Raw genomic sequence first — 54,158 nt, forward strand, 5'->3', positions numbered from 1 at the left:
CCTGCCCCTTCCTGACCTGGGTAGCTGGCCCCCAGCTGTCCTGGCCTGGGGGTGCAGGGGGTCCCAGTGCAGGGCAGGCCTCCCGGTGGGCCTGTCGTTCAGGGTGGGACAGGTACGAGGGCCTGGAGGCCAGGTGTACTGCTTCCTCCCACCTGAGTCCCACACGGCTGGGCCAGGGCGGCGGGCTGGGCACCTGCAGCAGGTGTCCGGGCTCGAGCAGGGAGGCCCCTGACCGAGGGCGTGGACCACAGTTGGGGTCTGGGGCCTTGTGAAGAATGGCAGCCCCCACCCCGGGGAAGGGTGCGTGGGTCCCAGGCAGTGGGGGGAGCACACCAGGTTACGGTGGGCTCCCCTGCCTTTGTGGGGGTGGGTGGACCTGGCCCAGGTGTGAAGGGCGCCCCAGGGCCCCATCTGTGGCCCCCATTATGGGGCCAGGTGGGGTGCTAGGCCCTGCTCCCTCCAGGGGTCACCGAAGTCTGCTCTCAGGCAGCCCCCTGGGGGGCTGTTTCTCAGGCCTTGGGACCTGGGCCCCAAGTGGGACTCTGTGGGAGTGGGGGTCCCAGCTGGTGTTGCTGGCCTGGCACCTTTGGGGGGCTGCTGGGGGTGTGAGGCAGGGGTCCCACACCTCCTGGTTTGGGAGGCTGAGCCATGTGGGCTTGGGGCCTGTAGGGGGTTCACCTCCGGCTTGGCAATTACTGGGGGCGTGGCCTTTGCACCCAGTGTGCTCGGTTGCACCATGCAGGTGACACAGCCACCCCTGGGAGGGGTGCTCCCCGCCAGCGTCCTGCAGCCCTGGGGCATCCCCGTCTTGCACAGCAGCTGTGGTTCTGCACCCACCTGACTCCTGGAGCGTCAGAGGAGGAGCGGGGGTCCCCTGGGCAGCGGCCTCGCGAGCAGAGCCCTGCCTGAGGCAGATTAGCCGGGCCTCATCTGCCTGGTCAGTGGAGGATTACGGCCTGGGGCAGCCGTGGAGACTCAGGGAGTCTGGGATGCAGGGGCCGGGCCCCCTCCCAGAACTCCTGCCCAGGAAGATGGGGGCACCCAAGCCCCCCGGGGTGGCGGCGGGAGACCCTTGATCAGCCAGTGGCTGAGAGCCCAAGGGCGTGGCCTGGCGGGAGAGCTTGGGGTGGGGGAGCTTTGCGGGGGGAGGCGAGGGCACCTCCAGACTGGAGCCAGCTCTGGGGAGGGGAGAGCAGGAGGGACCAGGTGTGAGCTGGGCTCGAGGAGACGCAGGCTTTGGGGCGGGAGTGTGTGGTCCAGGGCCACGGACGGGATGAGGGCAGTGACTGCAGGAAGGGTCAGCAGGAAGGAGGGGTGGGTATCACACGGGGCCCAGGGCACCGAGAGTGTGGACCACTGGGCCTCGGCCGGGGCTATCCCTGGCCTTGCTCCGGTCCTGATGCTCCCGGGGCTTTCTGGTTCCCCTTCCCCCACCGCCCATCACAGGGGCTCCGGCAGCCTGCGTCTTCCTGAGGATGCCCAGGACGGAGTCCCCTTTCCAGTTCCGTGCAGAGCCACCTCCTGCAGGGACGGAGCCAGTGCCTCCTGGGCAAAGCTCCTAACTGGGTTCAGGCACTTGATTCTGAGTCGATGACGGGACCCTGGTTCTTGTGGTCAGCCCAGGTGACCCGTTCTGACTCCTCAGAGCCTGCGCCACCTACCCTCCCTGACCCTGGACCCAAGGGAGTGTCCCAGGCTGCCTGGCCTCTGGTGCCCTCTGGCCCTGGCTCTGTGGCCTGGCCCGGGCTCCGCCCCTGTGGCTGGGGAGGGAAGGCTGATGGCCCCGGTACAGCCCAGGAGCAGTGAGGACTGGGGGGTGCAGGCCCAGCATTGCCACAGGCGGCCTGGGACACGGATTCATGCTGTCCCTGCAGTGCCTGGGCAGGGGGCACAAGGTGGGCTGGGGGCTCGTGGGCCCAGCGGCAGGAGGAACGTGAGGTCTTCAGGGCAAGACCCCAGTCCTCCCCGCTGCCGTGACTGGGGTGGGGTTCTGCCCCCCGGCCTGTGCCCCTTGTCTGCCAGGCTGGCCTGCCCTCCGACGCCCAGCAGCCCCTGCCCCACAAGAGGAGGGGGTGCCGCCCACTCTGCCTCTCCTTGTTGCCCCTCGTCTGGGCCTTAGCTGGGTGGCCTTGACTGGGCCTTGTGTCCGGTCAGCAGGCAGCAGGCGGGTCTCCCCTAGGCCCGGCCCTCCTCCCCCAGGACAGGTCGGTCATGAGCAGGGCAGCTGGCCCAGGCCAGCCCAGCCTCTGGGGGCAGAATGCTGTGAGGAACGTGCCCCCTCCGCTGGGAAAGGTCAGTCTTGGGGGCTGGTCCTTGGGGACTGTGGCTGCATGCCAGGGGCCTGGCGCTGGGTGACGGAGACAAAGAGGGCTAGACCCAGGCTTGGGGACCTGCACCCTTCAGCCAGTGCTGGTAGTCGCAGCAGAAAGGGGCCCAGTAGGCCCAGGGTCCCCCGTGGGCCAAACAGGCCTGGCCAGGCAGGCCCGCCCAGCTTGGCTCTCGGGCGCCAGCCCACGGGGAGCTGGGTGCTGGGGGGCAGGATACTACTGCTTCCGTCCCACCTCCAGGCCCACTGGGACTTCAGGAATCCACTCGGAGTTTCCCTGGAGTACGAGAGATGTGGGGTGAGATCAGGGCCTTCTCCTGGGGCACAGGCTGGGATGGAGCCGAGCATCCAGCCTGCGGAGGCGGGTAGGGAGACCCCCTGGTAGGGCCTGAGAGTGCGCCCCAGTGGGTGGTCCCATGAGGACCATCACCCCAGGCCTTACAGCTGTGGTCTTCAGGTCACCAGGGAGACCACCTGTCTCTCCTGCCTGTCGTTACTCAGCCGGGGCGTGGGGGCTGGTGGCCTGGGGCCTTGGTCGACACTGCCACCTGCCTGGTCCCCTCCCGGTCCCCGGCCGGGAGTTTCCTTGGCCTAAATCCTCTGGCCAGCTGGGCTGGATCCAGGCTTGGATTAGCGCAGAGGATTGGTCAGAGGGTGGGCGGGGCGGGCAGAGGCCCTGCAGCTTCCCCACCTCAGGCCTGGGGCGTTGCTTCTCCTGGGACCCCTCTGTGGTGGGTGGGCTGGCTCGGGGGCCATGGGGGACAGCAGGTGAGAGGCCAATGCCAGAGGCGCCTGGGAGCAGCCCTGCGGGGGCCTCGGTGGGCAGTGACGGGGAGGAAGACGCCGAGGAGAGAAGGGGGCCCCGTGGAGCCCCTGGGCTGCCTGCCACCGCCTGACCTGCCGCTGAGGTGGGGCTGGGGGCTGGCCCTCTCTGGCCTCCGTGAGCCCACCCCTGGCCATCATCGGGGCATGTCTGTCCCCTGGCCATTTACCCCCAGCCGGACCAAGGGAACGGTGGCCTGCCTGGCAGAGGCCCTCCTCTGGGTTGGCGGCAGCGTGGCTGTGTCCCCGCAGTGGCAGCTTGGCCTGCTAGGTAAGGGAGCAGCCTGGTCTGGTCATCTGGGGCGGGGCCGGTCTGCTCCTCCCTGGCTAGAGCCCCGCCCAGCCCCAGGGTCACTGGGCTCAGGAGCGGGGCGGGGGGCTGCTCCTGGGGCTGTGAAAAGCCTGGGGGCTCCCACCCCACCTCCATGCAAACCTGTAGCCTCCTGACCACTCGGGTCTCCCTCTGGGGATCATGGGGCTCCGGCAGCATCCCCCAGTGCGCCTGTCTGACCCCCCCTCCCGCTCAGGGCCTGGAGGCTGAACCCCAGGCGGGCAGTGGGGAAGGAAGGGGTGGGGGAGTCAGGGGTAAAGGAGGGGCCGGGGCCACGGTCCTGGTGGATGTGCGGCTGGACACTCTCTGAGGGGGTCCCTGTTACTTTGGGGGGCAGTGGCACCTTCAGCCCAGGTGTGGTGAGGCCAGCATGCTGGTGCCAGACATGTCGGCCCTTAGAGGCCGGCAGGGTGCCCGTCACTGCGGTGAGACTCTGGAGGGTACAGTGTCCGTCCTCGTGGGGCCGGCCCACGGAAGGCCCCATTCGGGTCCGCCCGCCCCTCCGGCTCTGTGTTCCAGCTGGTGGATGGGGCCTGGTCCAGGTACCACCTTCCAGAACCTGGTTCTAGGCCTCTGGGGCCCGTCCCTGTCCCCATCCCCGGCCTCCCCCCTCCCCCCTGCTACCTGCGTCCTGGCAGCCACACCGCGTCTTTACCTCCCGATGTCTCCCCTGGAGCCCAGCCTCCCTGTGCCCGGCTCCCCACTGCGCCCCCCACCCAAGGCCTGCAGTTCAAGGTCAGAGGTTGGCTTCCTCTGAGAAGCCTTCACTGCCTGTTCCCTCGGGCTGACGCTGCCCACGGGCCTCCACAACACCACCCGAGGGTTCCTCATCGGGGGGACCTCGTGGGGTAATTACTTGTGGGACTTCCTGGGTCCCGGGCTTTCTGTAGGTAGTTGTGAAGGGCCGGAGGGGGGCCAGGACAGACCTGTCCCTGGGACTTCTGGAGCCTGTTGCCTCTCCAGCCTGGCCAGCCACGGCCTCCCCTGGTACCTGGGAGACATGCAAGCTGCAGACGGGAGGCTGAATAGATGGAGGAGGAGGAGGAGGAGGGGAGGGAGGAGAGGGGAGGGGAGGGGAGGGGAGGGGGAGGAGGAGGGGGGAGGGGAGGGGAGGGGGAGGAGGAGGGGAGGGAGGGGAGGGAGGGGAGGGAGGGGGAGGAGGAGGAGGCGAGGGGAGGGGAGGGGAGGAGAGGGGATGAGGGGAGGGGAGGGGAGGGGAGAGGAGGAGGAGGGGAGGGGAGGGGGAGGAGGAGGAGGAGGAGGGGAGGGGAGGAGGAGGAGGGGGAGGGGAGGGGAGGGGAGGAGGAGGAGGGGGAGGGGAGGGGAGGGGAGGAGGAGGAGGGGGAGGGGAGGGGAGGAGAGGGGAGGGGGAGGGGAGGGGAGGGGGAGGAGGAGGGGAGGGGAGGGGAGGAGGAGGGGAGGGGAGGGGGAGGAGGAGGGGAGGGGAGGGGGAGGAGGGGAGGAGGAGGAGGAGGAGGGGAGGGGAGGAGGAGGAGGGGGAGGAGGAGGAGGGGAGGGAGGAGAGGGGATGAGGGGAGGGGAGGGGAGGGGACTAGGGGAGGGGAGGGGAGGGATTGGGAGGGAAAGGCAAGGGAGGGGAGGGGAGGGGAGGGGAACGGAAGGGAGGGGAGGGGAGAGAAGGGGACTAGGGGAGGGGAGGGGAGGGGGAGGAGGAGGAGGGGAGGGGACTAGGGGAGGGGAGGGGAGAGGCAGAGGGGCCCCCTGGGGGAAGGTGTGGGGCCTTGGTCTCGTGGAGCCTCCTCCGTGGCCTCCGGGTGGATGTGTGTGGTGCCACCCTTGTGGCGTGTGTGAGGAGGGCGGCTTTCCTGAAGATGCCACGGGAAGGGGATGCAGGCTCTCAGGAGTGCCTGCAGCCGGGCCAGTGAGCCAGGCTGGGCATCGTGGGGGGCTGCCTGCATGCCGCCCACCTGGGTCCACCCTGTGCCTGGCCCGGGACCTCGTTGCATAGCAGCTCCTGAGAGCGGGCTCGGCCACCCGTGCCTGTGTCCTCTCATGTGTCGTAGCCTTTGGGGCAGGTCATGGTGGTGGAAGGGGGTGGGTGGGAGGTCGCTGAAGCAGGGTAGAGCTGGGAGGTGGGCAGGGTCCCGTCTGGGACCTCGCCTGGCCCTCGGGCCGCAGGACCATCGGGGAGGCCAACAGGAGCCTGGCTGCGCAGAATCGGTCCGATTCTCTGTGTGGACTCTGGCCTTTGATCAGGGTCCCAGATTGGATCTGTGACCTGAGCCAGCACCTGGGGCCGCAGGCAGGCCTGGGGTCTGAGTTTGGTGCCCTGGTGGGTGGGTGGTCTCTGCACCCCCTTGAGCATGTGGGGGGTGGGGCTGAGGCTGCGATGAGCACAGAGGGGCTGCTGCAGCGCTCACCGGCACCCCCGTCTGTGTCTGTCTGTCTGTGTTGGTCCATCTGTGTGCCGGGTCGGCGGGCCACCAGTGGAGCGATGTATGAGCGCCATGCAGGCGGGGACACAGATGGTGAAGCTCCGTGGCAGCTCCAAGGGCCTGGTCCGCTTCTACTTCCTGGATGAGCATCGCTCCTGCATCCGCTGGCGGCCCTCACGCAAGAATGAGAAGGCCAAGAGTGAGTGGGATGGCCCTGGGTGGGGGAGCGGCGGGCAGGGCAGAGCCCCCAGACCAGCACCCAGGGGGGCAGAGGACCCTCCCAGAGCAGCCACTGGGCAGCTGAAGGGGCAGCAAGACCCGGAGCCCTGGAAGTGCCCAGGCCTGGCCCATGGGCTCAGCTGGCCTTGGAGATCCTCGGGGACATCTGGACGCAGTGGGGTGAGGGCCCTGGCCCTGCTGCCCAGCTAGCAGAGCCCTCTGGGACTCAGTGGAGGCTGAGTGGCCCCAGCGCCCAGCCCTGCACCGGATGCTGAGATGGGCTGAGAGGCAAAAGTCCTCCAGTCTAGCCGGGGAGATAAGACCACTCATGAGCAGAGAGAGAGACCCTGCTGGGCACCCTGAGGGCATGACCCCCGGTGCGGTGCCGGATGCTGGCCCAGGCCGCCTGGGGTGTGAGCAGCCGACAGGCGTGTGGAGGCTGCAGAGCTGTCTGGGTGGGTGGTGGCGGGTGATGAGCTGTGGGCAGGGACCAGGCTGGGGGTCCTGGGGTCAGGAAGAGACACGTGGGTCCTTACAGGCGAGAGCGGGGACTTGACGGCCCCTCCTCTGGCGTTGGTGACTGGAGAGACGCAGGTGTGCCGGGGGAATGCTGCCACCACGGGGCCCAGGAGAGAGCCATGCCGTGGAGCCCCCTGGGAGGGTGTCTTGGAGGAGGGGGCTGGGACTGCCCTGTGGGCCCCGGGGAGGTGGAACCGCCACTGGCTGCTCAGGCAGGAGCCCCTGTGCTCCATCCGGAGCACCTGCTCTGTGCCAGGCACTGTTCCCAGCACTGGGCCTCCTTTGGGAACTGAGCCGCCATGAAGCTGGTCTTCTGAGTGCGAGGTGGGTGACACCACCTAATGGTAGGACAACTTCATATCATGACGAGAAGAACACAGGACGGCAAACAGAGGGGAGCAGCCGGGTGGGGGTCGTGGAGGCCCCTCTGGGGAGGGAGTGACAGGGCAGAGACCAGCAGGCTAGGACGGGGGGAGACCAGGGGCTCTGGCCGTGGAGGGGTCCCCAGGAGGGAGGAACAGTGTGGGGGCAGCTGTCTCCTGACTGTCAGCGCCCCCTAATCTGGGGGCCCAGAACCCCCACCCCTGCCACGAACGTGCGTGCGCACAGGGAGCTGGGGAAGCGGGAGCTCCCAGGGAGGGGGTAGTGGGGGCAGAAGACGGAAGGACTCGCGCACCCTTCACTGCGCGGGTGGGGAAGCCCCATCGTTACTGCCCCGGACACGGTAACGTCCAGGGTGGTGCCGAGCCTGACGCCGGGGGCAGGAGCCGGGCAGGGGGTGCAGGGCTGGAGTCCCTGGCTGTGCCGAGCCCAGGGTGCCTGCTCCCAGCGGGGATGCTGCCCACCTGTGCCCCCACTGCCTGAGAGGGGGCCCTGCCTCAGGAACAGGAACAGACCCTACAAACGCCCTTCTCAGCTCATCTCCTTGCGGTGACTCAGCCTCTGAACAGATGCTCCACGGAGCTGCAGGCGCTGCAGCCAGTGATGAAATTCCTGATGGTGCCTGAGCTGGCGCGCGCCAAGCGGGACCCCGCTGCCCCCCCGGCCCCCACCTGCTGGTGCCAGACTTTATTACCGAGGTGGCCCCAGGCTCAGACGGGGCGGGAAACCCCAAAGGGCCCCAGCTGTTGCTGAGAGCACCTTGGGGCCTGCGGGCGGAGGATGCCTGGCCCCAGGGAGGGCTGTGACCGTGCCCCCCACCCCCTGCAGTCTCCATCGACTCCATCCAGGAGGTGAGCGAGGGTCGGCAGTCAGAGGTCTTCCAGCGCTTCCCCGACAGCAGCTTCGACCCCAACTGCTGCTTCAGCATCTACTACGGCAGCCACCGAGAGTCGCTGGACCTGGTCTCGCCCAGCGGCGACGAGGCACGCACCTGGGTCACCGGCCTGCGCTACCTCATGGCCGGCATCCGCGACGAGGACAGCCTGGCCCGCCGCCAGCGCACCCGGGACCAATATCCTCGCGGACGGCGGGGGGGCCCCAGGGACCACCCCTCACTGTCCACCGTGTGGGGCGGGTAAGCCCCAGCTGGCTCACATATTTCGGGAAGTGGAGCTTGGGTGGGGGTCTTCCACGCCTTCCTGCCCGGGGAGGGGAGGGGAGGGGAAAGGGGAGGGGAGGGGAGGGGAGGGGAGGGGAGGGGAGGGAGGCGTGGCCGGCCTTGCTGCACCTCCGTTGGCCCCTAACTTGGCCCCAAAGTGGCTGAAGCAGACATTTGACGAGGCCGACAAGAACGGCGACGGCAGCCTGAGCATCGGGGAGGTCCTGCAGCTGCTGCACAAGCTGAACGTGAACCTGCCACGGCAGAGGGTGAAGCAGATGTTCAAGGTGAGGCCGGCGGGGCCGCCAGGGGTCTGGGGCCCCGAGCGAGGGCTCCTGGGGACAGGCGTGTGTCCGGCAGCAGGCTGGCCCTGTCCAAGCTGCAGGAGGCCCGGGCGGTGCCATCCAAGCTGCAGCAAATGGCAGGGAAGCAGCCGTCCTGCACCCGTGCGGGGCGGTCAGTCAGATGCCCCAAGCTGTCCCCTGTTCGCGGCTGTGCCGGCACCACTGCGGCAGCTCCCGGGGCCTCCCCAGGCCGGCGGACCGGGCACGTGGGCAGGCGCCGGGCCAGCGAGGGGAACCACCCACGGGGCCTGCACCCCACGTCCCACACCGCCCCACGAGTCCCCAGGCTTAGTGGGGTGCACGGGCCCTGCCTTTTGGGCAGCAGCTCTGGTTACCCACCGCCCAGCCTGTGGTCCCCAGCCACCCCGGTGTTAGCAGTTATGAAAATGCATCCTCAGCTGAGCGGCCGCCTTTATTGTCTGTAATTAGTTTCTCTCTTTGCGGAGCCCCTGCTGGGCCGGGGGAGGAAGGCGGTGTCAGCAGGTCCTGGTTCTGGGTGGGGACGGGCAAGCAAACGCCACCCTCACTCAGGCCTCACTGTCTTGCTGCCACCTGGGAAGAGGGTTCCGTGAGCTTGACCCAGGCCCTGTGCCCCAACACACACATACACACACACACACACACACACACACACACAGCCAACTGCTCCACGAGGCTCGGCCTCCGGCTGCTCCCTTCTGGGCTCTCATGAGGGACGGGAGGGTGTGGTCGGCTGGAAGGAAGGGAGCTGGCGGCTCAGAGCACGTGGATCCGTGCGTGAATGGCGGGGGCAGGGTGGTGTGAGCAGGATGCTCTCGGACTGCTGGGTGAGGACTGGGGGGCCCACAGGGCCCCTCCTGAAGGCCCCAGCGGGACAGAGCCTGCCTGGGCAGTGAGGGGCCGGCAGATAGCTCAGGCCCGCGGAGCAGCCCCACCGTTCCCTGCCTGCCCTGCTTCCAGGAGCAGCTCGGGGGTCAGCAGTGCCTTCCAGAACGGTGAGGCTGTGTCAGGGGCTCAGACTGGCCTCGGAGGCAGGACGAGAGACGAATGCCCCCCACGGAATGGGTGCGAGTGGGCACAGGCTTCTGGGGCCTGAAGGTCCACCACCAAGACCTGGCTTGAAAATGCCCCCCGCTGGGAGCTCCGGAGAGTCCACGCCCCCTGCCCCTCCTGTAAGGAGGCTGGGCCTCTCCCGCACTCCCTGGGCACAAAAGGGGCTCCCCACAAAGCCCTCTGACCAGCCCCAGGACTAGTGGTGTCCGGGCGCTGTCTAGACTGCTTCAAGGAGGACCTGCCGGTGGGGCCTGTAGAAAGGCCAGCAGGGGGCTGTAGGCCAGAAGCTGCTGACCCCAGACCCTGGGCAGCTCAGCCCTAAGTGGGCGTTGTCCACAGTGGCCCCTGAGCACCTGGACCTCCCTGCCCATCTGCACGGGGCCCTCTGTGGGCGCTCGGGAGCCCAGGGAGGGAGGGCTGACCTCCAGCCAGGCAGAGCGGATCTGATAATTAGTAACAATTTTATGGTCGAGAAATCTCAATATTGTTTCCATTGCCTGGAACTGCCCCAATCAAAGGAGAGATCTGTATGGTGGGTAAAGAGTGGCTTGAGCATAATTTCATTAAGCCTAAAATAACCATGGAACATAGGCCAGGCCGCCCCCTGGGCGGCTCTGAGGCCTGGCCCAGCAGCACAGCTCCGGCCAGCGTGTGCTTTCAGCCGCTGCGGTTTCCCTTTGTGGAGAGGAGAGCGGCTGCGTGACCACATGGAGGCGTTTCTGGGGCCGAGGGCTCAGAGCCGCCTTTCCGGCCCCTGAGGGCCTCGTCATCACAAAGCATTTTCAGCCACCACCTCGGCATGCTGCCCAGCCCGGAGCCTGCGGAGAGGCCAGATCACCCTGCAGGTGGACACTCAGCAGATGGGCATCTCTGCCCAGCTGCAGCCATGGCCCCTGGGAGGGCTACCAGCTGGCCTCTGTCCCGAAGGGGCCCTTTGACCTGCAGTGAGTGCCCTGCCTGGGTCTGTCTCACCAGCTCTAGACACAGGGCTGCCCCCAAACCTCGCACAGACACAGGGGTCCTCATCTGGCATCCGCTGGCCCCGTGCAGGTGGCCCTGGGCTGGGCCCCTCATACCAAGCTGGCCCTGTCCTGGCCTTGGTGTGAGCACCCGGCATGGGCACCCGGGTCCTGGAGGGAGATGCTTGGGCTGTGCTGGGCGCCCACCTAGGGGCCAAGCCACCGGGCCGGGGCAGGCAGGGCAGCCTTCCCAGGAGCCCTACCCTCTGCAGGGCCGGGGACATGGGGGTGGCTGTGGCCTGCACCTGGCTCGCTGGTGATCCTTCTGGTTCAGAGGGGGCCTCATTCCCATCTCCAGCCACCCCAGATCGTGTGGCCATAGGAGAAAAGACAATGCAGACGCCCCGAGAGGCTGGCGTGCACTGCTATCCGTGGTGCTGAACCTGGTGTCTCTTTTTGCCGGGCAGTCGCACCCGCCCCCGCCCCCCGCCCCCCACCCTGCTCACCGGGCTAAGGACCCAACCTCGGCACTCAGGGTCTTGAGCACCTTCCACGTGGCCCTTCTGGCCCAGCTCCAGGGACCCCCATGACCTTGTAGCACCTCAGGCTTCCTAGGGGCAGCCTGGCCTCCATCACTGGGTGCCCTTGTCCTCTGGGACTGTCCCTGGCCTCGGCTCTTGGTGTCCCCAGGGTCTGACACCTCAGCAGGTGCTCCCTGAGTGAGTGGATTCATGAGGGAGTCTGTGGTCTCATTAGCAGCCTGGTGGGTTTGCCTGGGGGGTTCCTGTGGGTATTGTGTGAGCTGCTTTCTGGGCAAAATGAGGACGGTGGCTGAGACCAGTGTCCTCTCATCTCTGCTGTGGCAGCCAGAGTCTGGGATTCCTACATGCCCGGGGGCCCTGTGCTTTTCTAATCAATGGATGGCCAACCCTAATTACAGATCACAGCCCAGCATAGGCATTAACTCCTGGGTGGGGTGTTGTTGGCTGCAGGGTGGGGTATTTCTCCAGGGTGGGGTGACTTTGCTGGGTTCAGATGCAGGTTGACCTTGGAAGGCTCGGAAAGGGGAAGGTGGGGTGAGATCTGTGTTAACGGGTCACTCGGTGGCTTCTTGGTGGGAGAAGCGAGGGGGAGCCCAGTGAGGACGCCGGGGCCGGGCTTGGGGAGCACTCATGAGCCCGTGACCTGGGCAGTGATGCTGGAAGGGGGAGGGGTGATTCGACTCAGGGTTGACGGAGGAATGGGGAGCTTGGAGGCACCCTTGCGATTGAGGCCCAGGGTGGGATGTGAGGGGACCCGGAGGCCTTGCGTTACAGGAAGCAGACACAGATGACCACCAGGGGACACTGGGTTTTGAGGAGTTCTGTGCCTTCTACAAGATGATGTCCACCCGCCGGGACCTCTACCTGCTCATGCTGGCCTACAGTGACCACAAGGACCACCTGGACGCCGCTGACCTGCAGCGCTTCCTAGAGGTGGAGCAGAAGGTGAGGATCCCCAGCGGGAGCTGGGCTCCTGGTGGCGGTGGCCTCACCTCGGCCTCCCGGGGCATTTGAGCCCGTCCACAGTGTGGCTGAGAGCTTGGGGAAGTGTGGGCACCAGTCTGGCATTCGAGGCCCACTTACTGGACCTGCCTCGGTTCCTAGCACGGGCCAGCCGCCAAGCCGGTGGGGGAGGAGAGTGGCTCAGCCCTGACCGTGGCCCCCCTGGAACTTCCAGAGGGGAGCCCGCGCTTGACCTCGGCCCCAACATTAGCGTCAAGCATCTCCTGGCCTAGGTCCCTTGGCCCAGCCTTCAGGCCTGGTCCAGCCACGTGGGTCTGGCCGGCTCCCACCCCCAGGGCTCTGGGCCCATTGCCAACTCACTCCAACATTTGTCCAGCAGACGTGCAGGTGCCTCTGGGTGCCAGCAGGGTGTGCCTGCCCACTGTCCTCGGCCCCAGGCCGCCCCATGCCTCCTGAGAGGCCGAGTGCTCCCCAGGCACTGCCTAGCTGAAGCTCAGGGTCCAGAAGCTCAGGGGTCTGGACCCCTCATCCCGGGCCTGGGTTGGGGAGGGGAAGGCCACCCCCTGAGGGGACAGCGCTCCCACAGCGGGGCTCGGACCGCAGATAACATGAGTGCAGCTACTGTGGGCAGCACCGGAGTGAGGCTGAGGGGCCGCTGTTCCAACAGGGGTGGAGGGAGGGAATGTGGCCTGGGCTGGGATGGGCAGACCTGACCCGTTGCCCCCTGACCTTTGCCCTAAGCTCTCCAGAGCTCTTCCTACCGTCTGGGGCCAAAACTGTCCACCGGCTGGGTGGTTTGAGCCCTGGCCCCTGACTCTGGGCCTCCTGGGTCCACAGCCGCTCCGAGCTCTGACCCCATTTGCCCCCCCCACACTACATACCCATCCCCCCATTCCTGGGGACGTCCAGGTAGCCCCGCTGGTGGGCCTGCCTCTGGGAGCGGGGGCCTCCTGGGGGCTGCACTGTGGGGCCTCTGACACACGGGTCCACCGATGGGCAAGGCCACCTTGGGCTCGGCTGCCACGGGCAGCTTTCTCGCGAGGGACTTGGGGAGGTGACAGGAGGGGCCAGGTGAGCCCCCTGGGCTCCTCCAAGGTGGGACGTGGCCCTGGCCCTCCTGCACCTTCGCACACCAGGACTTGTTCCCTGCCAGCCCACCCTGGTCCACAGCTCTCGAGACCCCTAACGCAGCAGCGGTGGCGGGTGGCCCGGCTGATGCTGCCAAAGACGCCTCCCCTGCCAAGGGTCCTCAGTCAGCGCCAGCTCTTCCAAACCCAGGGGACCCTCTGTAGTCTGTGGGTCACTGAGTCCCAAGTCCCATGCCACTGGGTGTGGCCAGTGAGCCCCGCAATCAGGGGAGCACGCCGCAGGGAACAGGGCCTCAGCCTTGCGTGGTCAGCGCCCATGCACGGAGGCGGCCCACGGTGGGGCTGGAGATGGGCCAGCCTGGCCTCAAGCCCTGGCTCTGGCCTAGATGACGGGCGTGACCCTCGAGAGCTGCCGCGACATCATCGAGCAGTTTGAGCCGTGCCCGGAGAACAAGAGTAAGGGGGCGATGGGCATTGACGGTGAGTGGGTGCCACGCCGGCCCAGCTGCGCTGCCAGGTCAGCGGGGGGCGGAGGGGTCCACGTGGCATGGGGGCGGGTGGTCCCGAGACGAGCCCACGGTGGGGCTGGCACATGGGGCTGAGCCCCTTGTCCCCACCCTGCTCCCCCAGCAGGTTTCACCAACTACACTCGGAGCCCCGCTGGCGACATCTTCAACCCGGAGCACCACCGTGTACACCAGGACATGACGTGGCCGCTGAGCCACTACTTCATCACCTCGTCTCACAACACCTACCTCGTGGGCGACCAGCTCATGTCCCAGTCGAGGGTGGACATGTACGCCTGGGTCCTGCAGGCCGGCTGCCGCTGCGTGGAGGGTGAGTGCTGGGGCTCCGGGACCCAGCACGCCCCTTGGCCCCGGGGGCCGGGCCTTGGCCGCGGGCTGACGTCTCCTGTGGGAGGGCGGGGTGGCCCCGAGGAGCCCTCCGGAGCCTCTGGGCACGGTTTCTGCCCTCTGCCTGGCCGGGGCTGGGATAGGTCTCTCCTGGTGTTAACTGTGGAGCAAGAGGACCGACTCCGGTTAGTGTCCACGGACTGTGGGTCTCTGGGCATTGGTGGTCCGGCCCCTGGAACCCACTGAGGCCTGTCTGCCTACAGTGGACTGCTGGGATGGGCCTGATGGGGAGCCCATTGTGCACCATGGCTACACCCTGACCTCCAAGATCCTCTTCAAAGACGTCATTGAAACCATCAACAAATACGCCTTTGTCAAGAACGAGTGAGTGGCTGGGACTGGGGGGCGCTGGCCCTGGGGTTTGGGGTGGGGAGGGGCTCAAGGGCCTCTTCCTGCCCCTCCTGTACATCCTTTCTGCGGAGCCGTGCAACGTTTTGGCGGCTGGTCTCTTGTTGAGGATGAGGGGCAGGGGAGGGGCGGAGGAGCGGCAAGGCGGTGGATGCAGGAGCAACAGCTGGGCCAGGCAGGGCGCGTGTGTCGGCGGCCCCGGGCCACAGACACCTGGTGTCAGACGCCTTCGACAGCGGTGGCTCTAGCACTAATTGCCCTTAAGAAGTTACTCTGCGTCCAGACTCAACTCGCTGTCACTCAGAACGGCTGTAGACACTGTTGAACAAAATCCAGTTTGGTTTCTGGAAATAGAAGGCTGCCTCCCCACACTGTTACCCTGGAGTCTCAGCTCAGTGAGGCCCACAGGTGAGAGGGAGGAGCTAACTGAGTGAAGGAGCGGGGAGGGGAAGCGAGACACATTTAAGAACTAGGAACAGAGGTGCCCCTCCGGGAAGACCTGGCACAGGCTCTGTCTTGGAAGGGAGTGGGAGTGAGGGACCTCTGCAGGGCCTTCTGGCCTCTGGAATTGCAGGTGGGGGGCGTCTCAGGGCAGGGGGGCTGGGACACACGGGTCTCCTGTAGGTGCCAAGGGGCCAGGGGCCTGCTGGGGTCTCAGGACGGGGCTTGCACCTCCCATGCCAGCATGATCTTTGTGGGCACAAGGTTCTCCCCCAGGCCTCGGTCCCCTGACTGGGAAATGGGGACAGGAGCACCTTTGCCCCAGGCCGTTCTTCTCCACATCGCAGGACTCACCCATCTCTTGCTCTAGTTTATGACTTCTAGGTCTGGGTCATTTACATTTTCTAAAAGGATTATGTTGCCTTTGGGCAAAAATCCAAGTAAATGTGCACATGACTGAAAAAATAAATCAAACAACTGAAGAACTTATCATGAAAATCCCCACGCTGCACTCCACATTCTGCACCACGTAGGTAATAATGATGTTCCCCCCAGATGGTGTGTACCAGGCTATGTCTCCTTCCTTACTGGGCCAACGTTGGGCCCCAGGGCCATGCACAAGACAGTGTCTCCAGTATCTCGGTGGATGGGATCATCTTTCTCACAGTCTATCCATTGCTCCACATTGCACCTCAGTGTAGTCCACAGCATTTTTTTTTGGCCGTGCTGTGTGGCTTGTGGGATATTAGTTCCCCCACCAGAGGGGAACTAACCCTAACCCTGGGCTCCCTGCGGTGCAAGCGCAGAGCCCTAACGCTGGACCACCAGGGGGGTCCCCCACATCATTTTCAAACCATGACTTGCTTGAATGTTTCCTTCTGTTTTTCCTGGAGTTTCTAATTGCCTTTGTTATTTCCTTATTGGGAGAAGTACATGCCTTCTTTACCCATCCCTAAGGTCTCCCAGTTCCTTTCCCCCACACTCACTTGCTTTTGAAAGCCATTGGTGGGCCCCCTCCCAGAGTGGCTGGCAGCCCTGTCTATCCTGGGCTCCTGTGAAGATTCCTCCTCATTCAGTGGTGCAGGTGACCTGCAGTCCTACATAGGTGAGACCTAGCCTTCCCCTGGCCTCATTCTGCACCTTCCCTCTTGGGGCCACAGGTATCCAGTGATCTTGTCCATTGAGAACCACTGCAGTGTCGTCCAGCAGAAGAAGATGGCCCAGTATCTGACTGACATCCTCGGGGACAAGCTGGACTTGTCATCAGTAAGCAGTGAGGATGCCACCATGCTACCCTCTCCACAGATGCTCAAGGGCAAGATCCTGGTGAAGGTGAGCCCCTGCCTGCCCCTCCTGGGGCCAGCATCCTGCTGAGCCTCTGACCTCCGACCTCTAACCTGCAGTCAGGTCAAGGGCAAGGCCCTGCTCCAGACAGGCTGGGGTTCCACACCATCTGTGATAGATTTGAGGGGTCACGGCAAGCCCTGCCCCTGACCTGGCCTCCATCTCCCCATGCCGGTCAAGCAATTTGGGGCCTTTGGCATGCACACCCAGGCATGTCCCCCCGACGCTGCTGCTGCAAGGATGGGTGGGCCGGCCCTGCCCCCGGCCTGAGAGCCACAAGCCAACTTGGGAAAGGCTCCTACGCTTTGCTGCTGCTCCTGTGGGTGCCGGCCCCCCAGCACTTCCCACAGGGCCCCTGCCGAGGTCCCCCTCCTCCCCCAGGGCAAGAAGCTCCCGGCCGACATCAGCGAGGATGCTGAGGAGGGCGAGGTGTCTGATGAGGACAGTGCAGACGAGATTGATGACGACTGCAAGTTCCTCAACGGGGATGTGAGTGGGGGTGGGGGGCGTTGGGGGCCGGGGGAGCTGCAGCCCCGAGCAGCCAGCTCAAGCCTTGTTGGGGCGTGGGGCAGATTCTGAGGGTGATTTGCAAAGCTGCTAGGCTGCTGGGCATGCACTCAGCCTGGGCCAGCGGGGGACCCCCCGCCCACCCCTCCACATAGGACACGAACCCCGAGTTCCCAGCTAGCGGCTGTCACCTCTTCTCAGAGAGTCGCTGGGACCAGGGGCAATGCTGTGAGGCTGAGGAGTCCACAAGGGCTTTGAGCAGCCAAGGGGTAGGCGGGGGTGGGAGGGGGGACTCTCTAATTAGCGTCTTCCCTCTTCTGGGTACCGCCAAGGTATTATTTCTCCCTGAGGGGCCATCGGATGGGAAAATAATTGTGCAGCTGGCTAATTGTTTTAGAAAGCCCTGAGGCAGTGGATTCCTCCCGCTCCGGTGGGTTTGCATGTTTCCCTGCCTGGCCAGGGGTGATAGTAAACCCTCTGTCTGTGGTGGCCACCTTGCACCCACTCCAGCCTGGGCATGGGGGTGCCCAGATGCCCAAGGCCCAGGCCCTGCCTGGAGGGTCCAAGTTGGTCAGGGCCACACTGGGGGCTGTCCCCACCCCGTCCATCTCCTTGAGGCGCACGGTGGCTGGTGCTGGGTTCCCAGATCCTGAGCTGCTGAGCGGTTCTCAGAGCCCACAGGGGCCGCTGGGTGCCTGGTGAGAGGTCCACTTGGTCCCGTGGGCAGCATCTGAAGGAGACAGGTGTTAGAATCAGATGGGCCTGGGCTCAGGGCCTGCTCGGCCCTGTTTGAGGCCCCGGGACAAATCACATGCCGGGACGCACAGCAACGTGATGTAGGAGCGAGCCTGGGGCCAGCTCCAGGCGTGAGCTGGAGCTCACATGGGGTGAGCGTGAAGTGTTGCTGGCCCTGCCTGAGACTGGACGCTGTCCCCGCTGCTGCCTGCAAGCTGGGGACCGAGGCCAAGGGGCTGGCCGTCCGCCTCTTGCAGGCCTCCACCAACCTGAAGCGTGTGGAAAACATTGCCAAGAGGAAACTGGATTCCCTAATGAAGGAGTCAAAGATTCGGGACCGTGAGGACCCCAGTGACGTCACCGCGGCCACGCTGCCCCCGCCTGGCAGACGCGGGCACAAAGCAGAGGCCACAAAGGTGAGAGCCCCGAGGCCGGCAGGGTCGTCCTGCAGCTGGGGGAGGGACCAGAGCGTGAGGTTTCTGCATAGCTGCACGCACACACCTGCACGCACACACACCTGCCCCCCCAAACCTGCACACACGCACACACCTGCACACACATCTGCACACACACATACCTGCCCACATACACACACACCTGCACACACACACGCTCACCTGCACACACACCCCACACACATCTGCCCACATACACACTCACCTGCCCACATACACACACACCTGCACACACGCACACACACATACCTGCATGCATATACACACACTGCCCCTGGTGTACCTCTCCACCCCAGGTCCTCCAGGAGCTCACACTTGGCTGTTCCAATTCTCATCATGAGGGACCCTCAGCTGTCACCCTGTCACAGTCAGATGGCCAGGGAGGGGCTGCCCTGTTTGTGTGGCTGACAGCCTGTCCCCTGGAGGCCTGCGACAGCTCCTCTATCCCACACCCTCCCTGCCTGTGGGCAGGAGCGGGCTGGCAGCCCCCAGGGCACCTGCAGCTCCTTGCAGAAGAGGACCTGGGCGTGGCCTGGGGGGTCTGGTGGTGACAGGGAGGGGCTCCAGGCTCTCAGAGCCGAGTGAGTCCTGGGCAGCTGTGCAGTCCCCGGCCCGGAGGCCCTCCAGCCGCATAGGGAAGGGCCGCTGAGCTCTGGCAAGTTCCTCTGTGGGAGAACAGTGTGGGGGCCGTCAAGGCGGACGTGAAGTATATGGGGGCCGGGCCAGTGCTGCTGAGCAGTTGTGGTGCCGTCTGGAGGGGCCGGCAAACACTGGAGATGGCCACATCAGCTGAGTGGCCTGAAAGCTGGCGCCCTGCGGGGGCTGTGATGGGCAGGGCAGCTGGCCTTGGGGCCAGGAGGGTGCCGGTTGGCCCCGCAGACCCCATTTTGCGAGCACGAGGCCCATCAGGCGCTGTGTCCTGGTGGGCGGGGCTGCCCACACCCCCTGGGGACGGCAGGCGGGCGCTGCCTCCCCTGCTGAACTTGGGGTGCGCACGGTGGGAGTGGGTGCGCAGATTCTGGCTGTGGCCACAGCACTTCTCCTGGATCTGGGCCTGCAGGCGCCTCTCCGCGCTTGTGCCCAGATTCAGGGGTGCTCGTGTGCTGGGTGACCGCGGGGTGTAAAGAGCCAGGAGGTGTGTCAGCCCTGCTGGCTCCTGACACGCCGTGAACACGGCTTCCCGTGCCTCTGCCAGCTCGCGGGTTTTCTGAGCGCCTACGTTGCTGTGCCTTGGGCTCTGGACCAGCGCCCCTCGGGGCAGCCAGCCAGCGGGTGGGGGACAGCACTCCCCAGGGGGTGGAGGAGGCGGTGGGGGATGGCCCCGTGGCCGTCCCGACCCCCCTGCCCTCCTTGGCCGGGCCTGGGGGGCCTCACATCTCCCGCTTGAGCTCCAGGCTCCGTGCTCGGCGACCGGAACCCAGACCTGAGGGGCTCTGCTCATTTTCTGGGTGAGGCCAGCGAGCCAGGCAGGGGCGTGGCCGAGGGAGGCGTGTGTGCGCAGGGGCGCCCACAGGGGGGTGCGTACAAGCTCGCGTGGGTGCACGCAGGGTGCGTGTGCAGATATGTGCAGATGTGTGTGCCCCTGGCTGAAGCCCCTCCTTGACAGGGAACCTCGGCTGGGAAGCCAGCTCCCGCCCTGGTGGGCACGTCCTGAGCAACGTTGGGAGAGTTCGGGGGCGGGGGGGGGCATCTGTGGAAGGGGCTGAGGGCGGCTGGTGACAGCTGGGACAGCTGGTGACGGCTGGTGATGAGGGACCTCGGGGACGCTGGCACAGACTCCCAGCCGCTCCAGAGGTGTGACTGAGCTTCAGGATGGATGAGAGCTTTGTGCCTCGGCCCCAGAGGGGGAGAGACAGGCCGGGGTGCCGCCAGGACCGGGGGTCCCTTGGGTGGGGGCAGGAGGGGAGCCGCCAACGCGCATGTTCCGTAACAGCAGCGAAGAAGCTGGTCCTGTAGCCTCAGGAGGTTCACTGTAGCCCCGTGTGCAATCGGTAATGGTAAACGGCCACAGCCCAGGGCACTAAGTAGGTAATAGCTTTGCCGCTGCAAGAAGCAGGCGGGGACTCCTGAGCTGCGGGATCCCCGTATGAGGATTACCTAAGCGGGCTCGCCAAGGAATGTTCCAGACATTTATTAGGCCGTCACCATCCATGGGAGTAAATCAGGACTAGGCACTTGATGAGTTTCGAATGGCACATCGTGGGGAGCCGATACGGGCGCGCGAGCGGGCACTGTTCTCAGGCCTCTGCTCCCGGCACCCCCGGGGGCTGGATCAGTGGCCAGCCTGGGGCCCAGCTCCCCCCTTCCTCCACGCCCCTCCCAGCTCCCTCTCTTCCAGGAAGGCGGCCCAGGGCCTCTGGGAGGAGCTGCCCATCCCAACCCACGGTGGGGTCTGAGGCTGGGCTCGCCCCACCCCCGCTGTCTGTCTCTCCTCCCAGGCCGAGGAGGACGTGGAGTCTGGGGAGGAGGCCGGTACCAGCAGACAGAACAGCCGGCTCCTCGTGGGCAGCTTCTCCAAGCGCAAGGTCTGCCGGGCTCCCGGGTGGGCTCCCTGCCCCCATATGCCCCAGCTGTCCCTGCGCCAGCCAGAGTTGGGGGGTCTCCTCCAGGACCGAGGGCCTCTGGGATTCCTGGAGCCCTGGTTGGGGCCGGATGGAGCAGGGGCCTCGATGGCCCTCCCCTGGTCCACACTGGTCGATACTCAGAGTGCAGGTCACCCAGGGCCCGGGCCAAGCAGGGCACTGCAGAGGAGGGGGGCGCCAGGACCCCGGGGCTGCAGGCCCTTCCCTCGCAGCCTCCTGGCCTCTGCAGACGGCCCGCCTGAGCCTGGGGCTCCACCAGTCCTGACTGTGCCCTGGCTCTGCACAGAAAAAGAGCAGCAAGCTGAAGAAGGCAGCCAGCGTGGAGGAGGGGGATGAGGACCTGGACTCCCAAGGCAGCCAGAGCCGAGGGTCAGTGCCCTGCCTCCATGCCGGGCCCTTGAAGAGGCACCGCGGCAGGAAGTGCTGAGACCGTTGTCCTGGCAACAGTAGGCGTCAGATGCGCAGGCTCAGGGACCCGCACGGTGGGGAGCGGCCGTGGGGGCCCAGGGCAGGGACCCCGGGGTGCAGGGCCAGACTGGACAGCGCGGGTCCCTGTGCTCGTTTCTGTAGCAGCTGTCGCGGTCGGCCACCTGCCCCCTCCCCCAGTGTCACCTCTCAGCACGTCCACCGCATGTCCCGACGCCTGGAACACAGGGGCATAGTGGACGCCTGATGGACGCTCCCCGGAGCCTGAACAGGGAGGCGTGCGACCCAGGTCCTGACCCCACCCCTCCCGCAGGGCCGCCCGGCAGAAGAAGACCATGAAGCTGTCCCGGGCCCTCTCAGACCTGGTCAAATACACCAAGTCCGTGGGCATCCACGACGTGGAGATGGAGGGTGAGGGGCCCCTGGGTGAGGGGCTGCCGGGTGTGGGCCCCTGGGTGGGGGGAGCATCGGGGCCCCGGGGGGGTTGCTGACCCGGTGCCCTGACGCCGCCCGTCTCACCCGGCAGTGGCGTCCAGCTGGCAGGTGTCTTCCTTCAGCGAGACCAAGGCCCAGCAGATCCTGCAGCAGAAGCCGGCCCAGTACCTGCGCTTCAACCAGCACCAGCTCTCTCGCGTCTATCCCTCCTCCTACCGAGTGGATTCCAGCAACTACAACCCGCAGCCCTTCTGGAACACCGGCTGCCAGATGGGTGGGTGCCGGGGCCTGGGGCGGCCGGGCTGGTGAGGGGGTGCAGCTGGGTTCTCCGCGGCCGCTCTGCTTGCCCTTGGCTCTGGAGAACCTTCGCGGCATCCAGCCAACGTCACCAGGATGGCTCCGGGGCGGGGGCCGCTGGGGCGGGGGCCTTAGGACCCCAGGGCAAGGCGGGAAAGACACAGGTGCGTCCAGGCTCCTCAGGTGCGCGGGGCCGCTGTGCCGGCTCTGCGGGAAGTCCTGCCGGGACGCACGGCCCTGGTCGTGCCCGATGTGAGCCCCAGGGCCCCTGCTCATATAGTGGACGTGGGCTCACGGGCAGCGGCGGGGCGGGACACATGGGCTGGGCGCTGAGCCGGCCACCTCACGTCCTTCCCCACAGTCGCCCTGAACTACCAGTCGGAGGGGCGGATGCTCCAGCTGAACCGGGCCAAGTTCAGCGCCAACGGCAGCTGCGGCTACGTGCTCAAGCCCCCGTGCATGTGCCAGGGTGAGGCTGCGGGCTCGGGACGGGGACACGGGGGTGGGGGCTGCTGCACGGAGGTGGCAGGGGGCGGCCACGGCGAGGCCACCTGTCGGGTCAGGCTGGGGCACAGGGAAGCGCCGCCACCCTGCCGGGCATCTGCGGCCCCTCCCCACCCTGCCCCAGTGCGAGGGTCCCCGAGCGAGGCGCCCTTGGGTGAGGTCTGCCTGGCACTTCCTCCCTTCTTGGTCACCTCAGTTTTCTCCCCGATGTGCTGAAAACGACTTGTGGGTTTCTTCCCATCTTAATCCTAACCCATCCTCCCACGTGCCTCTTGGCTAGTGCTGTGCAACGTTTATCTGCAGTGGCCTCTTTGAGTTATCGACGTGCGCAGCCCCAGGCCCCCCACCCTGGACCCTGTCCCCGGGCACCCGGACCCCCACCCAGAGGCAGTGTGGCCTCGCGCTGAGCCCCCGTGGTCCACCTGTGGGAGGAGTGAGCTGGGCCCACATCATGGGGAGGCCACAGAGGTGACCGGCCTACGGCCCCCGGCGCCCACCCCTGCCCTGGAAGCCTGCCTCCCCTCCCCTCCCGCACCCGGGGCTCCCATCCAGTGGATGGGGTGGAGGTGGGCGTGGATGCACTGGGGCTGCCCCGGGAGCCGGGGGTGGGTTTGCCCTGCCTGCTCAGCCTCACCCTGGCCCCCCTCAGGTGTCTTCAACCCCAACTCCGAGGACCCTTTGCCTGGTCAGCTCAAGAAGCAGCTGGTGCTTCGGATCATCAGCGGACAGCAGCTCCCCAAGCCGCGGGACTCCATGCTGGGGGACCGAGGGGAGGTAGGAGGCAGGGCCTGGGGGGCCGGGGAGGGCCGGGGCGTGGCCCGGGGGTGCCACCCTGCGCTGTGTGCCAGATCATCGACCCCTTCGTGGAGGTGGAGGTCGTCGGGCTCCCCGTGGACTGCAGCAAGGAGCAGACGCGCGTCGTGGACGACAACGGTGAGGACGCGGGAGGGCCGGGGGCGCCCGGAGGCCAGCCTGTGCCCTGAGGCCCCGTCACAGCTCCTGTGCTGGTGACACCAGTCTGACCGGGAAGGGAAGGGTGAGGGCCACCGCCTGTGACCCACATAACTGTCCAGGATGCCCCCTCGGCTGGACGCCCAGTGACAGCCACCTGGCCTTCCTGTGTTGCTTCTCTCAGCTGGTGGCCAGCCCAGGAGGAGGTGCTGGGAGAGGGCGTGGGCCCACGTGGCCTCCAGGCTGGAGCTGTGGTGCGGACGGGGACCGGCCTGTCTGAGAGGTGGGGGCGGGGCAAAGGTGACAGACACCTCCTCCTGGTGGCCTCCAGGATTCAACCCCATGTGGGAGGAGACCCTGGTGTTCACAGTGCACATGCCTGAGATAGCGCTGGTGCGCTTCCTTGTCTGGGACCATGACCCCATTGGGCGTGACTTCATAGGCCAAAGGACGCTGGCCTTCAGCAGCATGATGCCAGGTGGGCAGGGGGCCAGTGGGGGTCGGGGAGGGCAGAGCCCTGGGCCAGTGCCCCCCGTAGCGCGTCCCCCGCAGGCCAGCAGAGGACGCCAGGACAGGGTGGGGCTCAGCTTCCTCCTGCGCGTTGCCTCCTACCACGGGTGGGCCTGGGGATACCGAGGGAGCTGAGGAGGAGGGTTCAAGGCCACGGCCCTGTGTGGTCAGGGTGGGGGAGGGGAGCACCAGCTGCGGAGCCCCTTAGCCCCCAGAAGATGGTTGGTTGCTCTGCAGGAGACAGCAATCCTGGCAGGCTTCCTGGAGGAGGTAGGCTCCCCAGGACCGGGCTCACAGGTTGTATTCAGGGCTTTGGGACCTTTAAGTAGAGTGTGGGGGACGTGGGTGGGTAGGAGTCGTGATGAGCATGACCCCGGCTGTTTCAGGCTATCGGCACGTGTACCTGGAGGGGATGGAAGAGGCCTCCATCTTTGTCCACGTGGCCATCAGTGACATCAGTGGTAAGGTGAGTGCCACCTGCAAGGTCACTTGCTGTTGGGAAGGGGTGCCCCAGCCCCCCCCACCCCCCACCGCATCCATGTCCCTGGGGCCATGAGGCCTAGTGGTTACCTTGATGGGCCTGTGTCTCCATCCACGAAATGAGTGGCCGGGGCCCCTGGGCGTGCCTCTGTGTCCCGGGGCCAGTGTGGCCACCAGCATATGGAAGCCATGGCCCTTCCTGGGCAGCCCCGGCCCCTCCCATCTCTCCTGAGCCTCCCCTTCTACTGCCCGGGGTCCCCTGGTTCTCTGTCCCTCCTTGAAGGCGTCTGCCTGGCTTTGCCCCGTCCCTCACCTGCTCCCAGTACATTTTCCCCACACGGGGTCTCACTCTGACTTCCCCAGTCTGCAGAGCCCAGGGGTCCCTCGTTCTAAGTTTGGGGCCTAGCAAGGCTGCACGCGGTGGTCTGTCAGGCACACACGCGGGTCCACGTGGCTTCCGGCACTAACCGTCTCTCTCCTACCGTGTTCCTCGGCCCTGGGTGCCGCCGACGGAGGCCCCGCAGGCCTCCCAGCTCCATTGTGCGTCCGTGGTTGCCCTGTCGGTCCTGTGTCTCCGTCTCCGCGCTCCACGCCCGCTCTTGGTGTCTCACAGCCCCACTCTGTCTCTTTGGTCTTGCAGTGGGCTTCTGTATGTCCAAAGTCTACTTTTAGAAGCACGGCCCTGTTAGGAGCTCAAAGGTACCCCAGCGCGGGGGCGGCGTGGCCTGCCCGCCCCCCACCTGCATGCTCAGGCCACCCCATTAGCCTCCGTGAATTCCTGGTAGCATTTTGGAGACGGTCAGCTCATGTGACATGGGTCGGGACGTGGTTCCGGGTCCCCTGGGCCATCCTCAGGCACAGAGCAGCATTTACGAGGCAGGTCCAGGACTTCAGCCGGGCCTCCTGTGTGTCCGCCCCGAGGTCTGGCCCATCTCCTCCTGCCCTTGGCCTCTCCGACTCCTGCACCTCCCCCACCCCCCACCCTGCCCTGCCCCCCGTGTCCGGTCCTCTAGCCGCCGGCCCTCCCAGCACCCGCGCCCTCTCCGTCTCCCCACCCTTCCCTCTGTGCTCTGCCTGCCTGTGTGCCCCTCTGATCTGTCTGTGCTTCGATGCCCAGTGCTGGAGGGAGAGGGTGGGTGGGTGGGGGCAGGGTAGGTCCCAGGGACCAGGAGCTCCGAGCTTGAATTCTGGACCTTCTTCTAAATGACTTTCTAGCCAACTCTGACCAAATTGCTCTGGATTTGGGATCTTGAATCAGACAGCCGATTCAAGTGCTGGCCACTAACGCCTCCGCCCAGGTGTGCCCCCGTGTCGCGGGGACCGTGGCTGTCTCCAGGGTCTCTGCATGTGAGGACCCTGCCGGCCTCTCCGGGGTGGACCCAGGCACGTGCCAGCCGGTCCTGGGGACACTGGCTTCCTTCCTCAGGCCGGGAGGCTGCGGGGAGAGGCCTTGTGGGGGCCTCCCGGGCCCGGCCGTCTGGGAAGGACTGCCTGGCAGGCATCTGGAAAGGCTTCCCGGAGGAGGCAGCACCTCCAGGGGGGAGGGCCGGGCAGGAGTGTGGGTGAGCCGACCGCGGGGCTGCACCTGGCTGTGCTTGCTTCCTCCGCCACGGTGCCTGGGGGCGGGTGGGAGCGGTGCTGCTCCGTCCGGTTCACACCCTGTCTTGTTCTCCACACCAGGGCCACCCTGGGGGCCCCATGCCAGCCTGCCCTGCCAGAGCTGGGGCCCCAGGGGCTGGAGGGGTGAAGAGTGCAGTGGGCACAGGGCTGGGGTCCAGGTCTCTGCTTGGGAGACCCTGGGGAGGCCTCCCCGCTCCAGCACTCCCTGGCCACCTGCCCTGAGAGCCGCAGACCGTCCGCCAGCGCCCACTCCCTCCACCCTGGTGCAGGCAGGCGCTGTCCACGCTGTGCTGAGGCCACAGCCTCCTCCGCCCCTGGTAGAGCCTCCCTGGAGACTGTCCTCCTTACACACAGCCCTGAGTGGTGCCCCAAGCGAGCCGGCCCGTCGGGCCGCAGCAGGCTCTCCTGGGCCACGGCCTCCGGAGCACAGCTGGATGGGGCTGGGCAGTCTCCGGCCCCTGGTGCCCAGCTGTCGGCTATGTATCTCCTTCTCTTGCAGGTCAAGCAGGCTCTGGGCCTAAAAGGCCTGTTCCTCCGAGGCCCAAAGCCCGGATCCCTGGACAGTCATGCTGCTGGGCGGCCCCTGACCCGGCCCTCTGTTAGCCAGCGGCTCCTGCGGCGCACGGCCAGTGCCCCAACCAAGCGTCAGAAGCCAGGCTGCAAGGCCTTCCCAGAGCTGGTCCTGGGCCCGCAGGACGTGGGCTCTGAGGGGGAGGCCAGCGACGCAGCACCCTCCAGCCCCAGACCCGCTCCCGAGGCCCCGGCCCTGGAGGAGCCGGGCAGCCACAGCCCTCGAGGTAAGGCACCGGTGGAGAGGAGCCCGGTGCAGGTGCGGCCCCCGCAGGCCCCCGAGGGCCCTGGGCCTGCCAGGATGGCCACCACCTGCATGAAGTGCGTGGTGGGCTCCTGCACCGGTGAGGACGCTGAGGGCCTGCGGAGGGGGCAGCTGCCCAGCCCGGGGCCCGAGGGCAGGCACGCGGCCATCAGCCAGCAGCCCCGCGCCTGGGCGGGCTCGCTGAGGGCCCCCCACACAGCCCCGGGGAGAAGCAGAGGGGCCCCCAAGGGCCCTGGGTCCCGGCAGCCGGGGCCGGGCGGCCGCGGCTTCGTGTCCTTGGACTCCAGCAGCCCAGGCAGCCCCGAGGGGACCCCCCGCTGGCGTGAGGGCGCCCGCAGGCAGGCAGGGGCCCTGCAGAGGGAGATGAACGCCCTGTTCGTTCAAAAGCTGGAGGAGATTAGGAGTAAGTCCCCCGTGCTCTCCACCGGTAAGCCCAGACACTCCTCTGCAGCGTCCCCGTGGTGGCTCCCACGCTGCCCCCGCATGGCCTGGCTGGCGTCCCCACTGTGCTTCCGTGTCCAGAACCGTGGCCTCCGTGTGTTCACTGTGCCTTCGTTTCCTTGCTCCACTGGCTGGTCCCATGGGCCCCTCAGCCCCCAGACCCCCATCTGACCATGATTTGCCCTGCAGGCCCCCGATGCCCCCCAGGGGCTGGGAAAGTGATTGCAGCTCTGGCTGCAGCCGTCCTCACCCCGGGCTGGGGACTGGGGAGTCCGAGCCGGGTCTGCTTGCCGAGGCCTGCAGCCCAAAGGGTGGCCTCTGGAGACCAGCCCCAGTGCCCGGGCCGAGCCTCCCTCCCTGGCCTGACCACCAGGGCCCGGGGGCAGCTTCCAGGCCCTCCTCCTGCCTCCCCCTGGTCCCTGGCCGGCACCGCAGTCCTCTGGGGAGTCTGGCCTGGGTTCCTGGCTGGGGCTCAGAGTCCCGACATAGAGGCCTCTGTTTGCAAAGTGTGAGGGGAGCAGATCGACCGTGGCCCTTGGCCTTGGGGACGCACGTATGAGCAGCTCTGCTCTGGACAGCCCCCACCCCGGCCCCAGGGCTGGTCGTGACAGAACTGCCTGTGGCCCCTGGTCACAGGGAGCAGTCCCAGCCTGGGGAGGGCGTGCTGGAAGCTGGGCCATCCTCCCGCTCCCCCTCTGTACCCACCCAGCCTTGCGTCCGTCTGTCCACGGCCAGCCCCACCCCGGCGCTGACCACCCTCTTCTCCTTTCTGTCCCCATGCTGCCTTCCTAGTCAGGGATTGAGAGCGGCCAAGTGCCAGGTAACGGGGCCCGGCCACGCGTGGGCCCTGAGCTGTGCCGGCCCTGGGAGGACCCTGCCTGTGCGCCCAGGCCCATCTCTTCCCCCAGCAGCAGCGGAGCCGGAGGGCAGGGTGGGGGCAGCTGTGAGCACGTGGAGGGGCCTGGAGCCCTGCGGGCGCCCCTGACACCTGCCTCCCCCTCTCCCCGCAGATGCCCACCCCTTCTCCTCCCTGTGCAGCCTGGAAACCATTGCCGAGGAGCCAGCCCGGGGTCCTGGTCCCCCACTGCCAGCGGCCGTCTCCCCTAGCCACGCCCCTGGAGGGCCCCAGTGCTCCTCAGGGCCCAGCACCAGCTCGGCGAGCCCCCCAAGGGCGGCTCTGGGAGCTTCCGGGCCCCTCCAGCTCGGGACCGGGAGCCAAGGGAACACGGAGCCAGCCCCCGAAAGCAGGCAGTGGGCGTGCCACGGCGGGGGCCCTGCTGGGGCCTGCCAGGGGGCCCCCGGTAGCCAGACGGACAGCAGGGGCCACCCCCGGGCTCTGGGCCATGTGCCCAGAAGGGCCAAGAGCGAGGGGCAGGTCCCCTCGGAGTCCCTGGGAGGATGGTGGCCCCTGGCCGGGCCCCGCCCCGTCGTGTCCTTGGATGCCACTGGCAGTGACCAGCTATGGCAGCAGCTGGAGCCAGGCAGCCACTGTGGCAGTGTGTCCTCGTCCTCCAGCCTGTCGTCTGGTGACACGGTCATCGCCCTCTCCCTGCTGGGCCTGGGCTTGGGACTTGAGAGCCTCCCAGGGGCCCCAGCGGGACACCTGCCCCTGTGGCCCTGCTCGGCCTCGGCCGCCTGCCTGGACCTGCCCGCTGTGACCAAGAGCAAATCCAACTCCAACCTGCAGGCTGCTGGCCAGCTGCCTGTGGGGCCTGACGAGCTGCAGCCCCGCCCCCTGGCCCCATGGCCACCCTGGGCCCGCCACTCCCTGGTGGGCCTCCCGGACTGCACTGTGGCTGCCAAGTCCAAGAGCCTCGGGGACCTGACCGCGGACGACTTTGCCCCCCGCGTGGAGAGCCCGGGCCGCGGCCTGGGCCTCGCCGGGGAGAGGCCGGCAGGGAGGGGGGCGCGGCTGGACGCCCTGACGGAGCAGCTGCGCAGCCTCACGGGGTTCCAGAAGGCTGGGGGCATCACGTTGCCCACCAGCGGGGGCCCGGCTGGGGAGCGGGCAGCGGGGGGCCTGGGCTTCCTGCGGCGCTCCTCCTCCCGCAGCCAGAGCCGTGTGCGCGCCTTCGCCCGCCGGGCCCGCCGGGCCCAGGAGCGGCAGCAGCGGCTGCCATGCCCGAGGGGCCCCCCAGAGGGGGAGCGGGGTACCCCTGAGGGCGCCTGCTGCGTGGGCAAGAGGGTTGTGGGGATGCGCTGGCCCCCGCCAAGGGCGCTACCAACCAGCTGTCAGGTGCTGCCGCCACTGGCCTCCTGCTGAGGCTCTGAGCCGCCCTCCCTGCAGCCCAGGGCTGGGTGGGGCCCGCGTTTGCTCAGGATGTGGAACTGCCACCCCCGAGGCTGCCCGCCTGTCCGGTGTGGCTGTGCCCCTCCCTCCGCCCTGCCCCTCTTCCTGGGAGGAAGGAGCCCGCCCTGGGGCAGGGCAGAGTTTTCACGACCTTTTAAGATCCACGTACACATAGAGAGATATTTAAATTTTTAGAGGCAAAGCTTCTACAATAAGAAAATGGTGCCGTGTCCTTTTCCACTTTCCCGTGGTTTCAGCTGCGGGGCGTGTGCAGGTGCGCGTCTGCTGGGCCCTGCCTTGCGAGGCGCCCAGAGTGACCTGGAGCGTGGCCATCCCCGCCCTGACTGCTGGCTTGTTCTGCACACACTCTGCTCTGTACGGGATGTTGTAGACTCTTGTAAACTCCCAAACACAACTCCAATAAACACGCTTGCGCTTGCTCCGAGTGGGCTGCCGGCCCGCTCCCTCTGTGGCCGCGTACCCGGTGTCACTGGGCCGGAACCCAGAAGATGCCCCCCACCCTCTGCCCGCAGATGGCTTGGCTGGACCGCGCCCAGGGTCAGGGCCACAAGCCCCGAACACACCCCTGTTCTTTCCCTCCCTCTCTCCCAGCCCCACTTATCGGGGGGCAGACATTGGCCCTGGCAGGGACTCCAGGCCAGAGGGTCCCCAGCTGTGGGGCTGCTGCTCCCGAAGCCTCTGTGCCCACGGCTTCAGGACCGCTCCCTCCCTCGAGAAGCCGGGGGGCTGACTGCTCTCCCCACCCGGGCACCTGGCCTGCACAGAAGCCAGCTGAGGTGTCAGAGGCCACCCCAAGGGTGGCCTCTCTCGGTACAACAGGCAGGGGCTGGGGGCAGCCCACCCACGGCTCAGTTCGGGGAGGCCTCGGGCCCCGCACCAGGATCAGCCCTATGGTCCGGGGTCGGAGGCCCTGGGGACGGTGGGCGCCGGGCAAGGCGTCTGAAAGGCTGGGTGTTGGTGGGCGCCAGGCGCTCTGTGGGGGGCTGTCTCTTGCTGTGTCCCTTGTAGGCCCCAGGGACCCACGCCGGCCGCTTGCCCAAACTCAACAAAGGCCTGGGGGATGGGCAGTTGTGCCGGTGCCACTTTCCTCCCAGGACCTGTCAGGCCCCTCGGAACCGGGAAGGCCCTCCTCCTTCCTCTGGTTGGGAGAGCTCAGCCTGGGGGAGCTGTGGCCCAACCCCAGAAGGGAGGGGTCCCCAAGGCAGGGCGTCTGGGCTCCTAGAATCTTGGGGGCAGTGAAGGGGAGATGGGGGGCAGGGAGGGACACAGCCTGGGGCAATCTGCCAGGGCTCACAAGATATGGGGGAGGGCGGTCAGCCCTTCTCCAGCCCCATGTGGGCACTGCGTCTTGTTCCGTTACCTCCCAGGGGCTGCCCTCAGCTGCTGGGAGGCCCAGAGACTTTCTGTCCCAGCTGAGAAAGGGACAGGGCATCGCAAGAGGGGTACCTGAGGGCAGGGCAGGTGCTCAGAGCCCTGGTGCCCTACTCACTGTGGGGCCACCGCAGGCTCCCCCCGCCTGTCCAGCGGCACTCAGGGGAGGGCCAGGGCCTGACAGGAGGGAGGCCCAGCGACGCATCATGACACAGGCTGAGCTGGGCGCTGATTGGACCTCTGGAGTCCTCCTGGGTGTCTGTGCAAGGCATGCCGTGCACAGGGAGCCCCAGACCAGCTAGGATGATGCTGCTCCACCACCAGGGACGGGAGGACAGAGGGTGGCCTGGGCAGAAGAGGGGCCAGGCCAGGCCTCAGAGGCGAGACCACAGGAAGCCGAGCCGTGCCTGGGTGCAGGCTGGGGGGTAGTGAGGGGCTGTGCTGGGGTCAAGGCGGGTGAGCCTTCCCGGAAAGGGGATCACAGGGACCACCCACTGGACAGGCCTGGCCTGTGCCCTCTAGACGGCCGTGCCCCCTGCTCCCCCTGGTGGCTGCTCACAGGACGGCCAGGGCCCTCTCTGCCGACAGAGCAAGTGCTTTTGAGTTCCGTCCATCCAGGAGTGGGGGGCAGCACGTGGGTCACCCAGGGGGGCTGCTGTGGTGCAGGACGGGCTGAGCACCCTCTGAGGTTCAGTGCAGGTCCCAGACCGCTGAGCTCAGTCTCCCGAAAGGGGGTGCAGGGCCCCGGTTTCCCTGGCCCAGCAGGGCAAGTGTGAGGGGGGTCTTGGGCAAAGAGGGCGGGGCTCAGGTCCCTGCAGGGGCAGCCCCGCCGGCCTTCCTCATCCCACCCGTCCTCACGTTGCTGGGTGCTCCAGCAGTGAGGGACCTGGGTGCTGGGCAGTGGGGCTTCCTCAGTGCACAGGGCCCGGGGCCACGGCAGCAGGGCCCCCGCACAACTCTTGGTTCCTGAGACCCATGGCACACACAGGTGGCCTCGCAGCTCTGTGGCCAGTTCCCCTGCCGCGATGTGGCATCTGAGGCTCAGGTCTGCACCCCGAGGGACGGGTCCAGCGGGGGAGGAGCCCCCGCCATCTCGCAGCACCTCCAGCGCCGGGCCCAGTGAGCCCCCCACCCGCCTGCCGTTAGGCAGGGCTCTGGGCATGGGCTCAAGGCCGTGGCGACAGAAACCACGTGGTCTGAGGTGCTCCGAGCAGGAGAGTGGACCAGCCACCAAGTCCCTGAAAGTCTTCGAGGGCCCTCGAAGCCCGTGGCCTCCTCTCAGGAGCTCTTGAGTCAGGAGTGCTGCTCAAAGCCTGTTTGTCCTTCCCGTGTGCAGCGGGCCCAGGCGGGGCAGGGGCGCAGGGGGAGGCCTTCTCCAGACACACACGCTGGGGAGTGATGCTGGAGGCCACGTGACAGGGCAGGGGCCATGGCCCACGGGCCAAGGTGGGCCTAAGAGCGCTAGAGATCACCTAGGGAGAGACCCCACTGCTGGGCTCCCTGGGGGAGGGGTGGGCAGGGCCCCCCAGGGGTCTGCCCACCCTCACACCGAACAGCAAAGGCAGAGACGCTCTGTTCTCACTCTGGAAACTATTTGCTGTGCCCTGACCTCAGCGTCCTGTCAGAGGCGTATACGTATATATTTATATTTATATATATATATATATGTATATATATATAAAAGATTATTTAACAGTTAAATATATTCCAATAAGAACGTCTCACGGGACAGAAGTCGTGTCTCCCCACCACGAACACGTCAGCACTGAAGAAACGCCGAGCCCGAGGCCGCAGGCGCCGAGCCCACACCCGGGTGCAGCCGGCTCCCTCACAGAAGCACAATATAAATATTCGGATTTGAACGCGGGTCCCTGTTGCAGTCGAGACACGTTCCTGACGCGGCGGGCGGAGCAGCCCGGCGGCGGGGGCGCCTCACTCGGCCGGGACCTCGTACTTGAAGATGACGCTGAAGAGCCGGCCCCCCAGCCGCTCGGCCAGCCACGCGTTCTTGATGACGGCCAGCTTGAGGGTCTCGCAGCGCAGGGCCGCGTGGTAGTTGGTGTGCACGGCGCGGCCCATGCCCTCGATGACCACCAGGTCGGCGCCGCGCTCCCGCACCAGCACGGCCAGCCCCTTGTCCAGGCGGCTTCGGGGAGGAAGGGGGCAGTGAGGAGGGTGCAGGCGGGGGGCCCGGCACCCTGCACTGAGCTGCACCCGGGGCAGACGCCACACCCTGCCTCCCGCCAAGGGTGGCGACGGGCGGGAACGCCGGAGACCCCCGACCCTCGGCCCCCCCAACTACGTGGGCCCTGGGTCCAGCCTGCTCCCCGGACAGCCAGCCCGGCAGCTGCCCTCCCGTGGCCCGGGGCCCAGGGTCTCGGGGACCCCTGGCAGCTGCGCTCCTGTTACTACAAGGAAGCCGGTTCTGAAAACTAGGCCTTGATGATACTTTTGTATTTTGAACTTTAAAGAACCTGAGTCCTTCCTACAGCTTTTTACTGTCCCTCCTTGTTGGTTAACAGCGGACCTGGAAGGGGATTAAGTCAACACTGGAGAATCGGCACCGTAACAGACTGAGAGCCTAATGGTCCCAGAGCCCCGATGTGCCCTCCTTTACACGGGCCGCTCCAGGTTCTAGAAGCCCCAGGGTGGAAAGCACTACGGTGATGAACTGATTATCCAGGGATAATCATCCAAGGTGGGGACACAGCCCCCCTGCTTCTTCCTCCCAGGGTCCCGAGCCCAGAATGCCTGGACCCCACCCGGGGCTGCGGCTGGCAGAGCTGACTTCTGCAGGGGACCAGGGGGACCCGGGGGCAGAGGGGCCACATACCTGAGGTCGAGACACGGGGAGCTGGAGCCAGTCTGCATGAGCAGCAGCCTCCCTTCTCTGAGCGCCAAGCTGCCGAGCACAGGGGTGGTCACCCGTGAGGCGGCGCCCTGGGAAGCTGCCCCGCCACGCCCCCACCGCGCCGCGCCGGACCCCAGCCTCCCGCCCAGCTTACTGGACGACGGGGTCCATGGCCGCGATGCGCTCAGCCACGATGAGGGACTCGCTGTAGGTCACGTCGTTCAAGGCGGGGCCCGAGTTGCACGCCAGGATGACCTGCGACAGGACGCCGGGCTCTTTAGGGGCCTCGGCCGCCGGCAGTGCCTGGGCTCGCCCGCCCACCCTCCCGCCCCCCACCCACCCACCTGGGGCTGTTGGCGGAGGAGCACGGCCTCCGGCCACCTCTCACGGCTGGGCCGGCTCTCGGGGAAGGACGGGAGACGGCCCCAGGGCCCCGCGGTCAGGCCGACCTAAGCCCCAGGACGCGACCGGCTGGGTCTCCTCCTCCGCTCCTGCCGTGCCCCCGCCCACTCGGCACCTACCTGCACACGGAGGGGCCCGGGGCGACGCCAACCCCACCGAGCACAGGAGCTGGGCAAGGGACCCGCCACGCGGCCTCCACACTCACCTCCGTCCCTCTAGAGAGAAGCTCCCTGACAAAGGGGAAGACTCCCAAAATGACGTCTACTCCACTGTTATCTGCGAAAATTAAGGCACATTTGTGAGGGGGCCCCTGTAAGACAAAACCAGGACGTTCAGTTGGGAACAGGCGCGTCCAAGCGATCCAGACACCTCCACGCTCCGCGCCCCGCGGCCGGGCGATCCAGACACCTCCATGCTCCGCGCCCCGCGGCCGGGTGAGGGCTGCTGGGCCCTCTGGGCACTGGGGGCACAGGGGCAGCCCCGGCCTCTTCCAGAACTGCTAGCCCGAAGGACCTCTGACCTGAGGCCAGTGACCTCATCACTGTCCCGCCGAAGTCAGGCTTGGAGCGGGGAAGCCAGCTCGTACTTGTAGCTCGGGGCGGGGGGCTGAGGGGGACACTCCTGGGGGGCCCTCGGTGCACTGCGCGGGCCTGCTCCCCACCCCAGGCAGCTCTGTGCCTGTCGCCCGCGCCATTTCCCCGCCCATGAACCCCGCCCGGGCCCCTAGGGCACAGGACAGAGGCGGGGACAGCTCCATGTACCTTCAGTCTCTGAAGCCACTTGCTGTAGGAGTCCACGAGCCACGGCCGCTCTGTGGGACACAGGGACGCGGTCACCCGCCTGCCGGCCTCTCCGGGGAGCCGGTCCTCACCTCCCCCCAGCTCAGCGGGGACGCGCGGCCGCCTCGCTCCGTCCCCCCACCGGCCCGAGTCCTGGCACTGGAGGAGAGCCCGGGGCGCCCCTACCTTGCAGCTTCCTCTTCGCCTCCTCAAACCCAAACTGGGGGTCAGATTCAAGGACGCTGCACAGGGGACGAGAAAATAGAGTCACCCAAGCCCCGGACCTCGGCCTCCGTCGCTCCTGTGGGCCACGAAGTCCCTCCCGAGCTGGACGAGTGCACTGTCACCCGTCACTGCTGTCGCGTCAGCTCGAGGACGGGGCAGGTGGCACGGGGAAGCCCCCGGGGAGCACTGGCCACCAGCCTCGCCCCAACGTGCCGCCCAAGGGGCAGCCAGTGCCGAGGGCAGGGAGGGGGCGGCGGCTGTCCTGGGTGCCCGGGTCCGAAAGCGCACGTTGGGTGATCCAGCAAGGCCCCTGCACGGGAGCCCCGGGGAAGGCACCAGACGGCGGGTCCCGGGGAGACGCGTGCCCACCACTGAACTTCACGAGGCACCTGTGCACTCCAACACCCAGCACCGTCTAAGCCCACCCACACAGTCACTGTGACACGGAGTTTCACACTGACGACACCCACACCTGCAGCCCTCCATGTGCCTGCTCTTGCGTGCGGGCAGGGAGGCTGGGTCCCAGCACCTGTCCCGTCCGTTCCCGAGGCCACACGTGCCCAGCAAGCCCCGAGCAGCACCCCATCTCCCGAGAACGCCCGGTGCCCCCACCGACACCTCCTCGAGGGCCAAGCTGGGCCGGCTGAGGCTGGGACTGCCGGAGCCACGAGTGGCCCAGGCGTCAGTTTGGGCCCAGGGGCTGTGGCTCTAAGGCCGAGCTGGAAGGAGGAGGGGAGGGGACGGGCCTGCGGGGCTGTGAGGACAGCGGGCACCTACTCAGAGACGGCCTTCGCTCCCCAGTCGAAGACGTTGCCGGCCAGGAGCCCTCGCACCAGGGCCAGCTGCCTCTCCTCCCAGCCCAGGGCGTCCAGAGAGTGGATCACCCTCTGGAAACACTTTAATGCCACGCCGTTGTCTTTCTGCTTCACCTGCGGGGAGACGCGCATGAAGACGTGGTCTGCCCTCCCCCAGGCCCCTGGCAGAGCAGGGAGAGGAGGGCGCCGTGCCGGCACGCTGCGGAGAACGTCACCGACAGTGCGCCTGCTCCAGGGGACAGAAGACTCCCACGTGACGTCACTGCAGGAGGCTGAACGAACCCAGATGGCGTCAGGTTAAACGCAGCGCTGACTCGGAACAGCGCGGGCTGAGAGCAAGTGCGGGCGGCACGCTGATATCGGAGCAGGTTTGAGGTGTGCACTGAGGGTGGAGGCTCAGGTGTGACTGCGCCGTGGCCGAGCGCGGAGGACCCAAACCCCCACGGGTGCCCACTGCCCTGACCATGAGATCCTCAGCACCCAGACCCACCGTCCCCAGACACTCCTGTGCGAGGGCAGGGAGGAGGTGGCAGGGAGCTGAGGTCGGCTGGCTCTGGACCCCGCCCACGGCTCCAGGGCACGCGGCTTCCTGGTCAAAGAGCCCAGGGAGGCACCTCCAGGCCACCAGCCAGGCCCTGGATGGCTCGTGGCCAGGACGGACATCCTCAGGCACCAACTCTTGAGTTTCCAGGCTGAGCTCAGGAGGCCAGGAAGAGGCGAGAGGGCCTCAGTGCCACATGCCTCCCACCCTCACCGACGGCTGGTTAGAGCCCCCAGGACACGCTGCTGACGAGGTCACAGTGGTGCCGGCATCGGTCCACAGCTGTTCAGCCGGTGCTGCCGACCGAGGGGACACGGCCCAGCGCTCCTGGGAGATGGACTCTCACCAGGGCGGCTCCAGGATGCAGCCTGTCGCCAGCGCCGGGGGTCAGGGCTGCCAGCACACCCGCTCGCTGGACAGGATGGGACTGACGCCCCGTCCCCCACGGCCCCCTACAAGCATGTGCCCACCCACCAGAAGGGGGTGCTCACCTTGGAGTAGGGGTCCGGGAAGTTGAACTCATTCAAACAGTGCTCCCTCGTGTCCAGGAGGCTGCGCACGGTCAGGGTCCCGTAAGCGCTGAAGACAGAGCCAGGTGGAGGGCGGCTGAGGGGCCTGGACGGCTGGCTGCGCCGCCCATCGCCCCCTCCACCCCCAGGGGCGTCCTCGCGGCACCCAGGTGCCAATAGGAGAAGCCCAGGAGGCCAGCGGGGTGCTGAGTGTCCCTGAGTGTGTGCCAGGGGAGGGGCGCAGAGCTTCCTGGGAAACTTCGAGGGACTCGGCCCTCGGGTGCGAGTGCGCGTCCCCATAGAGGCCGCCTCTCGGGGCTCTGGCCCAGGGCAAGCAGGTGGGCCACTCACAAGGGCTGGTGCCGCAGCGTCTGCAGCTTGTTCCAGTACTTCTGGCGGAACTTCTCGGCCCTCTCGGCTGCATCCACGGAGCCTGGCTGGCTCGCCACAGCGCGTTTCACGACCTACCAAGAACGGGGCAGCCAGCAGTGCTCAGGGCAGCCCCCAGCCCGTGGATGGCAGGCATTGGTGGCAGCCACTGGGGGCTTCCCTTGCCAGGTGGGAACGGGGTTGCCGCCAGCCCTGACCCAAAGCTCATATCCGTGTCCTCTGATACCAGCCCCAGGGCCCCACTGCACACCAGCTCCTGCTCTGCTGAGGGGACTGGTGGTTATGGACCATCCTCCAAGTCTGTGCAGAGTCCAGAGCAGGGTGGGACCCCTCGCTCTGAAGACAGACCCCATGGGCCTCTCTGAGGGGTGTCGTGGAGGAATGGGTGTTCCCAAGAGGCTCCCGTGGCCTTGACCCTCCTGAGCCCGGAGCCGGAGGCCAGCCACCGCTGCCCCTGAGCCCTGTGCGAACTGCTTGCTTTTTTTTTTTTTTTTTTTTTTTTTTTTTTTTTTGCGGTACGCGGGCCTCTCACCGCTGTGGCCTCTCCCGCCGCGGAGCACAGGCTCCGGACGCGCAGGCCCAGCGGCCATGGCTCACAGGCCCAGCTGCTCCGCGGCACGTGGGATCCTCCCAGACCGGGGTACGAACCCGTGTCCCCTGCATCAGCAGGCGGACTCCCAACCACTGTGCCACCAGGGAAGCCCGAACTGCTTGCTTTTTAAAGAAACAAGGTAGCCGGGAAAGCCACTTGCGAGCTGGTGAGGACGCACCTCGCTGACACCACGTCCCAACAAACTACTCGGTCAGGCTCCCACCTGGGAACTATGAATCACACCCTAAATAAAAAGCTCCTGGAAACCCCCGCTCTCCTCGTTCCCGCCTCTCACTGCCCTTGGGAACCTGAGACAGTCAGAGATGGCCAGGACCCCCAAGGCCCACAGCCAAATCCCTGGACGGACGGGTGTCTTCTTCCTGGGGGTGTCCAGCCCCGCCCCCAGCCCTCATCCCAACCTCACCCCCACCCCAGGCCCTCACCCCGTCCAGGGCCTCCTCAAAGCAGGTGAGCCAGTACTTTCGGGCCAGCGCGTCGTCCGTGAGGTCGACCGTGTCAGGCACGTAGGAGGACGGGTCCAGAAGGAGAGGCAGGTTGACGAGTGGCCTCTCCAGACGGTCCATTTCCAGCAAGTCGAACTGGGAGGACGAGAAGCAGGTGGGCATGTCAGCCGTGTCCTTCCTGAAAGACCAAAACCCCCTCCTACAGGTCTGGGAACCGGCTTCTCCTCACGAAGGGAAGCTGCCATGCGCGGCTCGTGGAGAGCCCGGCTTCTCCCCGGCCCTGGGCCCTGCCCGCCGCTCATGGCCTCTCTCAGCCCGGGCGAGCCCTCCACTTGTCCGGGGGCCCGAGCCCGACGCCCCGACCCTGGGTCCGCTCACGACCCCCGCCTTCCCGCCGCGCCTCGTGCTCTGAACCACGCACACCGACCGCCTTTCTGGTCCTCCCGCCCTGCCCGCCGGGCTCTGTCCTGCAGCTCCTGCCCAGGGTTGGTTCCTAGGCGGGGACACACCGCCCCTTCCCCCACACCCCGCATCCAGACCCACTGCCCCTGCCACGCTCAGCAAGGCCGGAATGCTCGATGCCCACGCCAGGGTCTTTCAAACGAAGGGTCCTGTGTGCCTGGCCCCGTCCTCGGATGAGAACTGAGTCAGGCAGCTGCTCCAGGGACGTGACAAGCAAGTGAGCTCAGGGCTAGTCCTCCAGGCACCCCTCCTGTCCCCCACCCTCCAGGGAGCTGCCCACCTGGGACTTGGCCCTGTGTTGCTGACTCGCCCACTAGCAGGGTGAGGGGGCAGGTGTGCTAGGACCAGGGATGGTCTGGATGACAAGATCCACCCCACGAGGGAGAGATGGGCTTTGGGGACGCGCCATGTGACCGCACGTTTAGCAGGGAAGGAGCTGGCGTGTTTCCAGGGGGGTCAAAGGCGGCAATGGCTGCCTCCTGCCCGGCCGGCCTGCAGGGGCTGCCCTGCCCTCCGATGAGTGGGAGCTCAGACCTGAGCTCGGCCTGGCCTTGGCTGTGGACACCCAGAGAAACGGCCTGGTCCCCTGCCCCTGGGGATCCCCACGCCCACTCGCAAGGCCACCCCAGCACGACAGGCGCGTGGGGTGCCCAAACTGTCATGGAGAGGGGCCGTGTTGCACGTCAGCACTGGCTGAAAGGCTTCTGGCCCGCCCACCCGTTTCATTTTGCCATCTGTGTGGCTGGCATCCACGTCGCCCTTGACAAGTCAGAGACGTTAAGGCCTTTCTCTGCACACCCGTCACGGTGGGCCTGGGCCTTGCCAACCCTGCCCCTGGCACCTGCCTTTGGGAAGGGCCCAGCTACCCCCACACAGCTGGCTGCAAAGGATGCGGTGCGGAGCTGTGGGAACTAGGGGTGCCACATGCGGGGGACTCTGCCCAGGAAGTGAAAGGTGGATGAGGCACATTCTTGCCATGTTTACACCGATTTACAAGAGAATCTCCAACTACGACTGAAAAGCAACTTTCCCTCCAAACGGCCAGCAACCTGCCCTGAAGGTGGCGTCCCAACCTGTGTGCCCAGGCCAGGCCAGGCCAGGCCAGGCAGCTGCAGGCCTCGGCCTGTCCTCCAGCCCCGCGTGCGATTCTGATAAACCACTCCCTGGGTTATCAGGGACGTGATGTCAGTAAGACGGCAATGGGCTTCCCTGGTGGCGCAGTGGTTGAGAGGCTGCCTGCCAATGCAGGGGACATGGGTTCGTCCGGGAAGATCCCACATGCCATGGAGCGGCCGGGCCCATGAGCCATGGCCGATGAGCCTGTGCGTCCGGAGCCTGTGCTCCGCAACAGGAGAGGCCACAACAGTGAGAGGCCCGCAAACCGCAAACCAAATAAAAAAATAAAAATAAGACGGCAACAGCTCGTCCAGCGATGATCTGGGCCAGGACGGGGCCATGGCAGTACCATCTCGTCCCAGCTGGGAGACCCTCTCCACACCGGCTCGGCTGGCCGGCGGAGCCCCCATCCAGACATGGTGGGCCTCACCCCAAGGGGCGACTAAGGAAAGGGTGGAATCGCCTGAGGAAATTCGCAGACTCTGCAGGCTCGGTACTGACTTGAAACCATCATGCAAAAACATGGTCTAAGAGAAGGGGCCCAGGCTGGTGCCTGCGACCCACGGTTTTAACCCGATCCTGCTGTGAACGGTCCCAGAGCCCTAGGAGAGACCCCCTGTGCTCCCGGAACTTTATATCCTCCCTGCAAACACGGCGGGGACCGCGTGGCCCCGGGCGCTCTGGCTGAACACCCGAAGAACGTGAGACACTACAGGAGGAACGAGAACAGCCAGCTGCAGGCTGCAAATGTCTCTCTTTGGCCCCGGAGTCTGCGGTTCACGACCGGCCTGCACCAGGAGGAGGCGCCTTCGAGCCCGGCCACGGCAGCACGGGGGCTCTCCTCGGGGACCACCAGGAGGCCCTAGCTGAGGCAGCGCACGTGGGACCCAGCACCACCCGAGCCCGTACTCACGGTGCCACTCCTCGCCCGCTGCGTCGGGCAGAGCTCGGGCGATGAGCTCATGAGCCCGGAGCTGCCGGCGTAGTTCTCTTCCCAGCTGTACTGGTTCGGGTCTGCGGGACAAGAGACCCGGCGTCAACAGAGGGGCGAGCGGCTCGGCAAACCTTGGGCGGCCGGACTGCCTCTGGGAGGACCAGCTGCCGAAGGCCTCCCTGGCGCCAGGCGAGCCGGGGGCGTCGTTCTGTTGTGTTATTTCTTACTGGCACGGAGACCTCTCAAGCTGAGCAGTAGCTTCCGAAAGGTACCGTGGTTTATCTCAATTAAGAAGCTGGACTTAGGGATGCGGTGAAGGTCTGCCTGGGCTGCTCTGATTGGCGCTGACCCCCAAGCAGTCTGCCCTGTGCTTCCTCGGGCAGAATCACGCCTGCGATTCCCTCACGTGTCCTTCAAAGAGGACAGACCGGATGCGCACCTGAAGCGACAGCGGGGCAGACGGCCGGGCGGCGCCGGAGGGCCGAGGCTTTCGGAGGGGAGGCCATGTGCGCGGCCCCTGCACGGTGCCCCGTCGCTCACAAGGACCCAGGGGTTGATTACGTGGCACCCACGCGAGTCGGTGTCCACTGGCCCCTCAGGAGAACCACAGCCAAGGCTCCTGCCACTGCCGGGGAGGCCCACGAAGACACCATGTCCACCCACAGCCCTCGACCATCGCTTAGCACGAGCAGCCCCTCCAGTCACTCCCCAAGGCTCCCCCCCGCCTCCGAGGCCGCAGCCCAACACAGGCCGCGCTGTACTCACTGTCTTGCTCGGCTCCTTTAAGAAACGCTCCTATGGCGCCCAGGTAGCCTTCGTGCCTCAAGAACAGCGCCTGGACCTCCCCCTGCCACGGAGACGCCCCTGAAGCGCCACTCAGCCCAAGGCTGCAAGTCCACCTGACACAGGTGGCCTCCCTCCCAACTCGGCACTTGTCCATGGGGCTGTACGCACACGCGGAATTCAAGAGCCCATCGTTTAGAGCAGCAGTCGCCAGCCTTTCTGGCACCAGGGACCGGTTTCACGGAAGACAACTTTTCCATGGATGGGGGTGGCGTGGGGGTGGGGGTGGGGGGGCGTGATGGTTCGGGCGGTAATGCGGGCGATGGGGAGCGGCCTGCTTCCTAACAGGCTGCAGACAGGTGCCGGTCCGCAGCCCGGGGCATGGGGAGCTCCGGGTCAGAGGGTGAGTAACTTCTTCCACAAAATGGACACCCACCCAGTTCCCCACGCTTGCTGGGGGCCACACCCCCCCCCCCCACGCCATGACCGACACCTAGAAGCTCACCTGGAGCTCGCGGACAGTGGGAGGTAGTCCCTAGACCCCACCCCCGGCAACACGCCAAACTCAGGGACGGCCACGGCGCCCCAAGCGCAGGATGCCCGGAGCCAGTGGGTGGGAAGGGGCTGGGGACAGGGGCTTGGGGGTGCTCAGCGGGGTCCCGCCTTGCTCCTGTCCCCTCTCAAGCCTGTGAGTCTGGAGACACGGTCGGCCCGGGCCAGGGGCGGGCAGAGCAGAGGAAGGACGCGGCGGCCGTTACCTTGGAGAAGAAGTTGATGCTGTAGGTGATGGTGCGCATGGTGACGGGGTGGCCGCGGATGAAGAAGCCGCCGAAGTACACCCGGTCCAAGCAGTGGAGCTTGGCGTACAGGCAGGCGAGCTGCCCGATGTCGTTGCTGATCATGTGTAGCAGGCTCTTGGCCATGTCCTCCCTGGAGAACTCTGGGGGCAGAAGCAGCAGCTGGGCAAGCGGCCGGGTGGGCGCCTCGCGCCTCCGGGGGTGAGAGCGGGTGCGAGGCTGGTACCTGTGTCCGCGGTGGCCGACTTCCCGAAGCTGCTTGCAATGAGGTTGCCGCTCAGCCCCAGGGTCTGGTGGGCCCCTCCGTAGATGTCCTGCACCAGCATGTCCACGTTCGTGTGCTGGCCTCGGGAAGCCAGATGCAGCAGCTCGTCAAACTTCTGTGGAGACAGAGCAGACGGGAGCACCTGAGGAGCCGCAAACTGGCAGAAGCCCACAGCCCTGGACGGGCCCACGGAAGGGGGCCAGCCACCGCGCTGGGTAGGGAAGGCCCTCTCCTGTCACGGCCCAGAGGTGGGGGGAGACGGGCAGCCTCTGTGGACCACCTAGCTGGGTGACACTCTGGCCACTCGGACGCCCGTCCTTCAGAGACGCAGGAAGCAGAACGAGGTACACGGAAGAGCCACCTTCGCAACAACCCCAGCCAAGCATGAGCCTCCGAGCCCACAGCCACCAACCCTCTCCCAAGGGGACCAGGAAACAGGCTGTCCCGTGGACCCAGGAGCATCCTCCTAGAGCCGCCCGAATACCTTAGTTTTGGTGAGCAGAGCCCCGAGCCCCCAGAAGGTGCCGCCCCCGATGGAGCTGCCGCCGACCCACTCGAACCTGTCCTCTGTCTCCACCTGCAGCGAGACGAGGGCAGGCGCATTAGCAAGGGGGCCCCCAGCCACTGCCCAGCAGGTCCCGGGGATGTGGTGGCTCAGGGCTATCCCCCGCCCTGGGTGGCGGCGCTCTTGAAGGCCGAGTCTGGGTGGGCTCGGCAGGTGCTCGTGCTGGAAGCAGGGGGCCCACCTCCCCGCGGACTGCCCGCGCCAGGCACTCCGCGTGCGGCCTCGCGCCCGTGAGCACCAGAGGCAGGCCTGGGTCTGTGCCCGCCTCCCCGTGCCCGCGTGCCTGTGCCTGGCATGGCTCCGATACGCAGCCAGTGCTCAACAAAGCGCTGCGGAGGCCCGTCCTCTCCCACGAGCCAGGCCCCACCTTCACGATAGAGACCCCAGAGCCGATGCTGACGAGGAGGTACGGGAAAACGCTGGGGTGGCTGGTCTGAAACCGGAACTCGGGGTTGGAGCCCTTCTGGTACACGAAGGCCTCGTGCGGGATGTTCTTCAGCACGAAGTTGCAGCCCTTGATCAGGCAGGTCATCACGTCCTCCTTGTCAACCCTGCCAGGGAGCAGCCCAGACACTGGCACTGGCACGGGCCACGGCACGAATGGCCCCTGCCTCCCCGCCCCCGCGGCAGGGCCGTAGCCCCGGGACCCTCCGTCCGGCAGGACGGCGAGCATCGCGGCACCGCGGGAGCGGGGCCGACTCGGTCTCGGGGCTCCGCTCCTTTCCTTTCAGCCCTCGCCTCTCCCCACCTACCATCTTCAGTCCCCCGAGCCTTCCTGAGTTTCGGCCACCTGAATCCCACTGCAGCCAGCCCAGAGCGTGGCCTCAGGCCCACGGCCACCCACCAGCCACCCGGAGCCTCACTGGGTCCTGAGGTCTTAGGAACCCCTAGAGCCGGGCGAACGGGCTGGTGCAGGAGAGGGGCCACTGCGGCCGCCACGTCAGGGCCCAGCCCCGTGAGCGGAGGCCAACCGGCCCCCACGCTCCCCCTCCCCGCCCCGAGGTCCCCACTCACTTCAGCTGCAGCTTCTCTTCGATGAGGTCTTTGAACTTGTATGCCCCGCCCCCGGTCGCCTGGATGACTTTGGTCTCGGTGTTGACCAGGTGGTCTTTGATGAAGTCCAGGCAGGCTTCTATGTAGGCGTTCTCGAACTTGACAAAGTGCAGCCTGGCGGTAACCTCCTCCTGGACGGAGATCTCATAGGGCGGCTCGTGGTCCTCCTGCTCTGTGTCCTGGGGGTGAGGTTGGGGAACCCGCGTGTGTGCACTGCCTCGGGGAGGGGACGACGCTGACACACAGCCCCTGAGCACCCTCAGCAGCGCCGACGATTTCTGCCTACCCTGAAGTCCGTGGGAGTCTTGATGGCGACGCAGGTGGGAGATTCGGGGCAGGGGGGCACGAGCAGGCGGGGGTGCTCTTGCCAGGGCTGGGGTGGAAGGGGAACTAAGCTGGGAGCATGGAGGGAGGGGCATCGGCACTAGAAGCTTCCAGGGCCTGCCCGGGGCCCTCCCAGGAGGCTCACCTTGTCTGAGTGGTCGAAGGACCGCACTTTGGCAACTTTGTGCTGCACGGTGGAGTAGTAGGCCAGCTTGGTCAGCGACCCGCCTACGGGGGAGACACAGATGCAGCAGATTCAGAAGTGGCTGGACGGGACCCGAGGCTGCCCTTGCACAGGCCCTCATCTGCCAGACCTGGGTCCTGCCCACAAGGAGTTTGGTGCTACTTGAACTTGAAAACCCTGCAGGGCCCCAAAGAGAGGAAGGGAATGAACTGCGAGACCTAAACACACTCTGCCTTCCTTGAGAAGCTCTGTTCCTCCTCAGGGCCCAGACTGAAACGGAGATTGTCCGTCTCTCCACCAGCACTGAGTCCTTGACGAGCAAGGAACCTGCTGTTTCTGGGTGACTCGGCGATCCTCAGTGGTTTAGGAAAATTCTGTTTCAAACTCTGATCTTGAGGATGAACCAAAGGAAAATGCTGACAAATCCACTGTTTTCACTGAAAAGCATACAACGGACGGTCCGTGGAGAGAGGTGGAGAAGGCAATGCGAGGACCCCTTCCCAGAGCGGACGGGCGGGGGAGGGGCTGTTTTCACCAGGAATGTGCAAGGGGCCGCAGAGCAGCAGCTGAGGCCCGGACTCACCAGGGAGGCCCTGCAGAGGGCGGTGGGGACTTGTTAACGCCCCTGGGAAGCCTGGACGCCCCTGGCTTGTGACCAGGGACAGAATATCAGGAAGCAGATGAGGCCTTTGGGCAAGTTAAAAAGATCCCCAGAACAGTCCTTCTGGAGGAGGAGTTCTGGCGAGCCCCGCTCCTGAGTCAGAGAGGAGGCGTCGGAGGCTACAGGTGATTCACGGCTGTGAAAGCCACGACCGGCAGAGAAGAGAGAGGCAGGAGGCTCAGCTCTGCAAAGTGACCTTGGAACAAACTGTGTTTCCTAGGAGGCCCGACAAAAATCAGGGGGAAACCCCTTGTCTTGAGAAGGCGGCTAAAATTATTAACAACTGTTGTTTTGTGACAAAACACTAAGGGAATATACCACAAACGCTCAAGTCAGAAACACAGATTTGGAAACACAGTATCCAAAGGCCAAAGCTCTTCCAGGTAAGAAAAATCAAACCCCAGCTTCCGAGACCAATCACACCTGTCCCATCGGAGCCGCCTGCCTGGCAGTGTGGACAGGGCCTCCTGGGACGTCCTGCGACCTGGCCTCGTTGGGCCATGTTTGGTCACTGATCACCGTCGTCCTGGGCTTGCTCTCATCCCCAGACCGTGAGCTTAAGACACTGAACTTGGCCTTAAGCCTCCTTATCCCTCCTCCCTGCCCCCAATCCCGGCCTAGCCCGGAGCATCTTTCACTGAAATGCCTGTTGCCCGATTCACCTCTGTGAATAAATCGTTTCCTAAAAAGACAGGCAACGCAAAGGGATGAAGACATCTTTTGAGAAGCTCATCAAAAGTTACCCAGGTCACAGAAATCCAATTCCAGACAGTGTGCTCTTCAAGTCAGCTATAAATCACAACCAAAACACACAGTGCTGGGGTTTGTGGGGGGCCGTGGGGGGTGAGCTGGGTTCTGTGCACCGCACACCATGCACCCCGAGTGGGGCAAAGCCCGGCACTGCCCAGACTTGTCTCCCACCCCAGCCAAGAGACAGCGGATGGGGCACGGGGCTGTGAGCAGAGCAGTGAGGTCAGTCTGAGCCAGGGTGAGTTCACAGAGCAGCACAGGGGGCGCCTGCGGGAGCCCACCTGCTCTCAGGGTCCCTTGCGATTAGAGTGAACGCCAACTTGGCCCGGGGCCGCACACGTCACACTTGATGAGGGCAGTGACCAGGCGGCCAGCACAGTCCCGTGCTCTCTGGTGGACGCCATGGGCTCTCCAGGCCACCCCACCCCATGCTCCACCCTGGGGCCCACAGCATCCTCGACTGATGGGAGGAACATGAGCCAAGACCCGCCAGTTTATCCAGAACCCTGGGGCCTGGTGCGGGGCTGTCCTTCCACTCCAGGCACCTCTGTGCACATCCCTGCCCTGTGGCCCCTGCTGCTTCACCCAAGGGACCCTCCCTCCGCCCAGCAGAAACCTGGAGTCAAGTCAGCTTCAAGTATGTGTTGACCCAAAGCGTCCCTGAGGCTTTTGAAGCAGGGACTCCACCAGCGGAGAGGGGTGCCCCATCACCCTGAGAGGCTTGAGAGGACTGAGAGGCTTGGGGAGGGGAGAGGAAACCGGAAACCTGCTTGTGAACCACACCGCTGACTTGCGGATTCCTGGCTGGAGGGCCCCTGCCCTGAGCCCTGACCTCCCCTCAGCTACACTAACAAAAGTCTGTCCTTGTGAATCCCCTGGCGGTCCAGTGGTTAGGATTCTGCGCTCTCACTGCTGGGGGCCCAGGTTCAATCCCTGGTCGGAGAACGAAGACCCCACAAACCTCGCAGGGTGGCCAAACCCAGCCCGCCCCCCCCAAAACACAGATGTCTGTCCTTAGTAGCAATACACGTGTCTTTTAAAGAACCAGACAGAGGACCCAGAGCCAGGGGGAAATTTCAGAGAGGAAATAAACACGGACACTGAAAATATGCCTTTGAGTGTCCTTCTGCTAAGTAACCCTGACAGGGCTTGCCCCTGGAGGACAGGCAGGCACTCCTTCCGCGCCGCAAGCTAGGGCCACGCAGAACGACCCAAGTAAGCCCTGTGGCCAGCCAATCGTCAGGGGCGCTTCAGAAACGTTAGGTGCCGACCCGTAGGAGCAGAGCCCCCAGGGTTAGGGCAGCAGCATCACGTGCGGAAGCTCCGAGCGCACGGCCACTGGACTGCCATCACATCAGGAGTGCACAGGGCTCCGAGGACAGCGTCAGGGCCCCGAGGGGCTGACTTGAGCCGCCAGGCAGCTCCTCCGCGCTCACCGTCTCTGGCCCAACGTCCAGCCGGGCACCGTTCAGGCGGGTCCCCTTCGGGGGGACGACCTCAGGCTCACAGCTGCCCTCGTCCGCCCTCTGCCTGGCTCCGCCCGGCCTCCGGCTTTGCAGGTGGGGGCTCAGGACGCTCCCCACTTTCCTGGACACCGCCTCTCCCCCAAGCCCGTGACTCCAGGGACCGCCCCCGCCCTCAAGGACAGGGGAGCGGGGCGGCCCAACCCCTCCGGGGAGAAGCGCAAGGTCCGTCCCTGCATTCACTGAGCGGCCACGGCGGGCCAGGCGCGCGGGGGTCCCGGGCCGGAGGTCATGGACCGGCCGCGGACCGCCCGGGTATCCGCGCCTCGGCGTCCACATCCGAGAAAGCGGTCAGCGGGAGGCGTCAAGGCATCGGAGAGGGAAGGAGGGACCCGCGGGGGGCGGGGCTCGGGGGTGCTTCCGACCTGAGGTCTGCGCCCAGGTCCTCCAAAGCCCCGGCCCCAGACATCCGGTCCCCGATCGCCGGCAGGCGGGGAGCTGCGCCGCCCGGCGGCCGACCCCCACCCCGGCTCCCGAGGCGGGATGCCAGAGGGGCAGCCAGGCCGCCTCTCCCGCGGGACTACGAGCCCCTGCATGCCCCGCTCCGGCCGCGCGGCACCTACCGGGAGCTGTAGTCCGGCTGCCGCGGCGAGCGGGCGCCGCCGGCTGCCCGCGGACTACAAGGCCCGACAGGCCGTGCGAGCCGACGGCCCGCGCCCCGCCCTTCGTCCTTGCCACCGCCCCGGCCCGCCGGCCTCGCTGCCCGCGCCCGCGCCCGCCCCCGCCGCCCCGCTCCCCGCGCCCGCCCGCGGCGACCTATGTCTATGGCGAAGCGCTTGGCGTTCTCCAGGTTGCGGAAGATCTCGTCGGGGGGCAGTGTGATGCTCTTGTCCAGGCTGTCCCCGCTGCTCCCGCTGCCGCTCGCTCCACACTCCGCCATTTTGAATGTGCTCGGCCAGCCTAATCAGCCATGGAGATATATGCGCATATATTTGACTGCTAAACGCCTCCCGCGCATAGATTATGCTAATGAGCACTCGGGCCGGCCCTCGCCCCTCCCGCCGTGGCGGCGGTGGCGGCTGGAGGGCCGACTCACGCAGGCGGGCTCGGGTGCCCCAGACCGGACCGCGAGGCCGCTCAACACAAAACCTCTGGGCTGTCGTCGTCTTTGTTGTTCCTTCACTGAGTTGGCCGGATGCTGACCTCAAATGATATGAGCTAGTGCAGAGGGGGCACCTGGGGTTTGGAGACCACCAGGGTAATCGGTTTCTTTAGTGACTGCGGTTGTGAGTCTGGCACCTGCACGTGAAGACGCTTGGGACCCACCAGCTTGGTTCCCTAGGAGTGCAGGACCGTGGGTGTTAAAAACCCTATGCAAACGGGGAGTTGGGGACCCTGCCCTCTAGAAGCCTTTCTCACCCCGCCTGGAGTAGGAGCTACCCTTGCAGTGAACGATGGTGAGATCCTCAGAAAGTGCAGGGGAAAGCTGGGCAGCCTTCCTGGAGGAGGCCATTTTCTGGCAAAAGAGGGAGTCTGTGGGAGTTTGCAGGGAACAAGCTGAGAAAGCTTCCATATGGTGTTGGGGACAGGCTTCCAGGGCTAGTCTCTGGGAAGGCGTGGAGGCTCTTCTTAAGGGGCGCGTACCCCTCAAAAGCAGTGGGCACTTTGCAAAAGAGCCCAGTGTTGGAAGCATGCCGAGGGCCTGCTGTGGCTTTGGCACCTGCCTCCTAGGTGACCCTGGGCCAGTTACTTTGAGTCTCTGGACCTCAGCCTTGGTCTGAGCATGCCACCAGCTGCCTGACCAGGTCAGCCTGACCAGGAGGTACACCCACGAGGACAGCGATTGCCCCCGCTAAGTTCAGTGATGTGCCTGCCGCACAAGCAATAAACGTGAGGGGTGTGAGAGGGGCTTCCCATCCCTTGCTCACCACTCCCAGGGCTCAGCAGGGACCCCAGAGGCCACTAGCACTACTGGCCTGGAAGGGGTGCTATGGACCTCCGCTGCAGAGTGGACAGAAAGGGATGGAAGGCAGAGCAAAGAGAGGTGCCAAGCAGGGAGGGCCAGTCTGGGTACCTCTGGGTCCCTGCAGACTCAACCAACACCCTGGGCCTGCCTAAAAATAGGTGCCCTTTCTGAGACCAGGGCCTGCCCTTGGCAGGTTCATTGCCAGCACTGCCTGTTTCAGCCTTGGTGAGCGGTCCACCTGCAGGAAGCCAGGGCAGCTGGCCACCTGTGGGCCAGCCGAGAAAGTTACCCCAGGAGCTTGTCCCAGGACAGGGCCGCCGGGCAGGGAGGACCGTGGAGGGGCAGACCCCTTCTGTGTGTTTGGCCCAGCTACACCCTTTTTGCTGCAGCAAGAGGTCTGCTGCAGGCTGTGGCTTTTGGGTTGCTCTCAGCTGGACAGAGCTGGACATTCCTGTCACTTCGCCACCACCCCCACCTGCAGGGAGCTATAGTGAGAGGTCTAGGGCGGGAACCCAGGTCCCCCGCCATGTCCCCTCCTACTACACACGGGGGACCTAATATGCTCCGTGAGGCCCTCTCCCTTCCAGCCTGCCTCTCCCCTGCTTCCCTGCCTCTCACTCACTTTCTCCCCGCAACCCCGTTTCCCCTGGCCTCCTGACCTGACCCCTCACCCCACATTTCCAGCTTCTGCTCCACCCCCCCACCCCCCCACCCCCCGCCACCGCCTGTCACCTCCGCTTCCTCCCTCCGGGCTTCTCCTCTGCCTGCCCTCCTCCCTCCCCTCTCTCTTCAGCAGGAGCCCAGCCCTTCTTCCTGTGTCCAGGGGGTCGCTGGCAAGGACACTGCCCACCCGTGGCTGCATACCACGATAGTGCCCACTCCCCGTCATCCCTGCAGACCCGCCTGCCCGGTGGCCACCAAGGACACGTGTAAGGCACAAGAGACAGACAGCGGAGGGGGCTGAACTAGTCGGATTTTATTAGAAGTCTTTAGAGCAGTCCCGTGGCTCCCACGTGACTGAGAGTTCAAATTCTGAGTACAAAGTTGTGCCCACGCACACCCACCCACACGGGAATCCTTTAAGGATCGTGGTGGAGACCCCCAGCCGCCCCACACAGCCCCGGTGTGAGCCCGGAACAGACAGCAAAGCATCCCCAGGGGCCTTGCGCCCACGGCTCTGCCCTGTCCTTCCACGCCCATCCAGGCTGACACTCTCGTTCCTACGAGGATACACCTTGAGTTCCGCCTTCACAAAAGGCAAATGTGCCCACGGCACGGCCTGCGCCAGGCCCACTGGCCTGGCAGCACCGGATCTGAAGAAAGCCCTCTACGCATGGGGCGCCGGCTGGCCGAGCCCCGCCGCCTACAAATATCATAGAACCCCGGCAGTGGGGACTTCCCAGAAGTCACTTGCTGAAATGCAAACACAGAGCAACCCCATGGGGTCAGACATTTGGCAGAAGATGGGCCCTAAATGACAAGGACACTGCACGCACATTCTCTGAGAATGACCCTCCTGCTGGCCCGCCAGCCTGGAGAGAGAGCCTTCCGGAGAAGGGGCCAGTCCAAGCCAGGGGCGGCACGGACGATGGGGAGGCCCTTCCCTCTGCCAGAGGAACGCGCTGGCCCTCTGGTCCTCCGGGCAGGGCGGCCGCCCGCGGGTCACCACGGCCGCCAGAGGCCGCAGGCGGGCTGGCGCGCAGAGGCGGCGGCGGCCTTGGCCGGGGCGGGCGCGGGCGCGGAGCCTGGCGCCTTGGGCTCCTTGGCGGGCGCGGCCGGCGCGGCCGGCGGGCGCTGGAAGTGGTAGAGCAGCTTCATCTGCGTGTCGCTGGCCGCGTGCAGCGTCAGGAACTGCACGGCCTCCTGCAGGCACCACGAGTAGCCCTCGCTGTAGTCCTGGTGCAGGCTCTTGGGGCCGGCGGCGGCGGCGGCGAAGGCTGCGGGGAGTCGGGGCGGCGGTGAGCGGGGCCGGGGAGCCCGGGGCGCGGGGCGGCGGGGAGCGGGGCGGGGCGGGGGTCGCGCGGGCCGGGGCTCCAGGGCGCCGGGCGGCTCACCTTTGCTGTGTTTCAGGTAGCTGACGGCCATCTCCAGGATGTCGGCCTTCTCCAGCTTGGAGTTGGGCTGGTGGCGCGCGAACTCCTGCTCCAGCAGCAGCTTCAGCTGCTCGATGCTGCTGTTGATGCGGTCGCGGCGCATCTTCTCCACCACCGGCTTCCGCAGCTGCGGGCGGGAGGAGGGGGCGTCAGCGGGGCCGCGCCAGCGCGGGGGCCGCAGGGGCCGCGGCCGCGCACTTACTCGGTTTTTCTCTTTGGGGCTGAGCAGCTCCACGGCCACGGTGCTGGGGGCCATGCCTGGCGCGGGGAGAGGCGAGGAGGCGAGGAAGCAGGGAGCGGAGCGGGCGCGTCCCGTGCTGGCGCGGGCCCCGGCCCCTATATAGGCGCGGGCGGCGGGCTGGCGCCTGGGGCCCGGGCGCCGCGGCCGTTCCCACACTCCGCGGCCAATGGCGGCGCGGGCCGCACAAAGGCGCCGGCCCATTAGCGCACGCTAAATTGCCTGTGAATTGGCGCGGGCACAATGGGCGCTCCCCGAGGAGCAGGTGGGCCGCGCGGCACAATGTCGGGGCTGTGGGAACGCGCTCGCCCTCATTAGCATCCCGGGGCCTGATGCTGGGAGCCCCGCGCCTCAATATGCTGCCTTTTCCCAGGCCGCGGGGACAAGGGTGGGGGCAGGAAGGAGCTGCGCCCCTCCCCTCCCCTTTCCTCCTTCCCCCTCTTCTCTCCCTTCTCCCCCCCTCCCCAGCGACTCCTCGCTGCTGGCTGGCAGAGGCCAGGAGCCCAGATAAGGGGAAGCTTTAGAATGCACAAGTGCGGGCAGCTTCCAGGAGGGTGGGCACCGTCCCTGACAGGCTAGGGGGACGGAGGAAGCCGCACTTTTCCTGAACAGACACAGTCACCTCCCTCTGCACAGGTGGAAGAGGGGCTCAGGCTCTCAGGATCAGTCCTACTGGCACATGTAGCAAGTCCCCAGGCTGTCACCTGGGACACGTGACTTCAGAGTTAGAAAATGGGCCGCCACGCCTCCCTGGCTGGGCTCTGGGTAGCTTCAGGGAGCCAGAGTACCCGAAACGCCCAGCATGGAGCCTGGCACCTAGGCGGTCCCCCCAGGAGCTGCATTCCCTCCTCCCTGGAGCAATTCAGCAGACTGTGGCATCTGGGGTGCTCTGAATCAGCAGGTGGCCTCCAGGGTCCCACCCCACCCCCATCTGGATGGGAGTCTGACCATGGCTGTCCATGGAGCACGGGAGGGCGCGTGGCTCCAGGCGTGCTCCGTACAGGTGTGTGGTCACTGCTCCTGCGTGACTCGGGGGAAGCCTCGGCTGCATGCTACCCTCTGCACTGCCTTAGGAGCACTTGTAGGGCTTGCTGTCCCTAGGCATTTTGCCAGTGGTGAGGAAGGGGATGCCAGGTGGCAGACATGAGGCTCCTGCCTGGAGCCCACACGAACGCTGTACCTGCTCAGACCCACTGGAGGAACCGCTGATCCCGGTACTTGGTCAGCCCAGCTGAGGGCCCGCCGCTGCTTGGGGGGCCACCAGCCCCACCCTGGGTCCCTAGGGGAGGGCTTGTTGGGAGCCCCCCTCCACCCAAAACAATCACTTTACTTTGATTCTCTGCAGCCAGGAATCCAGTTCTGCAGGGACTGCTGGGACTACCTTCTAGGGGCAAGGCGGGCCCCAGCAAAGTCCAAAGAGGAGGCAGGGCTTCAGCCCGGGGAGCCAGCGGCTGGCATCAGGGTGCGTTAGCCAGAGTCTAAATCCAGGAGCACAGTTCCCTGGACGGCAGCCATGTCTGAGTGCAGCTGGGAATTGCAGGGCCTTAACAAGGGTCTTGGCAGTGACTCACAGCTATGAGTGGCCTGCTTGGTGGACCTGCTCAAGAAGCCTGCAGCACGAGGAGCCTTTGGGGACCTGGGGACGGGCCCATCTGGGAAGCAGGAGGGTGGTGTCAGGACGGCCAGGGTGGGCTTGGCTTGGAGCCAGCACAGGGCAGCCCCAAGAGCCTGCTGGTCACCCACGGGGTGCGTTAGGCTGGGGGGCTCCCGGAGGGGGTGCCTTCAGGTGACTTTGGAAGGGAGTGGAGGGCAGCCCCATTCCCCCTTTGGCACCTGCTCTTCCCCCAGAGTCCCCCTCTTGAAGGGGAAACAGGCCCCAGGCTGGCTTTGGGAGGTGGGTGACCCTGAGTCTGGGCTCCTCTCGAGCAGGTGGACCCCCTACCACAGATATCTGGCCCGATCAGGTTTGATGCAAAAAGGCAGAGGGCACCCAGGCAAACTGGGATGGGCATGCTGGAGACATGTGCTCTCTGCCCTCTGCTCCACAGCCCTGGCTGGCACTGTCAGCGTGGGCTGGCAGATCCCATGGGCTGCAAGGGGCACCCGGTGACGCTCAGTGTCAGTGGAGCCATTTTTGCACCAAAAGTGGGGCTTGTGCTGGGCGACCGGCACGTTTTGGTGGGTCCCTTGCCTGCCTATGGGCTCCCTGGAGGTGGACTGTCGGCGGGGAGGGCAGGATGGCTTAGTTGCCTGTGTCCCATCGCCCACACCCTGCCAGCCCGGCACCTGGCGCCAAGGAGGAGCTTGGCCAAGGAAGAGGGAATGCAGGGACAAGGGGCGTGTGCTTG

The 54,158-nt window shown here is 66.1% G+C and overlaps 3 protein-coding genes across 4 annotated transcripts; 1 reads left to right on the plus strand and 2 right to left on the minus strand.

Annotated features, from left to right (window-relative positions):
• Positions 1-5,186: 5,186 nt before the first annotated feature.
• Positions 5,187-29,177, plus strand: PLCH2 (phospholipase C eta 2). Its single transcript, XM_060088830.1, is given in 24 exon segments — positions 5,187-5,196; positions 5,928-6,074; positions 7,823-8,065; positions 8,310-8,440; positions 11,805-11,975; positions 13,468-13,561; positions 13,715-13,918; positions 14,199-14,319; positions 15,945-16,116; positions 16,510-16,617; positions 17,628-17,777; positions 20,264-20,350; positions 20,694-20,776; positions 21,147-21,244; positions 21,360-21,542; positions 21,927-22,034; positions 22,719-22,843; positions 22,918-23,002; positions 23,352-23,498; positions 23,917-23,996; positions 26,130-26,427; positions 26,903-26,923; positions 27,917-29,083; positions 29,086-29,177. Coding segments are annotated over 23 exon segments (4,104 nt in total). The 5' UTR covers positions 5,187-5,196; positions 5,928-5,938.
• A 3,018-nt stretch (positions 29,178-32,195) lies between these two features.
• PANK4 (pantothenate kinase 4 (inactive)) lies at positions 32,196-48,471 on the minus strand. Of its 2 annotated transcripts, XM_060088832.1 has the most exons (19): positions 48,330-48,471; positions 44,601-44,683; positions 44,093-44,310; positions 43,446-43,629; positions 42,998-43,090; positions 42,475-42,628; positions 42,210-42,391; positions 41,434-41,515; positions 40,648-40,748; positions 38,136-38,291; positions 37,062-37,174; positions 36,693-36,780; positions 35,623-35,774; positions 34,807-34,862; positions 34,603-34,652; positions 34,047-34,151; positions 33,594-33,694; positions 33,422-33,490; positions 32,196-32,734 (listed from the first exon to the last, which is right to left on the minus strand). In XM_060088832.1, exons 1-19 carry the CDS (start codon positions 48,451-48,453, stop codon positions 32,521-32,523), a joined length of 2,325 nt encoding a protein of 774 aa, XP_059944815.1. In that variant the 5' UTR covers positions 48,454-48,471; the 3' UTR covers positions 32,196-32,520. The 2 variants fall into 2 exon arrangements, with proteins under 2 accessions (XP_059944815.1, XP_059944814.1); XM_060088831.1 differs by lacking the exons at positions 44,601-44,683; positions 48,330-48,471 and having other exon boundaries at positions 44,093-44,594.
• A 2,670-nt stretch (positions 48,472-51,141) lies between these two features.
• On the minus strand, positions 51,142-51,828 carry HES5 (hes family bHLH transcription factor 5). The gene is made up of 3 exons (XM_060079342.1): positions 51,775-51,828; positions 51,534-51,699; positions 51,142-51,416 (listed from the first exon to the last, which is right to left on the minus strand). Exons 1-3 carry the CDS (start codon positions 51,826-51,828, stop codon positions 51,142-51,144), a joined length of 495 nt encoding a protein of 164 aa, XP_059935325.1.
• Between the last annotated feature and the right edge of the window lie 2,330 nt (positions 51,829-54,158).

This window comes from Mesoplodon densirostris, chromosome 2, assembly GCF_025265405.1.
Source record: "Mesoplodon densirostris isolate mMesDen1 chromosome 2, mMesDen1 primary haplotype, whole genome shotgun sequence".
In the NCBI taxonomy this organism is placed as follows: Eukaryota; Metazoa; Chordata; class Mammalia; order Artiodactyla; family Ziphiidae; genus Mesoplodon; species Mesoplodon densirostris.

Coding starts and splice junctions, on each gene's coding strand:
- PANK4 (XM_060088831.1), bottom strand. CDS start 44,550: ATGCCCCTCCCTCCATGCTCCCAGCTTAGTTCCCCTTCCACCCCAGCC. Junction 41,516..42,209: donor GCATCAACTTCTTCTCCAAG/GTAACGGCCGCC, acceptor TCTCCGTGGCAG/GGGGAGGTCCAGGCGCTGTT. Junction 33,695..34,046: donor TTCTCTCTAGAGGGACGGAG/GTGAGTGTGGAG, acceptor GTCCTGTCGCAG/GTCATCCTGGCGTGCAACTC.
- HES5 (XM_060079342.1), bottom strand. CDS start 51,828: ATGGCCCCCAGCACCGTGGCCGTGGAGCTGCTCAGCCCCAAAGAGAAA. Junction 51,700..51,774: donor GCCCCAAAGAGAAAAACCGA/GTAAGTGCGCGG, acceptor TCCCGCCCGCAG/CTGCGGAAGCCGGTGGTGGA. Junction 51,417..51,533: donor CTACCTGAAACACAGCAAAG/GTGAGCCGCCCG, acceptor GACTCCCCGCAG/CCTTCGCCGCCGCCGCCGCC.